The sequence below is a fragment of the Lepidochelys olivacea genome (assembly GCF_965140295.1).
Source record: "Lepidochelys olivacea isolate rLepOli2 genome assembly, chromosome: 2".
NCBI lineage: Eukaryota > Metazoa > Chordata > Testudines > Cheloniidae > Lepidochelys > Lepidochelys olivacea.
This window is the reverse complement of record NC_140412.1, coordinates 269,599,180-269,671,268: the sequence shown is the minus strand read 5'-3', so window position 1 is coordinate 269,671,268 and position 72,089 is coordinate 269,599,180. Positions and strand designations below refer to the sequence as shown.

The 72,089-nt window shown below is 45.2% G+C and overlaps 1 protein-coding gene across 2 annotated transcripts; it reads right to left on the bottom strand.

Moving 5' to 3' along the window:
- Positions 1-31,976: 31,976 nt before the first annotated feature.
- LOC311517118 (GTPase IMAP family member 2-like) lies at positions 31,977-42,804 on the bottom strand. Of its 2 annotated transcripts, none has more exons than XM_084621698.1 (4): positions 42,630-42,804; positions 39,915-39,987; positions 35,225-35,273; positions 31,977-33,586 (listed from the first exon to the last, which is right to left on the bottom strand). In XM_084621698.1, the coding sequence occupies exons 2-4, from the start codon at positions 39,948-39,950 to the stop codon at positions 32,799-32,801; spliced, it is 873 nt and encodes a 290-aa protein (XP_084477824.1). In that variant the 5' UTR covers positions 39,951-39,987; positions 42,630-42,804; the 3' UTR covers positions 31,977-32,798. The 2 variants fall into 2 exon arrangements, with proteins under 2 accessions (XP_084477824.1, XP_084477825.1); XM_084621699.1 differs by having other exon boundaries at positions 42,664-42,804.
- Between the last annotated feature and the right edge of the window lie 29,285 nt (positions 42,805-72,089).

Here is a 72,089-nt window from a genome sequence, read left to right as displayed (position 1 = left end):
CACTTTCATTGTGGAATGAGGAGTGCAAAATGGCAATTAAAGAAAGGAACACTGCCTATATAAAAGCAAAAAAAAAAAAAAAGAATGGTGAAGATCTAATGAAGTATAAAAGAAGTAAGGAAATAGCACAGGGAACTCTAAAAAGATCAAAGAAAGAGTTGAAGGAAGTACTGGGAATGGATAAACAAATATAAGAAAACATCAAAAACATACAGGCAAATTAGAAAAATGAATGGAATTCAGACTAACGGTAGCCACATCCCAGGTCTTATTGGGAGTGACAATACAGTTAGAAGTTCTGACAGTGAGAAAGCAGAAATTTTAGCAGAAACTTCTGAGGGATAAGGAATGATGAAAACCAAAGAGAAGTTTTCCACCAGATTAAAGACAATTCACTGAAGAGAATCATGGTCTATTACGTAGTTGGGGTAAATATGAAGATACTATCCAGAATGAATGGTTTTGTATGCGAGAACTTGAGAAAACTATTGATATCAGCAAGAATACATCCCCAGGGAGCAATCATATATGTAACATAATGTTTAAATTTCTCTCTGGAAGCAATTTGAGGGTCATCTTGGAATTATTAACACTCTATGTGGAGAAGGGGAGTGATACCAGGAGGGTGGAAACATGCAGTAGTAATTCCAATATGAAAAAAATTCCAGGGAAACGATCTACAAAAGTGGGTGCCTATAAACCAATTGCACTAACAACCTGTCTGGGTAAAATTCTGTGGAGAATGGTGAATCAAAGATTGATCACCTAGTTGGAAAATAATGGTGTTGGAGACAAGGTGCAGAGTGATTTTAGGAGAGGAAGATGCACCATTGATCCAATTGCTAAATTAGAAACTGAAATTCAAAAAAGTATGAGGCACAAAGGTTTCATGATAGCTGTCTTTCTAGATGTTGAAAAGGCATATGACATGGTAGGGAGGGAAGGCTTGTTGTACAAAGCAGGTGCAACAGGGATAAAGGGAAGAATGGATGGGTTGATTAGAGATTTTTTTTCAATAAAAGGACCATGCAATCAGAGTAGGGAAAGTTATGTTAAATATATATATATATAATATTAAAAATGGTACAAAATAGGGAAGTGTTATCAGCCCAACCTTATTTAATATTATGATAAATGATCTCCCAAAACAAGTATGTGCTGAGTGTAGCCAATGATTTTAGTTCATTATTCATTTAATATGTGATGTTATGATTCTGTTATATCAGATATTCATTGTATGTTAATTAGAGTGAATTTGTAGGACTATAAAAGTATAAGATAGTTCAGGGTTTAGAGGAACTATGTACTAGATATGAGTAAGACAAGCTGAAATGCAAGAACCTGCAGCTTAAAGCCTGCAAGACTTTAGTTTATCTATTTTAAGCCTTGGAGAAAAGAAATGATGACATGAGTGGCTGGAAAATAATCCAATGCCCTAAGATAATGGGAAAAGAAGTATTAAGTGATAGTACTGTGCATAATTAACCAGAAGATTAATATTAGACCATAAAAACACCATAAAGGTGCATCTGTCTCAGGCACGTATCTTAATCATGGGATACAGGTTGTGCACCAATTCTAATGAGAATAAAGCGAACTTACCCAGCCTACAGGAAAATGGGGGCCTTTAAGTTTCCAGGGGACACAGACCAAGAAGAGAAAAGAGGGTTATCATAAATATAAAGGGAAGGGTAAACCCCTTTAAAATCCCTCCTGGCCAGAGGAAAAATCCTCTCACCTGAAAAGGGTTAAGAAGCTAAAGGTAACCTCGCCGGCACCTGACCAAAATGACCAATGAGGAGACAAGATACTTTCAAAAGCTGGGAGGAGGGAGAAAAAACAAAGGGGCTGTGTCTGTCTGTGGGATGCTTTTGCCGGAGACAGAACAGGAATGGAGTCTTAGAACTTAGTAAGTAATCTAGCTATGTATGTGTTAGATTATGATTTCTTCAAATGGCTGAGAAAATAGCTGTGCTGAATAGAATGAATCATAGAATCATAGAATATCAGGGTTGGAAGGGACCCCAGAAGGTCATCTAGTCCAACCCCCTGCTCAAAGCAGGACCAATTCCCAGTTAAATCATCCCAGCCAGGGCTTTGTCAAGCCTGACCTTAAAAACCTCCAAGGAAGGAGATTCTACCACCTCCCTAGGTAACGCATTCCAGTGTTTCACCACCCTCTTAGTGAAAAAGTTTTTCCTAATATCCAATCTAAACCTCCCCCACTGCAACTTGAGACCATTACTCCTCGTTCTGTCATCTGCTACCATTGAGAACAGTCTAGAGCCATCCTCTTTGGAACCCCCTTTCAGGTAGTTGAAAGCAGCTATCAAATCCCCCCTCATTCTTCTCTTCTGCAGGCTAAACAATCCCAGCTCCCTCAGCCTCTCCTCATAACTCATGTGTTCCAGTCCCCTAATCATTTTTGTTGCCCTTCGCTGGACTCTCTCCAATTTATCCACATCCTTCTTGAAGTGTGGGGCCCAAAACTGGACACAGTACTCCAGATGAGGCCTCACCAATGTCGAATAGAGGGGAACGATCACGTCCCTCGATCTGCTCGCTATGCCCCTACTTATACATCCCAAAATGCCATTGGCCTTCTTGGCAACAAGGGCACACTGCTGACTCATATCCAGCTTCTCGTCCACTGTCACCCCTAGGTCCTTTTCTGCAGAACTGCTGCCTAGCCATTCGGTCCCTAGTCTGTAGCTGTGCATTGGGTTCTTCCGTCCTAAGTGCAGGACCCTGCACTTATCCTTATTGAACCTCATCAGATTCCTTTTGGCCCAATCTTCCAATTGGTCTAGGTCCTTCTGTATCCTATCCCTCCCCTCCAGCGTATCTACCACTCCTCCCAGTTTAGTATCATCCGCAAATTTGCTGAGAGTGCAATCCACACCATCCTCCAGATCATTTATGAAGATATTGAATAAAACCGGCCCCAGGACCGACCCTTGGGGCACTCCACTTGATACCGGCTGCCAACTAGACATGGAGCCATTGATCACTACCCGTTGAGCCCGACAATTTAGCCAGCTTTCTACCCATCTTATAGTGCATTCATCCAGCCCATACTTCCTTAACTTGCTGACAAGAATACTATGGGAGACCGTGTCAAAAGCTTTGCTAAAGTCAAGAAACAGAATATTCCTGTCTGTGTGTCTTTTTTGTAACTTAAGGTTTTGCCTAGAGGGATTCTCTATGTTTTGAATCTAATTACCCTGTCAGGTATTTACCATCCTGATTTTACAGAGATGATTCTTTTTTACTTCTATTAAAAGTCTTCTTGTAAGGAAACTGAATGCTTTTTCATTGTTCTAAGATCCAAGGGTTTGGGTCTGTAGTCACCTATGCAAACTGGTGAGGATTTTTACCAAACCTTCCCCAGGAAGTGGGGTGCAAGGGTTGGGTGGATTTTTGGGGGAAAGACGTGTCCAAACTACGTTTTTTCAGGAACCCAGATAAAGTTTGGTGGTGGCAGTGGAAGTCCAAGGGTAAAATAGTTTGTACCTTGGGGAAGTTTTAACCTAAGCTGGTAAAAGTAAGCTTAGGAGGTTTTCATACAGGTCCCCACATCTGTACCCTAGAGTTCAGAGTGGGGAAGGAACCTTGACAATGGTGGACGCTTTTATGGACACGCACAGAATGTAGGTGTAGACAAAATCACATTATAAAAAAGGCAAACCCTTCCCTAAGCACCCTGCCGCCACTTGCACGCTGGGATAGCAACCACAATGCCCTGCTCTCTGTGGCGTTGCAAGAGCTGCTCATGTGGCCGTGTGCCACAGTCACAAGGAGCACAGTGTGAACACCCAACAGCGCTTTCCCTGCAGCGCTCTGTGAGCAGCGCAGTAACCGCAGCACTGCACACCTGCCAGTGTAGACATCGCTGCAGTAGAGTCCTCACGTTCAAAACCCCCAAGTGCTGCCGTACGGTTAAATACAAATAATAGAATTTATTTTCATAGAATCATTCATAATTCATGGAAATCATCACATTTCACAGCAAATCAAAAGCTAAACAGGAAAATATAGGAGAACTAATTACATGATTACAGGCAGGCTATATCCATGGGTAAATGTGGGAGCACTGTGGGAGTTACACAGCAGTTAGAACTGGTTGAATATTTAAAAAACATTTAGTCACAAAGAGTTTAGCGAATAGACGTACTGAATTGAATGTAAAAAAATATTTGCAAATTGTGAAGGTTTCATGAATTTCCAGATTATTGGTCTGAAAATTGACATCATGGATCATTTGTTATCTTCTTGTTTACAAAATTTCCCCCCAGAAGCAGAAACAATATCATGTGACTTGGGTGGTCAGTCACAACTTACAAATATCGAATACTGACTAGTCTGAATGAACTGCTTGCGAACAACCAATGAACTGGGAACTGTTGATCCAAACTGATCAGTGAATACTTATGAATGGTTATTTTAATGAACAGATTCTGATGTCTGTAAATGATTCCTGAACAGAAATACGGTCTACATTTACCACCATATTGACAGCAATATTAGTCACAATTAATATAATACATCAACCCTAGCTTATTCCAACTTTTAGTCCAGAAGAGATCTAAGAGCTGTAACCAGAGTCTTCAATGGAAGCAACACATGTTGTTAATAAAGACCAAATGCTAAGGGCTTCATTTACTCATAGCTTGTATGCATTAGCTGTAGGGTATGACAGTACAAAGCTGACTAAGAAGCTGATACAACTGTAAACTTCTGTGAAGAAAAAAAAGAGGAGGTGAAAGTGTTACAAAGCACAAACTCCATTCATCACTAGTGGCAAAGTGGCAAGAGAAGGAGAAATTATAGTAAGTCAATCATTTAGAAAACCAGCCTTTGATTTTTGAAAATACAGAAGAGAATGCTTCTAAAATATCTTGTATCAGAGTAACATCCTCAGCAGCTCTTTCCCTGAGTTCACGTAGCTGTTCCTGGTATTGAATATTTATTTTCTCTAAAGCTTTTTTCCTTTCTTGTCTCTGGGTGTCTATCTCTCTTTTCCAACAGTTTTCATTATTTGAGACTTCTTTCTTAAATTTCTCATCTATTTTCTTAATTTTTTCATCATACCAAGATTTCACTTCTCTTATATTTTTTTCCCTCTCTTCCTGACAGTATTTTCTCTTCTCCTCGATATTTTCTTGAAGTTTCTTCTGAGCATATTCATACATCTCATTAGTATAATGTGAGCCTCCATTCTGTTGCACCATCTTATCAGTCATTGCAATCAGCTCTGAAATCTGGTCTTCCTTCTCCTGTCCTTCTGCTTTGTTGTTAAAAGCGCAGCATCGATTCTTGCACTTTTGCATCAACTTCTCAAGATCTTTGTCACCCAAATCTTTTAAATATTTTTCTAAAGTCGTGTCACCTAAGTCATCTTTTCTGGTGAACAAGAAGATCATGTACTGCACAGCTCTTTCCCCAAAAATGTCTTGTATTCGTTCAACTGTTTTTTTCTCTTCTTCAGTGAAACGACTCAGCTGCATCACCAGAACTATAGCATGGGGTCCTGGGGCAGAGACTAGGACACAACGCCCAATTTCTTTCATAGTTTCTTTTAAAGGAATTTTTGTGTCAAAAAGACCAGGTGTATCAATGACTGCAATGTCCCTGCCGTTCCAAGCCCTGCTCTCCTTCTTACATGTCACTGTTACTGATTGTGCTGTGATTTTAGACACAAACAGATTCTCACGGAGGATGGCGTTTCCTGTTGCACTTTTCCCACATCCAGTTTTACCAACAAGAACAATCCTTAGTTCGGATATCTCAGTGCACGGGCTGGCAGTTCTTGGGCCTGGAAGAAGTAAGTTTGACAATGTTATTGTAAAGATAATAAAGTAACAATGGGTGTGTTTGGGGATTTCCCTTTCTGTAATTATACCTATTGTAAGGCCTTAGCTAATCGGTGTGGAAACATTTTGCATGTTGGAGCGGAGCAGTAAAGTGGTTGGTTAGCACTGACAGCCTGTCACCTTTGGAGGCCTCGGTTCAGATTTGAGTGAGTTCTAAGCACACAGCAGGCTTTGGGCTGGAGGGGGCCAGCGCAGTGATCAGGTGTTGTTTCTGGGAGGGATGCTGATCTGGATCCTTACTGTTCTGTTTTGGAATCACTGCTCATGGTGCAGTGTTGCCACCAGGTCTCATTAGCTCCCTGTCCAGCCTCTACTACACGCAGAGAGGAGCCGCAGTCACCAGGAGCTAGCCCAGCAATGTGGGAGCAGCAGAAAGAGCCAGGGGCAGGCTATAGAACGGGCTCCCGAGTTAGCAGAAGATGCCCAAGGAGTTTAACTTGGACCTGACTTCCCAGAGAAGTGGAGCATACCCAGCTCCAAGTGACTTCAGCTGGAGTTTTGGGTGCTCAGCAGCTCTGCAAATCAGCCCCTGCTTTATTTTTTTGGGTGATGAGGTAAAAAGAGAAAGGAAGGAGACTAGGGAGAGAAAGAATGGAATACAAAAAAAGAGGAAAAGGGGAATGGGACTGTCAAGGTTCTTTCCTCACTCTGAACTCTAGGGTACAGATGTGGGGACCTGCATGAAAACCTCCTAAGCTTACTTTTACCAGCTTAGGTTAAAACTTCTCCAAGGTACAAACTAATTTTACCCTTTGCCCTTGGACTTCCACTGCCACCACCAAACTTTATCTGGGTTCCCGAAAAAACATAGTTTGGACACGTCTTTCCCCCCAAAATCATCCCAACCCTTGCACCCCACTTCCTGGGGAAGGTTTGGTAAAAATCCTCACCAATTTGCATAGGTGACCACAGACCCAAACCCTGGGATCTTAGAACAATGAAAAAGCATTCAGTTTTCTTACAAGAAGACTTTTAATAGAAGTAAAAAAGAATCACCTCTGTAAAATCAGGATGGTGAATACCTTACAGGGTAATTAGATTCAAAACATAGAGAATCCCTCTAGGCAAAACCTTAAGTTACAAAAGAGACACACAGACAGGAATATTCATTCTATTCAGCACAGCTATTTTCTCAGCCATTTAAAGAAATCATAATCTAACACATACCTAGCTAGATTACTTACTAAATTCTAAGACTCCATTCCTGTTCTGTCTCCGGCAAAAGCATCCCACAGACAGACACAGCCCCTTTGTTTTTTCTCCCTCCTCCCAGCTTTTGAAAGTATCTTGTCTCCTCATTGGTCATTTTGGTCAGGTGCCAGCGAGGTTACCTTTAGCTTCTTAACCCTTTTCAGGTGAGAGGATTTTTCCTCTGGCCAGGAGGGATTTAAAGGGATTTACCCTTCCCTTTATATGTATGACAGGGACAAATAATTTGGAGAGATGGATGAAAGGGGAAAAGAGTGGAGCCTGGGGAGCAGGAGAAGGAAAACAGGAGGGAAAACGGTGAGGGAAAAGAGGAGGAGGACAGGAAGAAAACACTGTAGGAGAGGTACAGACAGTAGAAATAGATGGAGAACATGCACCATGCCCACAATAGCAGCTCTTGTCACTCTCAGTTAGGGGAGCTGATGAACACATCCAGGGGAATAAATGCACCAGAGCTGCATCGCCTGGCTTTAGAGCCAAATCCCACCTTCTCCGTGGCATGGACCCCTTAGGACCTCCATGGGTAGCCGGTCTGCACAGCAGCAGAGGAGCAATGGGATCCCAGAGAGGAGCCCTCTCTCGACAATGGCCACAGCATCCCCTGGGCTCTTCCCCTCGCATGGAGTTTGCATGGCACACAGCTAGGGGGAGTTACACCAGGGGAAATGGCGCCTTCCCAACTGTTTCAGCCAGTGAGGCCGTTCATCAGCTGGGTAACAGCCCGGGACACCGAACGGGTGAGCAGCCCAGAGAAAGCCGCTCTGGCTGACAGGTGGTAAGTGGAGCTGCCAGCTGGGGAGGGTGGGCCTGGCAGGGTGAAGAACAGCCACCAAGGGCAACTGGCCTGGGAGATGGAGAAAATGGCCCTCGGTGATTTCATTAAAACTCCCCTTCTGAATCCCCTCTCCCTGTGGTGTTGGGCTGCTCCGGGTCATCAGTAACTGCCCTGGCCCCTGCATGGGGGAGAAATGGTGGGTAGGATTTGTGGAAGGCTCATTGGAGGAAGGGAGCTAAGTTGCACGAGAGCACTTGTCCTGCCCACAAGTGACCCCCTCACTCTTGATCAGTGAGGAGAGTCCCACCGAACCTGTGTCCACATCAGCATGACTGTCCTCAGACCGATTAGAAGACCTAGACAAATTGGAGGATTGGGCCAAAAGGAATCTGATGAGGTTCAATAAGGATAAGTGCAGGGTCCTGCACTTAGGACGGAAGAACCCAATGCACAGCTACAGACTAGGGACCGAATGGCTAGGCAGCAGTTCTGCAGAAAAGGACCTAGGGGTGACAGTGGACGAGAAGCTGGATATGAGTCAGCAGTGTGCCCTTGTTGCCAAGAAGGCCAATGGCATTTTGGGATGTATAAGTAGGGGCATAGCGAGCAGATCGAGGGACGTGATCGTTCCCCTCTATTCGACATTGGTGAGGCCTCATCTGGAGTACTGTGTCCAGTTTTGGGCCCCACACTTCAAGAAGGATGTGGATAAATTGGAGAGAGTCCAGCGAAGGGCAACAAAAATGATTAGGGGACTGGAACACATGAGTTATGAGGAGAGGCTGAGGGAGCTGGGATTGTTTAGCCTGCAGAAGAGAAGAATGAGGGGGGATTTGATAGCTGCTTTCAACTACCTGAAAGGGGGTTCCAAAGAGGATGGCTCTAGACTGTTCTCAATGGTAGCAGATGACAGAACGAGGAGTAATGGTCTCAAGTTGCGGTGGGGGAGGTTTAGATTGGATATTAGGAAAAACTTTTTCACTAAGAGGGTGGTGAAACACTGGAATGCGTTACCTAGGGAGGTGGTAGAATCTCCTTCCTTAGAGGTTTTTAAGGTCAGGCTTGACAAAGCCCTGGCTGGGATGATTTAACTGGGAATTGGTCCTGCTTTGAGCAGGGGGTTGGACTAGATGACCTTCTGGGGTCCCTTCCAACCCTGATATTCTATGATTCTATGATTCTATGATTAGGCGGGTGCAGGGATGGGGTATGCCACAGACACAGACCATCCTTCCAACCACACCCAGGAAGCCGAGATTGTCTGTGGAGCTGGTCTAACCCACACACCTCCTGGGTGTGGTGTTCTGTCCCATCTAGTGGCCCTGAGACCACTTAGAGAGAGAGAGAAAAAATGAGTCTGCTCTCCAGCCTTAGCTAAGAGCCAACTGGCTTTTAGCTCATGCGGTAGAGGCTCATCCACGAAACTTCAGAGGTCCCCAGTTCGATCCTGCCTATTGACAACTGGGGTCTGTCGGCGTTACACCGGCAGTGCAGCCTGGGAAAAGTTCCCTGTTTGCAAAATCTGGAGAAGTGCTGGGAGGGGGTATGGGGGATTTGGGTTTTTTTCAAGGCAGTTGTGGGACTTACTGCAGCCCCCAAAGGGGTGGGATGGAGAGAGAGAAAACCTTTAGCCCAGCTCTGTTGGGTGGGAGTGTGAACTGTCAGTTCCAGTGTAAGGACAGCTCTTCAGTGAACCACTTTTGGTGTTGTCCTGGACCATAGAAAACAACTTCCCACGTCACAAAACCACTGCAAGGTTTGCCTTGATTGCCAGACCATGTCTACATGACAGTTCACAGTGACATCACTTTTGTCACTCAGGTGTGAATAAGTCACCCCCCCCAGCAATGTAAGTTACCCTGACCTACGCACTGGTGTGGGCGGCGAGATATGGGTGGGAGAAGCACAGCTACCCCAAGGCTGGAGTAAGTAAGTCGGCAGGAGAGCTCTCGGCACTAGCAGCGCCATGGCGGCTCAGCTGCGCCAATGCAGCTGGGCCGCCGTGAGCTCCGTAGCGCACCCGTAGCCTGGGTCTTTGTTCAGGAGAGAACCGGCACTGACCTGCCAGGGTCTATCGCAGGTCAGGACTGAGGTGCATTGGCAGAGATAGGAGGAGGCAGCTTAACCCACACCAGCAGTCTCAAACCTTTGTCTGCAGGAGCATAGAAATGTCAAACGTTATCGTATCTAAAATGTAAGTATGTTCCTTTGACCCAAACAACAGAACCCCACCTGTACTGTCAGAGTAGAGCTGGGTGGAATTTACTGTTACTGAAAAATTTCAGGTTTCAGAGGAACAGCCGTGTTAGTCTGTATTCGCAAAAAGAAAAGGAGGACTTGTGGCACCTTAGAGACTAACCAATTTATTTGAGCATGAGCTTTCGTGAGCTACAGCTCACTTCATCAGATGCATACCGTGGAAACTGCAGCAGACTTTATATACACACAGAGAATATGAAACAATACCTCCTCCCACCCCACTGTCCTGCTGGTAATAGCTTATCTAAAGTGATCAACAGGTGGGCCATTTCCAGCACAAATCCAGGTTTTCTCACTCTCCACCCCCCCACACAAATTCACTCTCCTGCTGGTGCTAGCCCATCCAAAGTGACAACTCTTTACATAATCAAGTCGGGCTATTTCCTGCATAGATCCAGGTTTTCTCACATCCCCCCTACCCCCATACACACACAAACTCACTCTCCTGCTGGTAATAGCTCATCTAAACTGACCACTCTCCAAGTTTAAATCCAAGTTAAACCAGAACATCTGGGGGGGGGGTAGGAAAAAACAAGAGGAAACAGGCTACCTTGCATAATGACTTAGCCACTCCAAGTCTCTATTTAAGCCTAAATTAATAGTATCCAATTTGCAAATGAATTCCAATTCAGCAGTTTCTCGCTGGAGTCTGGATTTGAAGTTTTTTTGTTTTAAGATAGCGACCTTCATGTCTGTGATCGCGTGACCAGAGAGATTGAAGTGTTCTCCGACTGGTTTATGAATGTTATAATTCTTGACGTCTGATTTGTGTCCATTTATTCTTTTACGTAGAGACTGTCCAGTTTGACCAATGTACATGGCAGAAGGGCATTGCTGGCACATGATGGCATATATCACATTGGTGGATGTGCAGGTGAACGAGCCTCTGATAGTGTGGCTGATGTTATTAGGTCCTGTGATGGTGTCCCCTGAATAGATATGTGGGCACAATTGGCAACGGGCTTTGTTGCAAGGATAAGTTCCTGGGTTAGTGGTTCTGTTGTGTGGTATGTGGTTGTTGGTGAGTATTTGCTTCAGGTTGCGGGGCTGTCTGTAGGCAAGGACTGGCCTGTCTCCCAAGACTTGTGAGAGTGTTGGGTCATCCTTTAGGATAGGTTGTAGATCCTTAATAATGCGTTGGAGGGGTTTTAGTTGGGGGCTGAAGGTGACGGCTAGTGGCGTTCTGTTATTTTCTTTGTTAGGCCTGTCCTGTAGTAGGTAACTTCTGGGAACTCTTCTGGCTCTATCAATCTGTTTCTTTACTTCTGCAGGTGGGTATTGTAGTTGTAAGAAAGCTTGACAGAGATCTTGTAGGTGTTTGTCTCTGTCTGAGGGGTTGGAGCAAATGCGGTTGTATCGCAGAGCTTGGCTGTAGACGATGGATCGTGTGGTGTGGTCAGGGTGAAAGCTGGAGGCATGCAGGTAGGAATAGCGGTCAGTAGGTTTCCGGTATAGGGTGGTGTTTATGTGGCCATTGTTTATTAGCACTGTAGTGTCCAGGAAGTGGATCTTTTGTGTGGACTGGACCAGGCTGAGGTTGGTGGTGGGATGGTATTGTTTCATATTCTCTGTGTGTATATAAAGTCTGCTGCAGTTTCCACGGTATGCATCTGATGAAGTGAGCTGTAGCTCACGAAAGCTCATGCTCAAATAAATTGGTTAGTCTCTAAGGTGCCACAAGTACTCCTTTTCTTTTTGAAAAATTTCAGATGTTCACACAAACAAAACTAAACACATAAAACGTTTTCAGTCTAAATCCAGTTGCCAAAAGACAACAAGTTCTTGGTTTTCTGAGGGAAAGTCAAAACTAGCCATGGAAAGCACCCACTTCTTAGGAAAAGTTTTGTTCAGTAGAAAACCCAATTTTCCAAAAAAAACCCAGCTTTGATGGAAACTTTTTGACCAGTGCTCATGAGAATCTCACACACGTGACCTAGCAACTCCTTCTCTTGTTTTTACAACGATTGCATCTGTCCTTGCAGCTGAGCAAAGAGGCCAAATTGGGGAGAGGGAACTACTGAGCCCCACGCAAACCTGTTGAGTGAGAAGAGATATTTCGGGATTTTTGGATCAACCCCTCGTGCTAGCGAGGCTCTCAATTTCATTACGGAAAATCACAAGCTGACAATTCATGTAGAAAGAAGGACAGCACAGGGAAATTGTCATTTTCTTACCCGTTTCGTCTTCAGTTTGCCATCCAGGATAAAACTCTGGCTGAAATATTTGATTTTAAAAATGTGAATATTGTAAAATGATTAGAACATAGACATAAAGAACGCATGAAATAGCAACGCATCGACCTGAACTCCCTTAGGCCACTTTGGGCATCGTTTGATTACATTTGGGAAAGCCACGTTGCAGAGGCAGCAGATCTGTAGACACGGAAGTGGCAGAGGAGTCACATTCAGGGTTAAGGATGATACCAAGGCCAGAGACACAGTAGGGAAATGGAACAAATATCTGAGTCGAGAAGCACGCTGTAAGAGGGGGTGCAGTTGTGGTAGAGGAGGCTTCTCTTGCCTAAGAGAAGCTGCTCTGCCTTTAGGAAACTAAGCTGAGCAGAGATGAGATGAAGCCACAACACAAATCTAATCTCTCTGTGAATTATATATATGTAAACCAGAGGTACTGAGACCACTGTGAGAGAGATTAGCAAGTCTGGTCTACAGCCTTAGTTAAATGCCCGCTGGCTTTAGGTTCTTGCAGTAGAGGTTCATGCCTTTAGTGCCAAAGGTCCCAGGTTCAATCCCCCCTGCTGACGACCCAGGTCTCTCAGTGCTATATATACTTTGCACCAGAACATTTCATTTAGCTGGACTCTGAAATGATCCATTTCTCATGATACTCACTGAACTTTGTTTTCCTCCCATAATGGATTCAGCCGTCTGCTAAAAAACAAAACAAAGCACGAATGAGACTCTCCTGCAGCTATTTACAAAACATACAGCAAGATTCTCCCCTGGCACACACTGGTGTAAATCAGGAATAACTTCTCTGAAGTCAATAGAGTTACACTGAGTAAAGCAACGACAGGCTGACAGAACACAACATTCAAGGAAATGCAATTTTCCCCTCACCAGAGAGGTTTGACAATGCGGAATGAGGAAGTAATAGTATTTCTAGGAAGTAAACACTAGTTTATTCAATCAATTATTTTGTTTTTATTTAAAAACAGTTACTGAGATTTTTTCATTCGTAATTTATTTTTGCATTCTTTATATATTCTTGAACGCCTAATTCAGTAAAAGTCAAGAAAACCAGTTAATAACCATGAGACAGAGATCAAATTTAACACCATTTGTCTCATTGTTTTTGCCTGACCCTGAAACTAGGGGTCACCTAATGAAATGAATAGGCAGCAGGTTTCAAACAAACAAAAGGAAGTTCTTCTTCACACAGTGCAGAGTCAACCTGTGGAACTCCTTGACAGGGGATGTTGTTAAGGCCAAGACTATAACTAAAAGAGAACTAGATAAGTTCCTGGAGGATAGGTCCATCAATGGCTATTAGCCAGGCTGGGCAGGGATGGTGTCCCTAGCCTCTGTTTGCCAGAAGCTGGGACTGAGCAACAGGGGATGGATCACTTGATGATTCCCTGTTCTGTTCATTCCCTCTGGGGCCCCTGGCATTGGCTACTCAGAAAACTACTTCCTAATAAAACAGGTCTCTGTGGAACTCCCATTTAACCATTGCACATTAGCCTTATGTCCTGCTTACATAAGGCTAATCTGCACATGCTTTCTAGCACCTCTGCCCCTGTTTTCCAGACCCAGTGAGAAGTAGGGCTTTCTGAGCTGGGCTGTATGAGGCAGGTGGGGGCAGGGGTGAGGTAGGAGGATGTCATGGGCACACAGGCTTGGTGCCCTGGAACCACTCATGAATGAAGTTCACACAGGACCCTCTGGCAGGTTGACACCCCTCAGGGCACACACTCACTAGGGCAAGCCTCCTTGGCTTCAGCACCTCTTGGGTCTGATCTTGGAGCATTCAGAACCCCTGTTCCCATCATGAGCTCCCTGCAGTGAGTCCACCTGGATAGGACAGCTGGAGAAGACCTATACATCCAACCCCCCTAAGGGGACATACACCCAACTTCGCAGTCATCAGTGACTCTCAGCAGCGAGGTAAAACAGAAGATTTATTGGTTGACTGGGACACAGAGTAGAACAGATCTTGTTAGCTCATCAACTCAGCAAATTCCATGTTGGGGAATCCAGAGCCCAGAGCCCTAGATCTCCTTCCTGAGATTTAGTCCAGGAGACCGCCTCGCTTCCAGCAGCCCATGCTCAGTCACGCCCAGTTGCCCCTCCTCCATCCTTTGTCTCTTTCCCAGAAAAACAGGTCACCTGGCCTCCACTTCTTGTTTTGTTTTCCAACACTTCCAGCTGGCTCTTGCAGAGGATGGGCCCTGGTCATCAGTTGCCATGATACAGAGTGTTGGCCATTGTCTGTGCCCAGGCAACTGGTGGCCTGGGCCCCTCCCTGCAAGGAGCCAACTGAAGGGATTGGAGAACAAAGAGATCAGGTGGCCTCCTGGCTGGGGAAAGAGACAAAGGCCAGAGGAGGGGCTGGAGAATTTCAGTTTGGAGCTGGCTGGGGAAAGAGAAGAAGGCCCAGACCTGGGGTCTGGCCTCCCTGGCCCCAAGATGGACCTGGCTTAGGGGTCCGGTTTCCTGTACCTACAAGCAGTGGTGAGCTGGAGCTGGTTTGTGTGAACCGGCTGTTAAATTTTTAAGCAGTTTTAGAACTGGTTAACTCACTTCCCTGCAGGGGGGGCTGTGATGTGATTCCTCCTCCGGCCACTGGGGGCGCTGCTGCGGGAGCCACGTGGGCTGCCCCCCCGGCCCTGGGCACGAGCCCTGGTGCTGCTGCCCCCCCGGCCCTGGGGCTCCCGCTGCTGCCTGGGGGGTCCCCGGCTGCTCTGCTGGGCCGGGGCTGCGTCCTGCTGCTCGGGCTGCTCCCCGCGAGCCCCCACCACCCTGCCCGCAGCCAGCCCCTACCTCCAGCCACCCCTGCACCCTCTGCCCGCAGCCAGCCCCTGCCTCCAGCCACCCCCTGCACCCCCTGCCCTGCCCGCACCAGCCCTGCACCCCCTGCCCTGTCCACAGCCAGCCCCTGTCTCCAGCCACCCCCTGCCCTGCCCGCACCAGCCCCTGTCTCCAGCCACCCCCGGACCCCCTGCCCTGCTCGTAGCCAGCCCATCTCCAGCCACCCCGTGCCCTGTCCGCACCAGCCCCACACCCCCTGCCCTGCCTGCAGCAAGCCCCTGCCGCACCCCCTGCCCTCTCTCCCGCCAGCCCCGCACCCCCTGCCCACAGCCAGCCCCTGCCGCACATACCCCCTGCCTTGCTTGCAGCGAGCCCCGCACCCCATGCCCTGTCCACACCAGCCCCGCACCCACCATCCTGCCCGCAGCCAGCCCCTTCTGCACCCCCTGCCCTGCCTCCAGCCAGCCCCACACCCCCTTGCCTCCAGCCAACCCTGCACCCTCCTGTCTCAAGCCAGCTCCGCACCCCCTGCCTGCCCGCAGCCAGCCCTTCCCCCCCTGCTTCCAGCTAGCCCTGCCCCACGCCCCTGTCTGCAGCTGGCCCCACATCCACTGGTGCCCTGCAGTTCCCAGGGCAGTAACCCTGCACACCTGCTTCAATGAGGGGGGCAGGGAGCAGCTGGGACCCACACATGTTCACACCCTAGGGTGACCAGACAGCAAGTGTGAAAAATCAGGATGGGGGTGGGGAGTAATAGGAGCCTACATAAGAAAAAGACTCAAAATTGAGACTGTCCCTATAAAATCGGGACATCTGGTCACCCTAGCACAGCCCCAGGGCGTGGCGGAGACCCACACATGAAACGGAGCTTGCTTCTAGCTCAGGCCCATCTTTTTAAAAAAGAACTTTCGGCGGGGTTAACATACATCCGTATTTTCCCGGACAGGTCAGGCTTTTTGGTTCTTAAATCGCCGTCCGGGAGGAATTTTTAAATTTAAAAAATTCCTCCTGGGAAAATATGGACGTATGGTAACCCTCTTGGTACAAAAAATACATACTGGGGCACATCCCTTAAATCAGAACTTTTTATCGGGAACCGATTGTTAAGATTTTGGCAGCTCATCACTGCCTACAAGCTCTGTTTTGGACTGTGTTCCTGTCATCTAATAAACCTTCTGTTTTACAGGCTGGCTGAGAATCACGTCTGACTGTGGAGTTGGGGGGCAGGACCCTCTGGCTTCCCCAGGACCCCACATGAGCGGACTCGCTGTGGGAAGCGCATGGAGGGGCAGAGGATGCTGAATGCTCTGAGGTCAGACCCAGGAAGGTGGAAGCTGTGTGTCCTGCAGACAGGCTGCTCACAGAGAGGAGACTGCCCCAGAGTCCTGCCTGGCTTCGTAGGGAGCAGTTCCAGAGCATCGCCCCGGGACTCCATGACTTGGTAAGTCTCAGCCTGAGTTGACTCTCCACTGTAGTTAAGCCAGGGTTCATATGTCATTGAGAATCTACACAAGGTGAAGACAGGAACCAGATCTCTGATGTGGCAGACCCAAATCCCATCCACTTAAACATGCTGCTCCCCAGAGAGATTCTGTGATATTTGTCCCTACCTATAACATAGTGTTATGCATCATCCTCTAGTGGCTGCTTCACACAAGATAACAGTCTTCTGCTGCCAGCTAATGTAGTTAGCCCTATAGCTCAAATGCTAGAACTCACTACTGAAGTCCAAGGTTCAGACTCTGATGAAGATGGGGGGCGGAAGGTGGAACTAGTCTATCCCCCCACCCCTCAGTAGCAGGTGCAAGGGGGTTGAGAAAGCCAGGGGCAGCTCAAGGGAGCCACAGTTATGGGAGGGGTTCAGGGAGCCAGGGGGGGCAGGTATTTGAGGGGCAGGGGTTGCTGCTGAAGGAGAAGGAGGGGAGTGAATCTGAGCGAGCTGTTTGAAGAAGGGCAGCAGAAGGTCCTGAAACAGTCTGGAGGGGAGGTGGTGTTTTGTTTGGATCAGCTTAATCCATGCTGCCCCTGTCCTGTTTCAGCCACTGCCCCTTATTTTGCTCCCATGTTCCTCTCTACGCATCTGCTCCTGCTGCTCATCCTGTTCCCCATTCTCTGTCACTCCCCCACCTGCCCCCATGCTCACCCCCTCCTCCTGACCCCAGTGTCTGCCCCTTCCTTCTGCCCTGCTCTCTTTCCTATCGTCCCCCTTGCCAGCAGGGCCCTGGGACATCTGGGCACAGTCACTTCCCAGCTGCTCTGGGCCAGCTCGGCCCAGCACGGGAGCAGCGAGAGCAGAGGAAGAGGCAGCTGGCCGGGAATCCATCCATCACAGGGGACCTGTTAGCGAGGACCCTGTGCAGTCCCTGCAGCCTGTCGAATGGGAGAGATGCCTGCAGGCGTGGGGGCAGCAGCTGGGAAGGAGTTGTTAGATGTGGGAGGTTAAGCCAAGATGGCTGACACAGCAGTCCTGCCCTCCCACCCCCCATGACTGTACATCATGCTACTTCGGCATCAGACCGGGTTGCCCCCATAGCAAGATCTTTCCTCCCCCTGGGTTCCCAACACCCAGGCTGCAGCTCAGGGAAGTGCCAGGGTCGTCTCCTCCCAGCCTGCATGTCCAGACCCTGGCAGGGTGCCCCAGGGATGTGGGCACCCCAGCCTGTCACCCCCTGTCACTCACCTCGACCACACCAGCCTCACCTTCCTCCCACCACCCCCATGTGACCGTGTGCCACTTGTGTGGTTCTGGGCATCAGTCCTCCAAATATGTGCCCAGGCAAACCAAGCATCCTCTGCTGCGCTTTGAGAGTCACTGATCAACTTTTAACGTCTGTATTATAAAATTATCAGTGAGTACGAAAAAAATGATACTAGAGATGAAAGCCTTTGTTACTTCTTCACATTAGATTTTTCAGCTTGAAAACCACCAGGCTTTACAGTCAGACCTGGTCATTCACATTTCATTTAGATAAATTAGCTTCAGTTAAACGATGAAACACTAAAAGTGTAATTCTTTTCAAGACTATTTTATTTTCCCCTGGTTTCAGTAAATTCCACAGACTGCAAGGAAGTATTTTTGGCGGAAATTTACAAATCTAAATATTAGGCAATGTTAGCTTAAAACAGGACATTAAAACTCATCACTCTCTCTCTCTCTCTCACACACACACACACACTACCTCCTCTGTGCTGTTGGTTTGTTTCGGCACTCTCCTCCCAGGCTGCTGGTGTCAGATGAGAACAGACACAATCCCCTGGGGTTGTCTCTTTGTCAATAGACTGGACACACTGAGGGCAGAGGTAAAGTTCGGAGGTGCAGATAGGAAGGCAGAGGGTGAGCGCAGTGCAGTTAGGTGCCTGCAGGCCGAGCACACTGATCAGCAAACTGTGCCAAACAAGCAACCCTGGGAAACTTTTTTACAGAAACTGCCTGTAGCTTGATTGGCTGCTTGCAAAGAGGAGAAACACCACAGACAAATGCACCCTGCAGCCAAAGCCCCAAACACTCATGTGAGGAATAACACAGGCCAGGAGCAGCAGCACCAATAAGAGTTACCAGAGGTGCAACTCCAGGGGCAGGGCGAGGGGATTAGACAAGAGGGACATTCCCCCACTTTCACTCCCCGCACCCAGTGAAGAGTCTGTTAAGAAGATAGCTGCCTCTTGCTCTATTACATGCAGCTAGTGATGGCCCCTGCAGAGATTAGCTGAGGCTGAGGGTATAGGAGAGTGGCCAAGGCAGTAGGGTGCAGAGGGAGATTCTTCTCCCTCCTGCTAGCAGCAGCCCCCTCACTATCTCTCCACTTGCTGGCAGCCTCCTCCCCAGCTCCCAGTGTCTCCTGCCAAGCTGGGCAAGGAGAGGAGGGATAAGGGAGTGAAGAGAGAGTGATGAGGGAGAATTATGGTGGTGGGAGGAGAGAGCCTCAGGGAATGAAAGAGCAGAGAATGGGGATGGTGAAGGATGCAGATGATACCACTTGCAAAGCAGTGGATTAAGGGGGAGAGAAGTAAAAAGACAATTATTAAACATTACAGGCAAAGTGAATTTAGGCTTTGTGTACACTGGAGTGATCAATCAACTCTTACGTCCCTCAATTGACTGAAATGAATCTTGCATCTGTAACTCTGCTATTCACTGCAACAGACTTCATTAAAGCAGAGTTCAGGTTCCCCAGCCCTTTCCCAGCATGCCCTTCTAGAAAGTGAACGGTGAAGAAAAGTCAACCTTGAAAATCAGGAAATACTAGTGTCACCCATGGGTGGTGGGTGAACAAACTGTTGGGGAAGGCTAGTCCCTGGTTCCTTCTCCTCTGCCTGAGGCCCTGTCCCTCCCCATCCCTTTCCGCGCCCCCATCTCCCCGAGCCCAGAGCACCCCCCCCCCACGGCCTCCAGCCTCGGAGCACTGGGCGAGCGGCTTGGCCCCAGTGCTCCCAACCCCAGAGCGTTGGGCAGGTGACACGTTATGGCCCCAGCATCCCCAGCCACGGGCCTTACAAGCACTGGCCCCAGCCTGCCCACCCCAGCCTCTGGGCCACGGAAGAGTGGGAAGGAAACTAGAAGCAGGCAGGAGGGAGCCTGGGGGCAGAGCATGGGCAGGACCATGCCAGGCTCTTCGGAGAGGCACAGTCTCCCCACGGCTATGATACCCACCACCCATGATGTCACCTACATCCCACCATCTCCACATACTCTTAACTCTGTCCCCCTGGAGTTGGCAATAGCCAGTGGGACCATACTGAACCTGTCCTGTCTCATCCCTAATAAAATGTGCCACTGTTTGTTCTGTTGTATCCATCTAGTGTTGGTCCAAAAATGTTTTCCTAACATGGAAAATGTTGATTTTTTTAATTTAAAAAAATTGACCAAAACCCAGAATAGTTCAGTTTGGCAATGCAGCTGTGGTGCCTCATGGGAGTTGTAGTTTGGATGACTTATGCTCACTTTCTCCTCAACAGTCTGGGCTCCTTGGTTGGACTGCATCTCCTATGATGCATTGTGGCTTCCCTTTTTGGTAGAATCCTTGGCCATAGTGTATCCTGGACGATGTAGTCCAGCTGGGGAGCATGGCCTGTGGAGGAGAATGGGGACATGAGGAAACTGAACTACAACTCCCATGAGACCACAGCACCATTTCTGAACTGAAATATTTCAGTTTTCAAAATTTTCAATTTTGAGGTGTTCAGTTTTTTGATGAAAAACCAAAACTTTTAGAGGAAACAAGACAGTTTTCATGACAATTTTGTTTAGTTGAAAACCAAATAGCAGCTGAATAACAGTTGTGACAGGGCATTTTTGACCAGTCCTATACCCATCACAATCTATTCTGTCACTCCTTCTCCTGCACTCTCACTGCCCCTTGCTAGGTGGAGCTGTGTTAACTAAGGAATTAGTGGCAGCAGGTTGCCAGAGCTCACACCATCAGCTGCAGAGAGGTGCAGATGCAGCTAGAAGAAGCAGGGATCCCTTTTCTCCTGAGCTGTGATATGCAGGAGGTGAGACAGATGATCACACTAGTGCCTCCAAGCTCTAAAATCAGAGAATGCATGAGAGCTTTAAAAGTGTATGCACAATTTCAGGGATGCCAGAAAAACTAATGCTGTCACCCCTAGAGGCTGATATTCCACGAGGTATGTCAAGAAGATAGGGGGATTTTGACGGGTTGGATCACAGAAACCCCCTTGGGTTTGCCAGCTGATGTGCCAAGACTCCTTCTGCCCTGCTTTCCTGCCCTAGCAGCTTGGGACTTCAGTGCCCTACCTGGTATGAGCCAGATCCGCTAGCCTGCTGCAAACCCAGACCCAGGTCTGAGCCATGTCCCCTAACAGCTGTAGGTTTAACTGGAAGCAGCTTAGGAAGTGTTCCTGTCTTTAACACTCAGATGCCCATCTCCCAACGGCGTCCAAACCAAATAAATCCGTTTTACCTTATATAAAGCTTATACAGGGTAAACTCATAAACTGTTCACCCTCTATAACACTGATAGAGAGATATGTGCAGCTGTTCCTCCCCCCCCCCGGTATTAATACATACTCTGGGTTAATTAATAAGAAAAAAGTGATTTTATTAAATACAGAAACTAGGATTTAAGTGGTTCCAAGTAATAGCAGACAGAACAAAGTGAATTACCAAGCAAAATAAAATAGAACACACAAGTCTATGTCTAATACAGTAAGAAAACTGAATTCAGATAAAACCTCATCCTCAGAGGTGTTCCAGAAGGCTTCCTTTTACAGACTAGTCTCCTTCTAGTCTGGGTCCAGCAATCACTCACACCCCCTGTAGTTACTATCCTTTGTTCAGTTTCTTTCAGGTATCCTTGGGGATGGAGAGGCTATCTCCTGAGCCAGCTGAAGACCAAATGGAGGGGTCTCCCAGGGGTTTAAATAGACTTTCTCTTGTGGGTGGACACCCCTCCCTCTCTCTTTCCCCCTGTGTAGAATCCAGCTACAAAATGGAGATTTGGAGTCGCGTGGGCAAGTCACATGTCCATGCATGACTTAATTTTTATAAGCAGCAGCCGTTGCCCAGATGCTATCTTGAATGTGTCCAGGAAGGCTTCTTATGTGGATTGGAGTCTTCCAAGATCCATTGTTCATTAAGTGTTTCTTGATTGGGCACTTAATTTGCACATTCCTTTCTCAAGAAGCTGACCAAATGCTTCACTAAGGCTACTTAGAAATCAAGCAAGTACACAGCCAATATTCATAACTTTGGACACAAAAATTATACATGCATATAAATAGGAGGAATAGATTCAGTAGATCATAACCTTTACAGAGATATGTTAGAATCATAGAATCATAGAATATCAGGGTTGGAAGGGACCCCAGAAGGTCATCTAGTCCAACCCCCTGCTCAAAGCAGGACCAATTCCCAGTTAAATCATCCCAGCCAGGGCTTTGTCAAGCCTGACCTTAAAAACCTCTAAGGAAGGAGATTCTACCACCTCCCTAGGTAACGCATTCCAGTGTTTCACCACCCTCTTAGTGAAAAAGTTTTTCCTAATATCCAATCTAAACCTCCCCCACTGCAACTTGAGACCATTACTCCTCGTTCTGTCATCTGCTACCATTGAGAACAGTCTAGAGCCATCCTCTTTGGAACCCCCTTTCAGGTAGTTGAAAGCAGCTATCAAATCCCCCCTCATTCTTCTCTTCTGCAGGCTAAACAATCCCAGCTCCCTCAGCCTCTCCTCATAAGTCATGTGTTCCAGTCCCCTAATCATTTTTGTTGCCCTTCGCTGGACTCTCTCCAATTTATCCACATCCTTCTTGAAGTGTGGGGCCCAAAACTGGACACAGTACTCCAGATGAGGCCTCACCAATGTCGAATAGAGGGGAACGATCACGTCCCTCGATCTGCTCGCTATGCCCCTACTTATACATCCCAAAATGCCATTGGCCTTCTTGGCAACAAGGGCACACTGCTGACTCATATCCAGCTTCTCGTCCACTGTCACCCCTAGGTCCTTTTCTGCAGAACTGCTGCCTAGCCATTCGGTCCCTAGTCTGTAGCTGTGCATTGGGTTCTTCCGTCCTAAGTGCAGGACCCTGCACTTATCCTTATTGAACCTCATCAGATTCCTTTTGGCCCAATCCTCCAATTTGTCTAGGTCCTTCTGTATCCTATCCCTCCCCTCCAGCGTATCTACCACTCCTCCCAGTTTAGTATCATCCGCAAATTTGCTGAGAGTGCAATCCACACCATCCTCCAGATCATTTATGAAGATATTGAATAAAACCGGCCCCAGGACCGACCCCTGGGGCACTCCACTTGATACCGGCTGCCAACTAGACATGGAGCCATTGATCACTACCCGTTGAGCCCGACAATTTAGCCAGCTTTCTACCCACCTTATAGTGCATTCATCCAGCCCATACTTCCTTAACTTGCTGACAAGAATACTATGGGAGACCGTGTCAAAAGCTTTGCTAAAGTCAAGAAACAATACATCCACTGCTTTCCCTTCATCCACAGAACCAGTAATCTCATCATAAAAGGCGATTAGATTAGTCAGGCATGACCTTCCCTTGGTGAATCCATGCTGGCTGTTCCTGATCACTTTCCTCTCATGCAAGTGCTTCAGGATTGATTCTTTGAGGACCTGCTCCATGATTTTTCCAGGGACTGAGGTGAGGCTGACTGGCCTGTAGTTCCCAGGATCTTCCTTCTTCCCTTTTTTAAAGATTGGCACTACATTAGCCTTTTTCCAGTCATCCGGGACTTCCCCGGTTCGCCACGAGTTTTCAAAGATAATGGCCAGTGGCTCTGCAATCACAGCCGCCAATTCCTTCAGCACTCTCGGATGCAACTCGTCCGGCCCCATGGACTTGTGCACGTCCAGCTTTTCTAAATAGTCCCTAACCGCCTCTATCTCCACAGAGGGCTGGCCATCTCTTCCGCATTTTGTGATGCCCAGCGCAGCAGTCTGGGAGCTGACCTTGTTAGTGAAAACAGAGGCAAAAAAAGCATTGAGTACATTAGCTTTTTCCACATCCTCTGTCACTAGGTTGCCTCCCTCATTCAGTAAGGGGCCCACACATTCCTTGGCTTTCTTCTTGTTGCCAACATACCTGAAGAAACCCTTCTTGTTACTCTTGACATCTCTGGCTAGCTGCAGCTCCAGGTGCGATTTGGCCCTCCTGATAACATTCCTACATGCCCGAGCAATATTTTTATACTCTTCCCTGGTCATATGTCCAACCTTCCACTTCTTGTAAGCTTCTTTTTTATGTTTAAGATCCGCTAGGATTTCACCATTAAGCCAAGTTGGTCGCCTGCCATATTTACTATTCTTTCGACTCATCGGGATGGTTTGTCCCTGTAACCTCAACAGGGATTCCTTGAAATACAGCCAGCTCTCCTGGACTCCTTTCCCCTTCAAGTTAGTCCCCCAGGGGATCCTGGCCATCCGTTCCCTGAGGGAGTCGAAGTCTGCTTTCCTGAAGTCCAGGGTCCGTATCCTGCTGCTTACCTTTGTTCCCTAGCATAAAACATATTCCAGTTATGTCATATGTATACATTCATAAGCATATTTCCATAGAGCCTGATGGGGTGCACCGTCACAGGGATATCCAAGTGTTTCATCCCTAACACCCCTTTCCATAGTCTTAGAGCCCAGCAGAACTACACAGTCCTTTCATCTCTGACAGGCATCACTCAAAGCAGGGAGAACTAAGGTTATTTGCAGTGTGGTCTGGGGGACAATACTTTAACTCTGCATTTCCTGGTTTCCAGAGGTTCACCTTTGGACCACAGATCTTGTGCATCATATCTAGTGCAGCCCAGTAGGGGTCCAGCAACCCACACCTGGAACAGAACGTGCCCTGACCAGGACTCTTGAGCTCATTCTCCTGGAGTCATTTTCAGTCTGGTAACAAATTCCTCCTAATGCCCCTATGCTGGGCTTCATGCTGGACACAGAACTGCCCACTGAGTCATCTCAGGGTGGGATCCAAGCAGTTGGGTAGATCTAATGGAGGTACAATTGTGGGGACTTGAACTCACAAGTCACTCACATTTCCAGAAGGTTCCCCATTGTAGCCCCAGACACTGAGTCAAAGATAGGCAAGTTGCAGTGGGGGAGGTTTAGATTGGATATTAGGAAAAACTTTTTCACTAAGAGGGTGGTGAAACACTGGAATGCGTTACCTAGGGAGGTGGTAGAATCTCCTTCCTTAGAGGTTTTTAAGGTCAGGCTTGACAAAGCCCTGGCTGGGATGATTTAACTGGGAATTGGTCCTGCTTTGAGCAGGGGGTTGGACTAGATGACCTTCTGGGGTCCCTTCCAACCCTGATATTCTATGATTCTATGATTCTATGATAGGCTGAGTGCTGTTGTGCCTAGCATGCTAATCGCATAACAAATCATTTTGAACGGATGGTCCTTGAACACAACTGGTAGGACCTTATCCTCTGAACCACCAAGTGAACACACTGGTCGATCTATTCCTAAGAAGGTAACTCACCCAGCAGTATATGTGCTCATGTTCTGTACGCTAACTTTCAAAATATTTCTAAACTGCTTCTTGATGCTGTTGAGTAGCTGAGCTCAGTAGTGGGCCAGTGATATAAATGTTATGAAAGTCAGACTCACTATATTTCCCTAGCTCTGAAGAGAAAAAAAAACAAATCTGGAACCTTTGAAAACAACTTACTAATTTATTATTATCATTATTTTGGAGGAGGGCATATCTTGGGAACAACTAACATTTCCACCACAAAGAATATCCCTGCCCCTGTTGTGGTATATCAGTGTTCAAAACAATCTCCCTATATATGGTATGTGCACTATGGAGGACTTTGACTAATGAAATGTTAAAAAAAAATCTTCTGCTCTGGAAAAAATTTCCAAAGAAGCTGCAGCCAGAAGTACAATGGGAACTCCAGACATACCTGAAACCTACTGAGGCAGGATTTGAATTCATAGTCCGTGGGTGGAGCTCACGTTCAAAGATGACACCTTGTTTCCCTGAGCCAACCAGTGAGGATGACAGGAATTGACCTGCCCTACCTAGTTGTTAGACACAGCACCTCAGGCTTGAGACGCAGCAGCCCGGCTGTGCATGGAGAAATCACTTTTTCTGGCACATGTCCCTGACACATGCTAATTTAGAAATCCAAAAAGAACGTCTAATACCTTTTAAGATATTACTTTCCTGCCATGGAATTGGTTGCCAGATACTAGCTGAGTCCAGCCCCAGTGGGTAATATCATTCTGGGGCAGACCAGTGCTAAAGCTAGAGCCACAGATATGCATTAAAAAAATTACAAGAATGGTAAAAATTGACCAGCATGGCTTTTATTCCAGGTACTGTATCTCAGGAATCTTTTGTCCAAATGACCCTAAATTAACACCACAAACCCTACCCTGGATGCTGAAGAGACACAGCAATTTTAAAAACAGTTAGAGTCCGAATGTGCATTGTACGAGTATGTCTACACTACGAAATTAGGTCAAATTTATAGAAGTCGGGTTTTTAGAAATTGTTTTTATATATTTGAGTGTGTGTGTCCCCACAGAAAATGCTCTAAGTGCATTAAGTGCATTAACTCGGCGGAGTGCTTCCACGGTACCGAGGCAAGCGTTGACTTCCAGAGTGTTGCACTGTGGGTAGCTATCCCACAGTCTCCGCCGCCCATTGGAATTCTGCCTGATGGGGCTAAAACATTGTCACTGGTGGTTCTAGGTACATATCGTCAGGCCCCCGTTCCCTCCCTCCCTCCATGAAAGCAACAGCAGACAATCGTTTCGCACCTTTTTTCTTGAGTTACCTGTGCAGATGCCATACCACGGCAAGCATGGAGCCCGCTCAGGTAACCGTCACCGTATGTCTCCTGGGTGCTGGCAGACATGGTACTGCATTGCTACACAGCAGCAGCAACCCCTTGCCTTGTGGCAGCAGACGGTACAATAGGACTGGTAGCCGTCATCGTCATGTCCGAGGTGCTCCTGGCCACATCGGCCAGGAGCGCCTGGGCAGACATGGGTGCAGGGACTACATTAGAAATGACTTGACCAGGTCATTCTCTTTAGTCCTGCAGTCAGTCCCATTGAACCATCTTATGGTGAGCAGGCAGGTGATACGGATTGCTAGCAGTCCTATTGTACCATCTTCTGACAAGCAGCCATGAGATGTGGATGGCATGCAGTCCTTCTGCACCATCTGCTGCCAGCCAAAGATGTAAAAGATAGATGGAGTGGATCAAAACAAGAAATAGACCAGATTTGTTTTGTACTCATTTGCTTTTCTCCCTCCCCTCTCTAGGGGACTCATTTCTCTAGGTCACACTGCAGTCACTCACAGAGAAGGTACAGAGAGGTAAATCTAGCCATGTATCAATCATGGGCCAGACAAACCTGCTTGTTCCAATAAGAACAATTACTTAGGTGCACCATTTCTTATTGGAACCCTCTATGAAGTCCTGCCTGAAATACTCATTGATGTAAAGCCACCCCCTTTGTTGATTTTAATTCCCTGTAAGTCATGTCGTCAGTCACTCCTCCCTCCGTCAGAGCAACGGCAGACAATCGTTCTGCACCTTTTTTCTGTGCGGACGCCATACCAAGGCAAGCATGGAGGCCGCTCAGCTCACTTTGGCAATTAGGAGCACATTAAACACCACACTCATTATCCAGCGGTATATGCAGCACCAGAACCTGGCAGAGCGATACCGGGCAAGGAGGTGATGTCAGCGCGGTCACATGAGTGATCAGGACATGGACACAGATTTCTCTGAAAGCATAGGTCCTGCCATCATGGTGCTAATGGGGCAGGTTCATGCAGTGGAATGCCGATTCTGGGCTTGGGAAACAAGCACAGACTGGTGGGACCGCATAGTGTTGCAGGTCTGGGACGATTCCCAGTGGCTGCGAAACTTTTGTGTGCATAAGGGCACTTTAATGGAACTTTGTGACTTACTTTCCCCTGCCCTGAAGCTCATGAATACCAAGATGAGAGCAGCCCTCACAGTTGAGAAGCGAGTGAGGATAGACCTGTAGAAGCTTGTAATGACAGACAGCTACCGGTCAGTCGGGAATCAATTTGGAGTGGGCAAATCTACTGTGGGGGCTGCTGTGATGCAAGTAGCCCATTCAATCAAAGATCTGCTGATATCAGGGTAGTGACCCTGGGAAATGTGAAGGTCATAGTGGATGGCTTTGCTGCAATGGGATTCCCTAACTGTGGTGGGGCCATAGACGGAACCCATATCCCTATCTTGGCACCGGAGCACCAAGCCAGCGAGAACATAAACCGCAAGGGGTACTTTTCAATAGTGCTGCAAGCACTGGTGGATCACAAGGGATATTTCACCAACATCAACGTGGGATGGCTGGGAAAGGTACACGACGCTTGCATCCTCAGGAACTCTGGTCTGCTTCAAAAGCTGCAGGAAGGGACTTTATTCCCAGACCAGAAAGTAACTGTTGGGGATGTTGAAATGCCTATCGTTATCCTTGGGGATCCAGCCTACCCCTTAATGCCATGGCTCATGAAGCCGTACACAGGCAGCCTGGACAGTAGTCAGGAGCTGTTCAACTACAGGCTGAGCAAGTGCAGAATGGTGGAACAATGTGCATTTGGACATTTAAAAGCCCGCTGGCGCAGTTTACTGACTCGGTTAGAGCTCAGCTAAACCAATATTCCCACTGTTATTACTGCTTGCTGTGTGCTCCACAATATCTGTGAGAGTAAGGGGGAGACGTTTATGGCGGGGTGGGAGGTTGAGGCAAATTGCCTGGCTGCTGGTTACATGCAGCCAGACACCAGGGCTGTTAGAAGAGCACAGGAGGGCGCGGTACGCATCAGAAGCTTTGAAAACCAGTTTCATGACTGCCCAGGCTATGGTGTGAAAGTTCTGTTTGTTTCTCCTTGATGAAACCCCCCGCCCCTTGGTTCACTCTACTTCCCTGTAAGCTAACCACCGTCCCCACCTCCCTTTGATCACTGCTTCCAGAAGCAATAAAGTCATTGTTGCTTCACATTCATGCATTCTTTATTCATTCATCACACAAATAGGAGGATGACTACCAAGGTAGCCCAGGAGGGGTGGAGGAGGGAAGGAAAATGCCACACAGCACTTTGAAATTTTACAACTTTAAAATTTATTGAATGCCAGCCTTCTGTTTTTTGAGCAATCCTCTGTGGTGGAGTGGCTGGGTGGCCGGAGGCCCCCCCACTGCATTCTTGGGCGTCTGGGTGTGGAGGCTATGGAACTTGGGGAGGAGGGTGGTTGGTTACACAGGGGCTGTAGTGGCGGTCTGTGCTCCTGCTGCCTTTCCTGCAGCTCAACCATATGCTGGAGCATATTGGTTTGATCCTCCAGCAGCCTCAGCATTGAATCCTGCCTCTTCTCATCATGCTGCCACATTTGAGCTTCAGCCCTGTCTTCAGCCCGCCACTTATTCGCTTCAGTCTGCCACCTCTCCTCCCGGTCATTTTGTGCTTTCCTGCACTCTGACGTTGTCTGCCTCCATGCATTCATCTGTGCTCTGTCAGTGTGGGAGGACAGCATGAGCTCAGAGAACATTTCATCACGAGTGCGTTTTTTTTTCTTTCTAATCTTCACTATTCTCTGGGAAGGAGAAGATCCTGTGATCATTGAAACACGTGTAGCTGGTGGAGGAAAAGAAAGGGACAGTGGTATTTAAAAAGACATTTTATAAAACAGTGGCTACACTCTTTCAGGGTAAACCTTGCTGTTAACATTACATACATAGCACATGTGCTTTGGTTACAAGGTCGCATTTTGCCTCCCCCCACTGCGTGGCTACCCCCTCAACCCTCCCCCCTCCCCATGGCTAACGGTGGGGAACATTTCTGTTCAGCCACAAGCAAACAGCCCAGCAGGAACGGGCACCTCTGAATGTCCCGTTAAGAAAAGCACCCTATTTCAACCAGGTGACCATGAATGATATCACTCTCCTGAGGATAACAGGGAGAGATAAAGAAAGGATGTTGTTTGAATGCCAGCAAACATACACTGCAATGCTTTGTTCTACAATGATTCCCGAGTACATGCTACTGACCTGGAGTGGTAAAGTGTCCTACCATGGTGGACAGAATAAGGCTGCCCTCCCCAGAAATCTTTTGATAAGGCTTTGGGAGTACATCCAGGAGAGCTTTATGGAGATGTCCCTGGAGTACATTCCTATTCCATGATGAGATATCTTTGAGCTATAATGTATCTTAATTAAAAACTATCTTTAGATAAAATGCTCTTTGAGGAAAAAACTTATCAAGAAATCTGATTTAAATTTAAAAAAAAATCCATTTTTTTTTAAATTTTAAAATAATTTATTTTTATCCACCCCACTATATGCTGTATTTGTTAATTGATTGTATTTAACTGCCCCCTGTGGATTTAAATTAATAGTGACATTTAATCTTAGTCGGTTATACCCTGTTTCTTTACATAAGTTGTTAAGTAAAGGAAGTAAAGGTGTGTTAACTCTAATCTAAGTGGATGGGCTGTATATTGATAATTGGTATTTCTGAGTTACACTCATGCCACAGATTATTATTAATTATAATTATTATTATTAGAATGGGTTTATTCCTGTAGGTTCCCAAGGCACACCATTGAGTGTGTATAGGAACCAGCCAGATGGAGGCACCGCCAATTTTAAATTCCTTTGGGAGTAAAGGGACTGCAGCAGAGGGGTGGATAGAGGATTCCCACCTACCCAATGTCACCACTAGGATACCCAGCATCTAATTTGCTGTCAGGAACATCAGGCGCCCAGGGACACAGGGGAGTGTTGCCTGCTCCCGAGTAACCCAGGGAGGCAAGTGGGGGTTACACTAGAGCACCCTTTGTCCCACCGGGGTGGCTTCTGGAAAGGACTGATTATAGGTTGAGGGTTTTGCGTGTGTGTCAACAGCTTTTTTTGTTGGTGTTCCCTCACCCTACGCTTCCTGTCTTCCAGTTCCAGAGCTTTCTGGTGTGCTTCCATTTGCTATTGCTTTTTTGCCTCCCCCTCTTTGGCTCTCTGTTCAGCTTCCCATTTCTGGTGCTCACACTCCTTGTCGGCTTTCTCTAATTCTAGTCTGGCCAACTCTAACTTCATGGAGGTTTCACGGTTGCCTGCCTCGGCCTTGATCATTTTTGTACTTTCTTTTCTTCCGTTTCTATCACCCAAGATAAACAAACAGAAAATGTCAAAACTGGAATCTTTTTTGTCTCTTTCCAACTTTCTCATCTGTGAATCTTGTAGTATCTAATTGACCAGTGCTTGGAGGGTGACGCTCACCAACTGTGTGTAAATTCTGCCATCACTACGGCACTGTGACGCTTTCTCAGGGTGCCCAGAACTATGAGTCATGTTGTTATCCCTCTGCCTTAGCCTTTACTTGGCCTTGTGGGTAACACTTGGTACAGCCCAGTTCCTGAATCCCCTTTAAGAGCATTCCCATGTTGTGCCCAGCCCCGTCACTGGACACTCCCCGAAATTACCCAGTTTGCTGGCTCCCAAGAGACATTGTACACATCAGCCTGTTTGATTCAACTGAGGATTCACACATGGCTTCATATTACAACACAGAGAGGTACTTGTGATAAATAATAAGAAGTTTATTAACAAAGCTAGAGATTTAAGTGATACTGAGTAAGGATAATGGAAATAATTGATTACAAATAAAACAAAAAGATAAGCCGCTTCTACAAGACTAGGACTTAACTTCAGCAAGTTAATCTTATGTAAAGCAGTTTCTCACCTAAAGTCACTGGCTCACATGGCCAAGATCCAACTTTCATGAATGCAAAGAGCACTGTCTTGTTTGCTTCCTCAGTGAAGGATAACCAAGGAGTTTTTCTTCCTCCTTCTTATTATCCAGTAAACCTTGGAAATGGATTCTTTTTCCAGTGTACCCACTCCCCTCTCCGCTTGTTCTCTGGTGTGCTGACATCATGGTGCTTTCTTCATCCTCCGGCTAACCTAATCTTCCTGTTTACCTCAGATGCAAATGTACCTGCCATTGCATTTGGCTTCACAATACTTGACTTACATCAGAGACCTAGGCAGACAGGTACATCAACATTCCTTTGCTGGGGAAAGATTTGTTTGTCAACCCCGTTTATCAAACCCTGTGATTTGAACATATTTTAATACATACACACAATTTAATTATTTCCTGTACAAACATCATGCAGTATGCTATAAGCTTTCATTTGACTCTCACACGACCTTCATTACAGATAAATACTCTGACAGCCATGTGGCGGACAGGCCAAGTAGGAGTTGCTGTTATAGGACAATGACCCTTTGGCAGTTGGGATTGAGGGACTCAGACTCACAGCCTGGGTTTGCTTGGAGAAATTAATTTAACAGTCACAACTTTGTAAGTAAGCTAAAGTAATTTAATCTTAGCATTGTAACTTTTAACAGTGTGAAAAACCAAGGCTGATTCTGTAAGGTTAATTTTCCTTGTAGACATAGGGCTAGACTCTTAAAGGCATTTAGGCTTTGTTGCTCTCAGCATTGCAATGCCTAACTGGTTTAAGAGCATAAGTCTCATTTTCAAATGGGATTTAAGCATTTAGGAGCTTAGACAGGATATCTTAAAGAAAAGAAAAAACAATGCTGCATATCACCATGTCACATCTTTGGTGGGTTTTAAAGTTTGCTTTTCAAAATATCAAAAGAAGCTTCGGCAATGGGGCCAGGCTAATCCTTGGTGTAACTCCAGTAAGGTCAGTCGAGTTTCACCAATTTACACCTAGTCTGAACTTTGCCCTGTAAGTGTCTGAGATTTTATTTTTAGTAAAATGACTGCCCTGTTTGATGTTGCAGTTTGAGCTACTATAAGTTTATGTGAAAGCTGAATAGATCTCTCAGCTCTAGCCAAAGGGCCAAATTCTTCCCTCGGTGACCTGGCTGTCAATGCAGAGTATTCCAGTGAAGCTAATGGAAACACTCCATTACAAATGCAGGCTGAGAGCTGATACAGGACTGTAAATCCATACGGTTGCTCTTAAGTTAATGGAGTAACTCTGGATTTACAACAGTTTATCTGAGTGTAGAAACTGGCTCAGCATATTTAAATTATTCTAATATATATCATTAATAAAGAACAAATGCGGATAGCTTTAGTCATATTGTCTGAATGTGCTGCACTGGCATAAGGGTGAGGGTGCCTGAGAAGCTGAGATGCAGGGTTTGGGACGCAGCAGGGTTAGGTTGCAATGAGACTTTATGAATGACTGTCAGTGACAAGGTAGATCAGGAGAAGTACAATAATAAGAACTACTGCAGCAACCCCAAAGGCCAAAATAACTTTCCTATACTTGGTAAACAGAGTGGTCACCCTGGTTCTTTTATTTATTCCAGTAAGATATCTCACTTTTTGTTCCGTTAAATTAGGTTCCAAATACACCTCACTGACGTAATACCTGCCCCCATTCTCCTGAACCGTTCTCTGGATCATTTCAATCAGCTCAGAAACCTGTTCAGCCTGTTCTGCTCCGGTTGCTCTGTTATTGAAAGCACAATATCGATCCCCACACTTCTGAATCAGCCCCTTCAGATCTTTGTTATCTGAGTATCTCACGTAGTCATGCAGTGAGCCGACCGCTAAATCTTCTTTCCGGGTGAACAGGACAATCATGTGCCTCATGGATTCAACTCCAAAAATCTCCTGTACTCGCTTCACTGCGTACTTGTCTTCCTCAGTGTAACGGCCCAGCTGGGTCACCAGCAGCAGAGCGTGGGGGCCAGGGGCAGAGAGCGCGATACAGCGAACAATCTCTCTAGATGTTACTGGCTCAAAAGCCTTTTGGTCAAAAATGGCAGGTGTGTCAATAACCACAAGCTCCCTCCCATTCCAGCTCCTTTGCCCCTTTTCACAAGTCAAAGTTACTGACTTTGCCCCGAGTTTGGACTCAAACTTTCTTTTCCCAAGGATGGAGTTTCCTGTTGCACTTTTCCCAGCTCCAGTTTTGCCAACAAGGATGATTCTGAGTTCCGATTTCCTGCCGTCATCTGCAGTTGATGGGGACAGGTTTGACAGTCAGAACATCATTGCACAGATAAAAGTAAATGAGTAGGAGTTACACCTAATTCTGAGGCTGAGAGTCCCAGAGTAAACAACATCCATCCAGTCCCTCATCCCAGCTTGTCTCTGTCCTCTGGGATGTCTTGTCACTTTAAATTGAACATGACCTAAACTCCGTATCCTCTCTTCCGTACCTTCTCTGCTTCCTCCTTTCCCTATCACTCTTTGGATCACCACCATTCTCACCGTCACTCAGGCCAGCAGTCCGGGGGCGCTTTTTTACTCCTCTCTCTCCTCTGTCTCACACATCTAGGCCAGATCCAAATCCAACTGGTTCTTCTTCCTCAGCACCTTCAAGTTCTGTCCTTTTCTCTCCAGCCCTACACCTAAGTTCCCTTTCAGAACCTCAGTGTATTCTGCCTTGATTACTGCAACTCCTCCTCTCTGGCTTCCCAGACATACACATCAGACCCTTCAGTCCATTCAAAATATTACCACTAAATGTGTCTTCCTTGCCTGTTGGTTCGATCATGCAACTTCTCTCTTTCTAGTCTGCCGTTGGCTCCCTGTCTGACAGAATAGGTTCTTATACCTCACTCATCACTGTCGAATCGGAACACCTCTGTCTCTGGTTTTACACAGATAACCCCTGGACCCACACACAGAGCTGACGCTCTTTGTACTGGATCCTAACGTCAGATGTAAATACGAGGCCTATAAAAACAAACCCTTGTGTTCTGGTCAGACCACTTCCTCCTTCAGATGTTCAAATCTCTGAACATTTGACCATCACATTTAAGCTTCTTGTCTCTACCTTCAAATTACTATAGGACTCTGCACCTCATTACATATCCTCGCTTTGCCCCATCTCCTCCACTCTATTAATGCTCCTAATCTGTTTTTTCAGATTCTTGCACAATCACCTGTGTGCTTTCTTTATTGTAGCCCCCATCGCATGCTATGATCTTGCTAATCTCACCTGCAAAATTCTTACTCTGTCCACATCAAAATCCCTCTTAAAAACCCACTTCTGTTGTGTTGCATACAGTGAATCAGGTTGACTTGCCTATAAATTACCTCCTGTTCTTCCCTAGCTCTATATAGCTGGTCAAGCAGGATAACACATTTCATACACATTTGTTTCCATTTTTTGGGTTAAAATTTGAAAAAAGTTGTCCGGATCTGCCTGGAAATGATTGGGGGAGCTGGGGAATGGGGTGTGCCTGGTACACAGACTCTCAGTGTCATTGGATTGGAATGAAGCTCTGCCTTGCTTCTACTCTCATCTCTTTCTTGATCAAAAGTGGTATGTTCTTGATTTACAGTTTGCAGCTGCTGTAGCAGCCTGAGATATGGACAAATTTACAGCTACTGGCAAAGGGATTTTCTTTGTGAGGGTTGTCCCCAGCAGAAGACAAAGTTACAGAGGTAATGTCACTGCCATTCCCCCAGTAACTGCACCCATGCTAGAGCCACTAAAATAATTTTGGGCAACTAAAGGTATATTCAGAATATGCCTCAATCCCCTAGAGCTTGTGGGGTTCTCTTTTACTTTACTGAAAAACTTGAGCTGAGCAAAATATAGAAGTGAGACCAGAATAGGGCCTTTTGTGTAACTGTCTTACCATAGAAGCTGACATTCTCTCCTTTTTGCTTGCTCCCATCCATCTCACCCTGAAATATTTGTAATAAAACATGTTATTTACAAACATACTTTAACCAAGGAACTCAGAACATAGAAAAATACTCATTTAGAAAAACTCAGTAATACACATAATAAATAGTAATAACAATAATCACTGCTATGTAAGTCTATTATGGTCGGAAAAGTGAGTTTCTGAACATGATACCTTGATATTTCATGTTTAACCTCCATTAGTGTTTTCATCACATCTGCCTAACTTTAAGCACATGGGTCGTCCTCCTGAAGTCGAGAGTTAGGTTTAGTCTTTGAAAATCGGTTCTGTTATTGCAGCCTTGTACATACCTCCATTTTCATCAGCAACAGAAGTTCTGGAATCAGAACTTAGTCAACAGTTTGGCTGTTGACGCACAAGGCAGAGAGAATGCAGCTTGTACTTCAGTACTGATACTGCCTTTGCAGCACTGACTTGTACAAAACAGGTGTCAGTTCATAAATTAAGTGGCTATGATTCAGTTAGAGCCAATTTTGGGAGAAGATGGCACAACCAGAGCTGGGCAAAAAATTTTGATGCAATTTTTTTCATTGAAAAATCCTGAATTGGGTCAACCAAAACATTTTGCGAATTTGGGTTGAATTTGCCAAAATATTTTGGCTGGAAAAAAATTCAGAAAAAGTTGAAATGTTTCATTCTGACATTTTCTAAATTCTGGGATGTATTAGCAGGAGTGTTGTAAGCAAGACACGAGAAGTAATTCTTCTGTTCTACTCCACACTGATTAGGCTTCAACTGGAGTATTGTGTCTAGTTCTGGGCGCCACATTTCAGGAAGATGTTGGCAAATTGGAGAGAGTCTAGAGAAGAGCAACAAAAATGATTAAATGTCTAGAAAACATTACCTATGGGGGAAGATTGAAAGAATTGGGTTTGTTTAGTCTGGAAAAGAAGACTGAGAGAGGTCATGATAACAGTTTTCAAGTATGTAAAAGGTTGTTACAAGGAGGAGGGAGAAAAATTGTTTTTCTTAACCTCTGAGGACAGGACAAGAAGCAATGGGCTTAAATTGCAGCAAGTGAAGTTTAGGTTGGACATTAGGAAAAACTTCCTAACTGTCAGGGTGGTTAAGCACTGGAATAAATTGCCTAGGGAGGTTGTGGAGTCTCCATCATTGGAGATTTTTAAGAACAGGTTAGGCAAACACCTGTCTAGATAATACTTAGTCTTGCCGTGCATGCAGGGGACTGGACTAGATGACCTTTCAAGGTCCCTTCCAGTCCTATGACTCTATTAATCACTGCATCAGTGAACTTTGCTGATAAGATCAACCAAATGTGCATAGAACTAAATGGGAAAGAAATCTCCATTCCTGACCAGATCATACTATTCCTCTAGCTACCCTGGACTGAATTCGATCCCTTGACACATGCTGAAGATCAAAAAGACCTGAAAAATATTAGAGCCGCAACCTGCGAAATGGATCCCTACCCCTCTTGGTTGATGAACGCCCGGGAAAGCAAAAACTATGTTCACTACCAGTGGAAATAGTCAATGCCTTCTTCAGAAAACAAACCCGCCAAAATCCATGAAAAGCACAATACTTCACCCAATCCTCAAGAATCCATCAGTAGTCCCTAATGCCCTCCAACCATTATCCTGTCTTCAACCTTCCATTTCTGGCCAAAATCAAGGAGAAAGTAGTAACCACAAAGTGCCAGCAACATGTGACATCAGACAACATCCTGGATGTCTCACAATCAGGGTTCAGACTAGGGCACAGCACAGAAACAGCTCTAGTGGCACTAAAAAGATGACCATGGACACAGGTAAGCTTTCCATGCCCATGTTGCTGGACCTTTCTGCAGTTTTAGACACAGTGGACCAGAAGCCACTGCTAACCCACTGACGTGACATAGCAGGAGTAGATGGCCTAACACTATAGCTGTTCCTATTACTAAATTCAAGCAAAACTCTGGTAACTGTGGTAACTGTTCCTCTTCTCTGAAGGCCCTCACCTGAGACTCACCGAGATCCAGACTATCCGCGCTTCTCTTCACTATTTACATGAGAGCACTGGGGGAGACAGTGATTCACCATCAGCTAGGCTGCCAACACCATGTCAGTGGTACTAAAGACACACAGATACGACCATGATGAGGATGTCATAAGAACCAATGTGCACTAAGAGTGACAGACTGTGTTGTGGAATTTAAAGTGACTGAGTTAGACAGGGTATTTGACCTTTTCTTCTACATTAGAAAACTCCACTGGTATAACATGAATCACTGTAGTAAACTGAGGTATCTTATTGTGACTATGTGGGATCACACGGTTAGAGTTTCACAATTTTCAAAAAGAATGAGGAGTACTTGTGGCACCTTAGAGACTAACAAATTTATTTGGGCATAAGCTTTTGTGGGCTAAAACCCACTTCATCAGACGCATGGAGTGGAAAATACAGTAGGAAGATATATATATATATACACACACACAGAGAACATGAAGAGATGGGGGTTGCCATACCAACTCTTAATGAGACAAATCAATTAAGGTGGGCTATTATCAGCAGGAGAAAAAAAGAGTTTTGTAGTGGTAATCAGGGTGGCCCATTTCAAACAGTTGACAAGAAGGTGTGAGTAACAGTAGGGGGAAAAATTAGCATGGGGAAACAGTTTTTAGTTTGTGTAATGACCCATCCACTCCCAGTCTTTATTCAGGCTTAATTTGATGGTGTCCAGTTTGCAAATTAATTCCAGTTCTGTAGTTTCTTGTAGGAGTCTGTTTTTGAAGTTTTGTTGTTGAAGAATTGCCACTTTTAGGTCTGGAGACTAACCAATTTATCTGAGCATAAGCTTTCATGAGTTACAGCTCACTTCATCGGATTCAACTCATGATGTAGCTTACGCTCACTTCATCAGATGTAGCTCACGAAAGCTTATGCTCAAATAAATTGGTTAGTCTCTAAGGTGCCACAAGTACTCCTTTTCTTTTTGCGAATACAGACTAACACGGCTGCTACTCTGAAACCTGTCACTTTTAGGTCTGTAATTGAGTGTCCAGGGAGGTTGAAGTGTTCTCCAACTGGTTTTTGAACGTTACAATTCTTGATGTCTGATTTGTGTCCATTTATTCTTTTTTGTAGAGACTGTCCAGTTTGGCCAATGTACATGGCAGAGGGGCATTGCTGGCACATGATGGCATATATCACATTGGTAGATGTGCATGTGAATGAGCCCCTGATGGTATGGCTGATGTGATTAAGTCCTATGATGGTGTCCCTTGAATAGATATGTGGACAGAGTTGGCAACAGGGTTTGTTGCAAGGATAGGTTCCTGGGTTAGTGTTTTTGTTGTGTGGTTGCTAGTGAGTATTTGCTTCAGGTTGGGGGGCTATCTGTAAGCGAGGACTGGCCTGTCTCCCAAGGTCTTTGAGCATGAGAGATCGTCCTTCAGGATAGGTTGTAGATCCTTGATGATGTGCTGGAGAGGTTTTAGTTGGGGGCTGAAGGTGACGGCTAGTGGCGTTCTGTTACTTTCTTTGTTGGGCCTGTCCTGTAGTAGGTTACTTCTGGGTACTCTTCTGGCTATATATATCTATATCTATATATATCTATCTCTAATCTCTATCTCCCTACTGTATTTTCCACTCCAATCATCTGATGAAGTGGGTTTTAGCCCACGAAAGCTTATGCCCAAATACATTTGTTAGTCTCTAAGGTGCCACAAGTACTCCTCGTTCTTTTTGCTGATACAGACTCACATGGCTACCACTCTGAAACCTGTCACAATTTTCAAACTGTTTCCAAATTGTTATTTCAGCATATGCAAAGCTTCATAGAACTAGAACTGGTTTTAAAAAGAAAACAGGGAAAATTTTGAAAATATTTTCATTAACTTCTTTTGTTCTTTTACCAACGACAGAGCTGATCAATTTTTTTTTGAAATTTTGAAAAAAAGTCAGTATAAAAATTTATTGAAAAATCCCTGTTCCTCCCTACCCCGTTTATTCATCCAGCTTTAGAAGAACGCTTTCACCTGATGAAATTAATAGGCAGGAAGTTTAATCAGAGGATGTACTTTTTCACATAATGCCTAACTAACCTGTGGAACTCATTTCTGTGGGAAGTTATGATGTCCAAAAGTATAACTGGGTTCAAAAAAGAACTGGATACGTTTATGGAGAATAGGTCTATCAATGGCTATTGGCCAAAAAGGCCAGACGACACAAGCCCATGCTCGGGGTGATCCTAAACCTCTGATTACCAGAAGCCAGGAGTGGAAGATACTGCCCTGTCCTGGACACTCCTCCTGAAGTTCTGGCACGAGCGATTGTCATAGACAGGCTACTGGGCAAGATGGACCATGATCTGACCTAGTTAGGAGGCAGTGTGTGTTTTTCTAGCAATTGTTCAAGCCGGGATTCAAGAAAGCAGAGGAAGACCCAGAGTCAAAGATAGATTCTGTGCGTGCATCTGATTTTGCCATCCTAAGCTTCCCACCTATATTTCTCTATGATCTACTTTTTGATCACTTGCTGCTAGCTCACAGTGCTGCTCACAATCTCAAAAGGGCCTGTTCTCATGAGCTTACAAGTCTGGTTTCTCTATCAAGTTGGTTCTGACACATAGTAACCAAACCTTAGAACCTCTGTGGATTTGTCCTTCACTAGTACATACCAGCATGGTTGTTCCAAGTGATTGATAGGCTGACATTTCTCCTTTAAAACAGGGATCTTAAACAGCTTTTTTCCTGAAAAATCAATGGAACTGGTTAATACTCATGAAAGCCAGGACCAAATCCCATCTCATGTGTGTCTCTTTGTTCTTGTGCAAACTGAAGGGTGGTTTATTTCTTAATTATTTTATTTATACAGTGCCATGAATATGCATGGCATTACAGATGAAGGGAAGACAAGGGGGGAGATTTTCAGAGGCATAAGTTGCATTTAATGTCCATGGGCGCTAGGTCCCTAACTGATATTTGTGCCTTTGAAACTCTTCCTTCATGTCCCTACCACAAGAGCTTAGAAGCTAAGATCTCAATCCTAGAATTGGAGCTGCTAGTGCAGAGGTCGGCAACCTTTGTCACCCTTTATCGTCAGGTAAAGCCGCTGGCCGGCTGGGCTGGTTTGTTTATCTAGAGTGTCCGCAGGCACGGAGCCCCGCAGCTCTCACTGGCCACGGTTCACTGTTCCCGACCAATGGGAGCTGTGGGAAGTAGTGGCTAGCACGTCCCTCGGCCCACGCCACTTCCTGCAGCTCCCATTGGCCAGGAAAGGCGAACTGCGGCCAATGGGAGCTGCAGGGCTCCATACTTGCAGATGCTCCAGATAAACAAACCGGCCAGGCCCGCCAGCGGCTTTACCCTGATGGGCTGGTTGACAACGGTTGCCGACCCCTGTGCTAGTGTAACCCACACACCTCCTGGGTGTGGTGTTCTATCCCCTCTAGTGGCACAGAGACCCTTAGAGAGAGAAAGCAAATGAGTCTTCTCTACAGGCTTAGCTACCAGCCAACTGGCTTTTGGCTCATGCGGTAGAGTCTCATACACTAAGCTTCAGAGGTCCCCGGTTCTATCCTGCCCGTCAACGACCGGGGTTTGTCGACATTACACTAGCATGGATGCTGTGCCTGCATGGAGATCCATTGACTGTAATTGTGGCTTTTCCAAAGTGAAATGGTGCTAGTGGATTCAATTGCAGTATCGGGGTCTAAGGCCAGAATCCATAAAGGGACTTTTAGGTGTCTTGAAAATCACTGGAATCCACAAACCATGGGTTAGGCACCTAGGCTCCCTGTACAATGCATGGGGAGAGATAGGTAAAAGCCAGGATGCTAGGCAAGGAGCCAATAGGAGATACTGCTGAGAAGGGTGTGGTCCTAAGTCCTGCCCCCTCAAGGAATTTGGTGCCTAAAGCCAGAACTGCACGAAGGCACCTTGTTCTACTTGCAACCCACAGCCAGGAACCCCTCTTGTAGAGTCAGGCAGCTTCGTTGCCAGCCTAACTCCCTACAGAATGGTTGATGGTTGGAAGACAACAGTTCCCTTATAACCTTCAGCCCAGTGGTTAGGGAAGTCACCCAGGGGATAGAAGACATCAGTTCAATTCCCCCTTTGTCTGATGAGTAGGGATTTGAACAGGGTTTCCCCATGTCTCAAGTGAGTGCTGTGCTCTATATAATCATTCTGGCCCAACACACATTGAATAAAAAGTGGAATGGCTTCAATGTGAGAGACTGAGAGACACCCACCTCAGACTGTTCCATAGTCCTACTGAATTGGGCCCTGCAGGCAAGACAGGCATTTCCCTGCCTTTTTCACCTGGTTTGAGGATCACACTCTGGCTTTGTCATGGGAACCCCATACTGTGGACTCGTTTGTATGCAGTGAGTGGAGGAAGGACAGACCACTCAGGATTTCATTTTACATTACACATCATATATTCATATTTTCATTTTTTGGACTGGCTGCTTGCTTTTGTTTTGTGCCAGACTAAGCCTGAATCTATAGTGTCGGTGAGCTCGTTGTGCTAGGATGGCTATAGTAAATTAAAAAGTAGCTAGGCAGATGGCCTACAGAGACTCAATAAAATACCATCTTTAAAAAACTCTGGTTTGACTCTAAACCTGCAAATTGTGCACATAGCAAGCCCAGGTAAACATGGATTCCTACACTGTTACCCCTGGTGTCCCCTCCCTTGGCTGATTTTAGGTAATGAAATAAAAGGGAAATATTGAGTTGAGGAGCGCATAAGACAAAATAAAGTTCTGGGGAGGATGCCTTTTTGTCTTTGAGACATTAACTGAAGGCAGATGAGACAAAGCCATACATTTAGTCAAAGCAGGTGGAGGATAGACAGTGAGAAATCATTATAAGTATCAGAAGACAGGTTTGAGGGGACTGGGCATCTCTGCACCTGAGCTGAGCTCAGCCGTGGGATTGAGTAAGGAGGAAGGTGGCTTTATAATAACTTTGTGCCTCCACTAACTTGGGACAAGGGCAGGGCTGGGGGAGGGCTGGACTCTCATGGACACAGTAGTCTCCAGGCTGTCCAAAATTACACCCGGCTATCTTGGGTTGTTGCAGCATTTGGGAATAAATGCATACCATCTGTAAATGTCAAGCATTCTCTGTCAAAACTTTATTCCCCTCCACCCCCATGTGCTCCCTTATCCCCTTTGGAAACAGATCTCAGGCAGGCTTTAGGCACCTAAATATCAAACAGAAAGACAAAGGCTTGTTCCCTGTATTTCCTCCTGCTACCTTAGAAGTGTTTTCATTTGTCAAGCTTTGTAGCCAGTTTAAAATACCTCTCTTGCCCACCCTTATTTTCTCTCCCTATGCCTCTCTCTCACTCTTATAGACACACACACACACACACACACACACACCTTCTTCATCATCTGGTCAACTTGGAGATCAAACCTGTGATATTTCTTCAGATTAAGCAGATATTTCCATCTTCTGCACAGTCCTTCCAGCCGGTGGTATTATACAAAAATGTCTGAAGTCTTCTGGTTTCCTCTTTTTGACAGTTGCTTCAAATTAGTAGTTAATGAAATTGTTGTGAAAATGAAAACAAACTACTCAGTGATCCAAATTTCATTCTAAGTAAATGCAGTGGGATGAGCTACTGCCACTGAACAGGAAATACCTTTTGCGAAATAAACAAGTCTGAATTTTACAGGAAGTGGTTTGTGTAGAACAGTAGCAACGTATGAGAACATTCAGCCTGTGTCATAAATATAAAGGGAAGGGTCACCACCTTTCTGTATACAGTGCTATAAAATCCCTCTTGGCCAGAGGCAAAACCCTTTTACCTGTAAAGGGTTAAGAAGCTGGCGCCTGACCAAAATGGCCAATGAGAGGACAAGATTCTTTCAAATCTGGAGGGGGGGGAACAAAGTGTTTGCTCTGTCTGTGTGATGCTTTTGCCGGGACCAGAGCAGGAATGCAGGTCAGAACTCCTGATGAATCCAGTTGTGCATTTTGTATTGTTTCTCATGCACATATATCTTCCAGGGTACAATCCTATATTTTGTCCCTTAAAATGGACATATTTACCAAATCATAGAATCATAGAATATCAGGGTTGAAAGGGACCTCAGAAGGTCATCTAGTCCAACCCCCTGCTCAAAGCAGGACCAATCCCCAACTAAATCATCCTAGCCAGGGCTTTGTCAAGCCTGACCTTAAAAACTTCTAAGGAAGGAGATTCCACCACCTCCCTCGGTAACGGCATTCCAGTGTTTCACCACCCTCCGAGTGAAAAAGGACTTCAAGGAGCAGAGAATCCTCCAGCAAGTGACCCGTGCCCCATGCTACAGAGGAAGGCAAAAAACCTCCAGGGCCTCTTCCAATCTGCCCTGGAGGAAAATTCCTTCCCGACCCCAAATATGGCGATCAGCTAAACCCTGAGCATATGGGCAAGATTCACCAGCCAGATACTACAGAAAATTCTTTCCTGGGTAACTCAGATCCCACCCCATCTAACATCCCATCACAGACCATTAGGCCTATTTACCATGAATATTTAAAGATCAATTAACTATCAAAATCATGATATCCCATCATACCATCTCCTTCATAAACTTATCGAGTTTAATCTTAAAGCCAGATAAATCTTTTGCCCCCGCTGCTTCCCTTGGAAGGCTATTCCAAAACTTCACTCCTCTGATGGTTAGAAACCTTCGTCTAATTTCAAGACTAAACTTCCTGGTGGCCAGTTTATATCCATTTGTTCTTGTGTCCACATTGGTACTGAACTTAAATAATTCCTCTCCTTCTCCAGTTTTTATCCCTCTGATGTATTTATAGAGAGCAATCATATCTCCCCTCAACCTTCTTTTACTTAGGCTAAACAAGCCAAGCTCCTTGAGTCTCCTTTCATAAAACAAGTTTTCCATTCCTCGGATCATCCTAGTAGCCCTTCTCTGTACCTGTTCCAGTTTGAATTCATCCTTCTTAAACATGGGAGACCAGAACTGCACACAGTATTCCAGGTGAGCATCATAGTCATCCTATGATCAACCAATACTCCAAGGTCCTTCTCCTCCTCTGTTACTTCTAATTGATGCATCCCCAGCTTATAACTAAAATTCTTGTTATTAATCCCTAAATGCATAACCTTACACTTCTCACTATTAAATTTCATCCTATTACTATTACTCCAGTTTATAAGGTCATCCAGATCCTCCTGTATGATATCCCTGTCCTTCTCTAAATTGGCAATACCTCCCAGCTTTGTATCATCCACAAACTTTATTAGCATACTCCCACTTTTTATGCCAAGGTCAGTAATAAAAAGATTAAATAAGATTGGTCCCAAAACTGATCCTTGAGGAACTCCACTGGTAATCTCCCTCCAGCCTGACAGTTCACCTTTCAGTAGGACCCGTTGTAGTCTCCCCTTTAACCAATTCCTTATCCACCTTTCAATTTTCATATTGATCCCCATCTTTTCCAATTTAACTAATAATTCCCCATGTGGCACCGTATCAAATGCCTTACTGAAATCGAGGTAAATTAGATCCACTGCATTTCCTTTGTCTAAAATATCTGTTACTTTCTCAAAGAAGGAGATCAGGTTGGTTTGGCACGATCTACCTTTTGTAAAACCATGTTGTATTTTGTCCCATTTACCATTGACCTCAATGTCCTTAACTACTTTCTCCTTCACATTTTTTTCCAAGACCTTGCATACTACAGATGTCAAACTAACAGGCCTGTAGTTACCTAGATCACTTTTTTTCCCTTTCTTAAAAATAGGAACTATGTTAGCAATTCTCCAATCATACGGTACAAATCCTGAGTTTACAGATTCATTAAAAATTTTTGCTAATGGGCTTGCAATTTCGGGTGCCAATTCCTTTAATATTCTTGGGTGAAGATTATCTGGGCCCCCCGATTTAGTCCCATTAAGCTGTTTGAGTTTCGCTTCTACCTCAGATATGGTAATATCTACTTCCATATCCTCATTCCCATTTGTCATGCTATCATTATCCCTAAGATACTCTTTAGCCTTATTAAAGACTGAGGCAAAGTATTTGTTTAGATGTTGGGCCATGCCTAGATTATCCTTGACCTCCACTTCATCCTCAGTGTTTAGCGGTCCCACTTCTTCTTCCTTTGTTTTCTTCTTATTTATATGGCTATAGAACCTTTTACTATTGGTTTTAATTCCCTTTGCAAGGTCCAACTCTACTTGACTTTTAGCCTGTCTCACTTTATCCCTACATGTTCTGACCTCAATAAGGTAGCTTTCCTTGCTGATCCCTCCCATCTTCCAGTCCCTGTATGCTTTCTGTTTTTTCTTAATCACCTCTCTGAGATGCTTGCTCATCCAATTTGGTTTACAACTCCTTTTTCTCTACGTAAAAGAATAAATGGACACAAATCAGATGTCAAGAATTATAACATTCATAAACCAGTCGGAGAACACTTCAATCTTTCTGGTCATGCGATTACAGACATGAAAGTTGCGATATTACAACAAAAAAACTTCAAAACCAGACTCCAGCGAGAGACTGTTGAATTGGAATTCATTTGCAAATTGGATACAATTAACTTAGGCTTGAATAGAGACTGGGAGTGGCTAAGTCATTATGCAAGGTAACCTATTTCCCCTTGTTTTTTCCTACCCCCCCCCCCACATTCTTGTTAAACCCTGGATTTGTGCTGGAAATGGTCCACCTTGATTATCATACACATTGTAAGGAGAGTGATCACTTTAGATAAGCTATTACTAACAGGAGAGGGGGTTTGGGGCGGGGGGGGGGGGAGAAAACCTGGATTTGTGCTGGAAATGGCCCAACTTGATTATCATACACATTGCAAGGAGAGTGATCACTTTAGATAAGCTATTACCAGCAGGAGAGTGGAGTGGGGGGAGAGAAAACCTTTTGTAGTGGTAAACACCCATTTTTTCATGCTTTGTGTGTATAAAAAGATCTTCTACACTTTCCACAGTATGCATCCGATGAAGTGAGCTGTAGCTCACGAAAACTTATGCTCAAATAAATTGGTTAGTCTCTAAGGTGCCACAAGTCCTCCTTTTCTTTTTGTGAATACAGACTAACATGGCTGTTACTCTGAACTCCTGCCTATGAATTTTTTTCCCTTTCTTGGGATGCAGGCTTCCGATAGCTTCTGCAGCTTTGGTTTAAAGTAATCACAGGCCTCCTCTACCTTTAGATCCCTAAGTTCTCCAGTCCAATCCACTTCCCTAACTAATTTCCTTAATTTTTGAAAGTCAGCCCTCTTGAAATCAAAAACCCTAGTTGCAGATTTATTTTTGTTAATCCTTCCGTTCAGTTTGAACTGAATTAGCTCATGATCACTTGAACCAAGATTATCCCCTACGACAATTTCTTCTATGAGGTCCTCACTACTCACCAAAACCAAATCTAAAATGGCATTCCCTCTAGTCGGTTCAGCAACTACTTGATGAAGGAATCCATCAGCTATCACATCTAGGAAAATCTGAGCCCTATTATTATTACTAGCACTCGTCCTCCAGTCTATATCTGGGAAGTTAAAGTCTCCCATGATCACACAGTTTCCATTAGTATTTACTTTATTAAAAACATTAAAAAGGGCTCTATCCATATCCAAATTAGATCCCGGCGGTCTATAGCGCCCCCCAAGCACTATCCCAGGGGAGGCTCGAGTCGTTTTCTTCCCCAATTTAATTTTTGCCCAGATGGACTCTGTCTTATCCTTTCCATCCCTTCTTATTTCTTTACATTCTACCTCATCATTGATATACAATGCTACTCCACCACCTTTACCTTCATTTCGGTCTTTCCTAAACAGCACATGCCCTTCAATACCCGTACTCCAGTCATGACGACTATTCCACCCTGTTTCTGTTCTCCCTAGAATATCTGGTTTCTCTTCCTGCACCAGTAGCTCTAGTTCCTCCATTTTGTTACCTCGGCTCCGCGCATTGGTGTACAAACATCTTAATTTTTGCTGTTTGGCCTCGCTCACATTCTGTACCCTATTAGGCACGGTCATTCTACAGCCAGTATGACCTATTAGACTGGTATCCACACTGCCCTTCCTCCTTATATACATTCTCCTACCCACAGCTGTATACTACAGGCCAGTCAGCCTCACCTCAGTCCCCGGAAAAATCATGGAGCAGGTCCTCAAGGAGTCAATCCTGAAGCACTTACATGAGAAGAAAGTGATCAGGAACAGTCAGCATGGTTTCACCAAGGGAAGGTCATGCCTGACTAATCTAATCGCCGTCTATGATGAGATTACTGGTTCTGTGGATGAAGGGAAAGCAGTGGATGTATTGTATCTTGACTTTAGCAAAGCTTTTGACACGGTCTCCCACAGTACTCTTGTCAGCAAGTTAAAGAAGTATGATTCTGTGATTCTATGTATGGCCACTGGGATGCATTCATGGACAGAGGACAGTTCTCTCGGGATGGACTTCATCTGAGTAGGGAAGGAAATAGATTTCTAGGATGGAGGCTGGCACAACTGATTAAGAGAACTTTAAACTAGGAATCTGGGGGCCTTGACCTTCCCTTGGTGAATCCATGCTGACTGTTCCTGATCACTTTCCTCTCATGTAAGTGCTTCAGGATTGATTCCTTGAGGACCTGCTCCATGATTTTTCCGGGGACTGAGGTGAGGCTGACTGGTCTGTAGTTCCCAGGATCCTCCTTCTTCCCTTTTTTAAAGATTGGCACTACATTAGCCTTTTTCCAGTCATCCGGGACTTCCCCCGTTTGCCACGAGTTTTCAAAGATAATGGCCAATGGCTCTGCAATCACAGCCGCAAATTCCTTTAGCACTCTCGGATGCAACGCATCCGGCCCCATGGACTTGTTCACGTCCAGCTTTTCTAAATAGTCCCTAACCACCTCTTTCTCCACAGAGGGCTGGCCACCTACTCCCCATGCTGTGATGCCCAGCGCAGCAGTCTGGGAGCTGACCTTGTTCATGAAGACAGAGGCAAAAAGAGCATTGAGTACATTAGCTTTTTCCACATCCTCTGTCACTAGGTTGCCTCCCTCATTCAGTAAGGGGCCCACACTTTCCTTGGCTTTCTTCTTGTTGCCAACATACCTGAAGAAACCCTTCTTGTTACTCTTAACATCCCTTGGTAGCTGCAGCTCCAGGTGTGATTTGGCCTTCCTGATTTCATTCCTACATGCCCAAGCAATATTATTATATTCTTCCCTGGTCAGTTGTCCAATCTTCCACTTCTTGTAAGCTTCTTTTTATGTTTAAGATCTGCAAGGATTTCACCATTAAGCCAAGCTGGTCGCCTGCCATATTTACTATTCTTTTGACACATCGGGATGGTTTGTCCCTGTAACCTCAATAGGGATTCCTTGAAATACAGCCAGCTTTCCTGGACTCCTTTCCCCTTCATGTTATTCTCTCAGGGGATCCTACCCATCAGTTCCCTGAGGGAGTCGAAGTCTGCTTTCCTGAAGTCCAGGGTCCGTATTCTGCTGCTTACCTTTCTTCCCTGTGTCAGGATCCTGAACTCAACCAACTCATGGTCACTGCCTCCCAGATTCCCATCCACTTTTGCTTCCCCCGCTAATTCTTCCCGGTTTGTGAGCAGCAGGTCAAGAAAAGCTCCCCCCCTAGTTGGCTCCTCTAGCACTTGCACCAGGAAATTGTCCCCTACATTATCCAAAAACTTCCTGGATTGTAGTGCTCTCCCAGCAGATATCAGGAAGATTAAAGTCTCCCATGAGAACCAAGGCATGCGATCTAGTAGCTCCTGCGAGTTGCCGGTAGAAAGCCTCGTCCACCTCATCCCCCTGTCCGGTGGTCTATAGCAGACTCCCACCACTACATCACTCTTGTTGCTCACGCTTCTGAACCTAATCCAGAGACACTCAGGTTTTTCTGCAGTTTCATACCCGTCTCTGCCCAGCACTCCTCCTTCATGGAACACCATCCCATGGTCAAAGAATCCAAAGCCTTCTCTCCGACACCACCTGTGTAGCCATTTATTGACTTCCACGATTCGACGGTCCCTGCCCTGGCCTTTTCCTTCCACGGGGAGGATGGACAAGCCCTCCTTATAGCACCACTGCCTAAGCCATCTGTTGATAGTCATAATCTTGTCACACCTTTGTTGCCCTTCTCTAGGAACAGGCAGAATCCCACGGCAGATCACCTGGGCCTCGATTTCCTTAAGCGTCTTCCCCAGCCTATCATAGTCTCCCTTAATACTTTCCAGCGAGAATCTAGCTATATCATTTGTTCCCACATGAAGGATAATTAGGGGATTCTTTCCTGCTCCCTTTAGGATCCTTTTCAACCTCAGGTCTACATCCCACATCTTAGCACCTGGAAGACAGCACACCCTTCTATTCTCTGGATCAGTTCTGGTTACAGGCCTGTCTATTCTTTTAAGCAAAGAGTCTCCAATCGCCTTTTCCTGGTGACGGTGGCTGCAAGTTCTTTCCATTCCTATTCTCCCTTGTAATCCTCTTCAACTCATTCTGTATCCTCCTGGGGCTCATATTTGGTGTAGTCTCCATTGACTCTTCCCCTTTTCCTATAGGACTAGCCGCTCTTCTCTTCTTCCTTGCCCCTCCATCTTCAATGACCACCTGCTGAGCCCCTTCTTCATTTTCCAACTCTGCAAACCTGTTCTTGAGCTCTGTTTCTCCTTCACGAGCCCATCTTTTCCTCTGCCTGGTTCTTTTAGTCACATGCTTCCACTGACCACTTTCCTCACCCAGTCTCCCCTCAGAATTCCCCAGTCCTGCTCCCATCTGCAAGTCTGAGCTTTTCCCTTCAGATACCTCATGTCTTTGCTCCATAATCTGCTCAAACCCCTTCCTAAACTCAACCAGACTTTCCACCTGCATCTCCAAACTTCGGATCTTCTCCTCCATCAGCTCTATCAGACGGCATTTCATTCAGACAAAACTCTTGCCAGGTCCCCCCTCCAGGATCATGGACATACTGCAGCTTCCACATCCAGTCATCTCCATTGTGTCTTCCACTACATGGGTCACTCCCATGGCTGCCTCTGTATCTGTCATAGCCTTCCCACCTAAATCCTGTTAATCTGGGAAACACAAACCACACCCAAACACCACCACCCACAACAAAAACAAACCCCAAACAAGCACCACAATGCAAACTCCCCTTACAAACTCCCCCTCAGACTCTCCTGTTTACAGCTCTGTTTGCTGGCTCCTGTGCCGCTGCAGCTGATGAATAATAATGACTGACGTGTTGGGTCACAGAAACCCCTTTGGGATTGCCTCCTGATGTGCCGAGACTACCTCTGAGCCTGTTTTCCCTGCCAGCTTGGGACTTCAGTGCCCTGCCTGGTTTGAGCCAGACACGCTAGCCTGCTACAGACAGACCCAGGTCTGAACTACTTCCCCCAAAAGCTGCAGGCTTAACTGAAAACAGCTCCAGCACTCAGGTACCCAACTCCCAATTGCGTCCAAACCCCAAATAAATCTGTTTTACCCCATATAAAGCTTATACAGGGTAAACTCATAAATTGTTCACCCTCTATAACACTGATAGAGAGATACACACAGCTATTTGTTTCCTCCCCCTCCCCCCCCCCACGTATTAATACGCGCTCTGGGTTAATTAATAAGTAAGAAGTGATTGTATTAAATACAAAAAGTGGGATTTAAGTGGTTCTAAGTAATAACAGACAGAACAAAGTGAATTACCAAGCAAAATAAAATAAAAACACACAAGTCTAAGCCTAGTACAGTAAGAAAGTGATTGCAGATGAAATCTCACCTTCAGGGAAGTTCCAGTAAGCTTCTTTTACAGGTTAGTCTCCTTCTGGTCTGGGTCCAGCAATCACTCACACCCCTGTAGTTACTCTCCTTTGTTCCAGTTTCTTTCAGGTATCCGTTGGGGGTGGAGAGGCTACCTCTTGAGCCATCTGAAGACAAAATGGAAGGGTTTCCATGGGCTTAAATAGACTCTCTCTTGTGGGTGGAAACCCCTTCCCCTCTTTTATGCAGAATTGAAGGACATAAATCCACACTGTGTAGAGGTCAAGCACAGGAGTTTATTACGTACAGCACTGACAGAGTGTCACCTCGCTTATTAGGCTCAGAGACACTGTCAATCAATTGATTGCAATGGAATATATGGATTTTCCATGGGCGGGCAAAGTGACAAGGTAGGCAGTCCCATACCCCCGGATAGGTTTAGCTGCAAGACATGATAGCACAGTAGCCAATGGTCAAAGATTACATAATGTCTCCGCCCATGGTCTCAAATTGACAAATTAACATTTAATTAGTACTTTAATAAATGTATTAGTGTAAAATATATTTGCTGAATTCTGATTTGGGGTCCATAGGAATGAAGTAGCTCCTTTGATTGTCCAACAGATACATATCTAGGGGTAAAAGCAAAGAAACAGTGAAAGTATATGGCAATAGAGATTGTCTTTCAAGTTGTTCATTTGTGTTTTAAGGCAGGCATTGGTCCCTGGGAAAGGGAGGTGGGAGGAGGCATGCTTGAACCTTTCATAAACTCAAGGTTGGATGTGTGGGAAGAACATCTCCCTACAGAAGAAACGAACGCAACAGAAACAGGGCTTCTTTGTTCTATTTGAAACTTTGAATAAGATACAATTATTTCCCCCAACATCTGGCTTTTTGCTGACCAGGCATATCTTAGCAAAAGCAAGGTTATCTTTGGTTATTCTGCTTTTTCTTAGCTATTGCTAGGCCTCTGACCTCTTGACCAAACTCTGGACTATGGGCCTGTACACAAATCCATATACCAGGTTATTACATCAGCAATGGATTTTAACCCTTCAAGAATCCAGCTGCAAGATGGAGTTTTGGAGTCATGTGGGCAAGTCACATGTCCATGCATGACGCAGAGCTTTACAGGCTGAGCTACATTCCCAGGAAAGCTCAGATGTGGATTGGCGTCTCTCAAAGTTCATTGTTAGCTTAAGTGTTTCTTGACTGGGCACTTACTGAGAATAGTCTTTTCTCAAGAAGCTGACCAACTGCTTCACTGAGGCTACTTAAAATCAAACAAGTACATAGCCAACATTCATAGCTTCAAATACAAAAAATGGTACATGCCTGTAAAATGGATGAATATATCCAATAGACCATAACCTTTGCAGAGATATGTTATATGACATATCTGGCATAAAACATATTCCAGTTATGTCATATTTACACACATAAGCATATTTCTATAGAGTATTATGGGGTGCAATGTCACAATCACATCTCTGTGTGGATTATTATTTTTGTAACATGTGAAAGCTCCATTTGGGACCCCATCATTCTGAGCAGTGTTCAAACACAGAAAAAATGCTATCCCTGCCCAAAACAGCTTACAGTTATGTTCTTATGACACAAACAGATGAAGAGTAGGGGATGGGGACACAACAGACAAACAAAAGAATCTGGTGAAGAACTGGGATGTACTAAAAATGTGTCTGATTTCCCTATAGAGAAAACATATGAATTATAATAAGTGTTTTATCCAATACTGGGGAATATTGCATTCAACCTCATCTTGACAGAGAAAGAGGAACTGATCACAGAACTAAAAATTAATGCTAACTTAGGTGCAAGTGATCAGTACTTGATCACATTTATAATGTGCAAACAGAATGAAGTCCAGGGATAAACATACTTGATGCTTTAAAAGGGACAATTTCAAAAAGATTTAAAAAATGATGAGTTAAATCTGCTGGGAGGAAGAATTTAATCAGAAAACTATGAATGATAATTGGGAATTGTTTAAGAACACTTTACTAGCTGCCCAGAATGCCACAATCCCCGAATTGAGAAAGAAGGCCACTGTGCCTCAAAAACCTGCAGGCTTAGAGGGAAGGTGAAGGCAGCTATATTTAATTCATTAGTATTATCAGTATTTATTAATAAACCCCTAATACCATGTGTTTTATGGAAATATGCTAATGAGTGAATAGCAGCAGGGGAATAAGGAGGAGGATATCCAGCAATTGCTCCTGCATAAAACTTTTCCTTGAGCTGCTTCACACAGTGCCATTTCTGGGCTTGAGAAACCACTCCTGATTGGAGGGAAAGGTTCATTCTGCAGCCTTGGGATGACCTTCGGCAGTGCTAGAAGTTTAGGATGACAAAGACAAGTTTCCAACATGTGAGCTACCATACCCATTGAGAAATGGGTCAGAATTGCCATCTGGAAGCTGGCCACCTGTGACTGTTACTGGTCTGTAGCTACCAGTTTGGCATGGGCAGATCAACAGTTGGGGTTGTTGTCATGCAGCCGGTGTGTGCTGCTATGCAAAACATACTGATGCTCCAGGTCCTAAAGATTGATAATGTTCAGGAAGTTATTGCACACATGGGGTTCCCGAATTGTACTGGGGCAACTGATGGGATCCATGTGCCTATTATTTGCCGCCCTGCACCAATTATCAGAGTTTATAAACAGACAGGGGTATTTCTCTGGGGTATACCTCAGGCTGGTGGATCACTTTGGATGATCACTGGTGGATCACTGTGGCAGGTTCCCAAACATCAATGCAGGGTGGTCGGGAAAGGTCCACGAAGCTATGATCTTTCAGACTTCATGTCTGTTTCCCTTAATGAGCAGTGGAGAATGTGCCCCCAGGATCACTACGGACATCAATGGTATGGTCCTAGGAGATCCAGTTTAGCCTCTGCTTCCCTGACTGATGGAGCCCTTTGCCAGGCCCTTGGATACAAGACAGAAGCTGTTTAACTTGCCTGAGCAGCTGCAGGATGGCCATGGGGTGTGCACCTGGCCGTTTGAGAGGCAGGTAACGTCTCAGGATAAAGTTGGAGGCCACAGTGCACTATCGGCTTCGATTAAAGCTGCGTGCTGTGTTTTGTACAATATCTATGAAAGAAAGGGAAAGAGCCTTAATGAGGGCTGGGAGGCAGAGGTGCGGAGGCAGTATGCCCTCCTGCCTAACACAGTCCAGAGAACTTCCCTGAATCCATTCCTGTTTCAAATACAGCAGATCTTTTAGAAAAAAAAATCCACTCTTGATTTAAAAATTGCCAGTGGTGGAGAATCCCCATTGACCCTGGTAAATTGCTCCTATGATTAATTACCCTCATTGCTAAAAGGTTATGCTTTTTTCCTGTCTAAATTTGTTTAGCTTCAACTTCCAGCCATTGGATCATGCTATGCCTTTCTCTGCTAGATTGAGGAGCCTATCATAAAATTCTTGTTCCCCATGTAGGTACTTACAGATTGTAATCAAGTAAGTTGATTGTCATCTTTGACTCAGACCTCTCTCTCAGTTCTCACATCCAGGTTATGTCCAAATCTTGCCAATTCCTTCTGCGTAACTTCTCTAAGATACCTGTCCAGCCACAGAGCAAAAATTCTCATCCAGGTTCTCCTCACCTTGCATCTCAATTACTGCAACATCCTTTTCTCCGGCCTTGACAAATGCAGTCTTGCCCTGCTCATATCTATTCAGAATGCTGCTGCGAAGATTGTTTTCCTAGCCCATCACTTTCACCATATCACCCCTCTCTTTGCATCCTTTCGCTGGCTCCCTCTTCTCTATAGCATCAAGTATAAGCTGCTTGTCTTCATTTTCAAGGTCCTTTCTGGTCAATCCCCATCCAGCCTATCATCTTTCATTCGCTCTAGAGCTGTCAATGCTTGCCTCCTATTGGCCTATGTTGCCAGCCTCTATGGCCCACTTCTTAAATTTTCAAACAAGCTCTTTCATGCTTTCTCCCTTCTTCCCCTGATATTTGGGAGGCGCCTCCTATAAACATCTGCAAAGCTATCTCATTATCCTCTTTCAAATCATAGAATCATAGAATCATAGAATATCAGGGTTGGAAGGGACCTCAGGAGGTCATCTAGTTCAACCCCCTGCTCAAAGCAGGACCAATCCCCAACTAAATCATCCCAGCCAGGGCTTTGTCAAGCCTGACCTTAAAAACTTCTAAGGAAGGAGATTCCACCACCTCCCTCGGTAACGCATTCCAGTGCTTCACCACCCTCCGAGTGAAAAATTTTTTCCTAATATCCAACCTAAATCTCCCCCACTGCAACTTGAGACCATTGCTCCTTGTTCTGCCATCAGCTACTACTGAGAACAGTCTAGATCCATCCTCTTTGGAACCGCCTTTCAGGTAGTTGAAAGCAGCTATCAAATCCTCCCTCATTCTTCTCTTCCGCAGACTAAACAATGCCAGTTCCCTCAGCCTCTCCTCATAAGTCATGTGTTCCAGTCCCCTAATCATTTTCATTGCCCTCCGCTGCACTCTTTCCAATTTTTCCCCATCCTTCTTGTAGTGTGGGGCCCAAAACTGGACACAGTACTCCAGATGAGGCCTCACCAATGTTGAATAGAGGGGAACAATCACGTCCCTCGATCTGCTGGCAATGCCCCTACTTATACATCCCAAAATGCCATTGGCCTTCTTGGCAACAAGGGCACACTGCTGACTCATATCCAGCTTCTCGTCCACTGTAACCCCTAGGTCCTTTTCCGCAGAACTGCTGCTGAGACATTCAGTCCCTAGTCTGTAGCGGTGCATGGGATTCTTCCGTCCTAAGTGCAGGACTCTGCACTTGTCCTTGTTGAACCTCATCAGATTTCTCTTGGCCCAATCCTCTAATTTGTCTAGGGCCCTCTGTATCCTATCCCTACCCTCCAGCATATCTACCTCTCCTCCCAGTTTAGTGTCATCTGCAAACTTGCTGAAGGTGCAATCCACACCATCCTCCAGATCATTAATGAAGATATTAAACAAAACCGGCCCCAGGACAGACCCTTGGGGCACTCCACTTGAAACTGGCTGCCAGCTAGACATGGAGCCATTGATCACTACCCGTTGAGCCCGACAATCTAGCCAACTTTCTATCCACCTTATCGTCCATTCATCCAGCCCATACTTCCTTAACTTGCTGGCAAGAATTGTGTGGGCGACCATGTGAAAAGCTTTGCTAAAGTCAAGGAACAACACGTCCACTGCCTTCCCCTCTTCCACAGAGCCAGTTATCTCGTTGTAGAAGGCAATTAGATTAGTCAGGCATGACTTGCCCTTGGTGAATCCATGCTGACTGTTCCTGATCACTTTCCTCTCCTCTAAGTGCTTCAGAATTGATTCCTTGAGGACCTGCTCCATGATATTTCCAGGGACTGAGGTGAGGCTGACTGGCCTGTAGTTCCCAGGATCCTCCTTCTTCCCCTTTTTAAAGATGGGCACTACATTAGCCTTTTTCCAGTCGTCCGGGACTTCCCCCAATCTCCATGAGTTTTCAAAGATAATGGCCAATGGCTCTGCAACCACATCCGCCAACTCCTTTAGCACTCTCGGATGCAGTGCATCCGGCCCCATGGACTTGTGCTCGTCCAGCTTTTCCAAATAGTCCCGAACCACTTCTTCCTTCACAGAGGGCTGGTCACCTCCTCCCCATGCTGTGCTGCCCAAGGCAGTAGTCTGGGAGCTGACCTTGTTCATGAAGACAGAGGCAAAAAAAGCATTGAGTACATTAGCTTTTTCCATATCCTCTGTCACTAGGTTGCCTCCCTCATTCAGTAAGGGGCCCACACTTTCCTTGACTTTCTTCTTGTTGCTAACATACCTGAAGAAACCCTTCTTGTTACTCTTAACATCCCTTGGTAGCTGCAACTCCAGGTGTGATTTGGCCTTCCTGATTTCATTCCTGCATGCCCAAGCAATATTTTTATACTCTTCCCTGGTCATTTGTCCAATCTTCCACTTCTTGTAAGCTGCTTTTTTGTGTTTAAGATCTGCAAGGATTTCACTGTTAAGCCAAGCTGGTCGCCTGCCATATTTACTATTCCTACTACACATCGGGATGGTTTGTCCCTGTAACCTCAATAGGGATTCTTTAAAATACAGCCAGCTCTCCTGGACTCCTTTCCCCCTCATGTTATTCTCCCAGGGGATCCTGCCCATCAGTTCCCTGAGGAAGTCAAAGTCTGCTTTTCTGAAGTCCAGGATCCGTATTCTGCTGCTTTCCTTTCTTCCCTGTGTCAGGATCCTGAACTCGACCATCTCATGGTCACTGCTTCCCAGGTTCCCATCCACTTTTGCTTCCCCTACTAATTCTTCCCGGTTTGTAAGCAGCAAGTCAAGAAGAGCTCTGCCCCTAGTTGGTTCCTCCAGCACTTGCACCAGGAAATTGTCCCCTACAGTTTCCAAAAACTTCCTGGATTGTCTGTGCACCGCTGTATTGCTCTCCCAGCTGATATCAGGGTGATTGAAGTCTCCCATGAGAACCAGGGTCTGCGATCTAGTAACTTCCTTGAGTTGCCGGAAGAAAGCCTCGTCCACCTCATCCCCCTGGTCCAGTGGTCTATATCAGACTCCCACCACGACATCACCCTTGTTGCTCACACTTCTGAACTTAATCCAGAGACTCTCAGGTTTTTCTGCAGTTTCATACCGGAGCTCTGAGCAGTCATACTGCTCCCTTACATACAGTGCTACTCCCCCACCTTTTCTGCCCTGCCTGTCCTTCCTGAACCATTTATATCCATCCATGACAGTACTCCAGCCATGTGAGTTATCCCACCAAGTCTCTGTTATTCCATCACATGATAATTCCTTGACTTTGCCAGGACTTCCGGTTCTCCCTCCATAATGCCTCCATAAAACTCCCCTTTATTGTGACGTCTACAAAAAACTTCACAACAGGTAGGCTGCTGGTGTGCAGAGACCACTGTCTGTCATGCTAACCAATATTGTCTTGCTGTTTCCTTGCACTTCCCCATCAGTCTGTGGGTATCCGTCTACTGTCTCTTGTCTTATACTTAGATTGTCAGCTCTTTGGGGACTGTCTTTTTGTTCTGTATTTACAGTGTCTCATGCACAGGGGTCGTGGTCTATGACTGAGGCTCCTAGATGCTGTGGTAACACAAATAAATAAATAAACGAATACATAGACACTGGAATTGGTTCATGGAAAATTCACTATAAGAGAGACTTCTGTTTATAAGACTGGGTCATCCAACCAGGGAACAAAATGATACCATGGGCCAGACTTTTAAATGTATTTAGGCACCTAAAGATGCAGTTTGGTGGCTACTGGGATTTCAAAAGCACCTAGGTGCCGAACTGCCTTTCACTTACATGGCAGTTAGGCATCTACTCACTTTTGAAAAATGGAAGAGGTGCCGACCCGCATCTTTTGGTTCCTAAATACTTTTAAATATCTGGCCCCCTGTGACTTAGCTGTGTACTTGCACAGCACAGAGGGAGGATTTGAACCATCAGTTTGCAAGCAATCCATAGGCAAGTATTTGCTGACACGATTATTATTGTTAGTCATTATTGCTATTGTTGTGCGCTCAGAGTGTAAATAACGACGACATGAGTAAAAGTCACTTCCTGTTCACCACTAATTCACCGTGAGAAGAAGGTTGGACTTGTGAGGTGCATCGCTTGCCATGGTAAAGCTGGAGCTCCGGGGGGAGAGCTTGCCCGAGGCTGCCCTTCACATCTCAAACACGGGGGACCTCAGCTTCCGTCTGGGTTGCTGCTCCGCGCAAAGGCAGCCCCTGGGAAAGGCTCTCGGGTTGCCTTGCGGGTCAAGAGGATTCTTCTCATCCCTTGCACCCTGCCCACGCGCAGCAAGAGTTTGGAGGAGTTCTCTGCATCCCTTCCTTCACGGCTGAATGCTGTCTCGGGCACAGGTGGGGATCCAAACTTGGCTGAGGCAAGGACCCGTGAGAGCTGCCGAGGCTGCTCCGCTCAGACACCGGCTTCCCGGCGGGCCGGCGTAGAAGCTGGAGAGAGCTGCGGGCACGGGAGGAAGAGTAATCGAGGGGTCTGTGGCTGAGACCGAAGCCCACAGGTGATCTATTTACGTTAAGTTTGCTTAGCATGTTTGAAATGAGTTTGTGTAACTGGCAGGTGAAGCGCCAGTGAGAGAGAGAGAGGATTTTCGGAGACCTCCTTTTGATGTTCGAGGGGCCATGTTCTTCTCTCGGTACACAGCGGTGCTGTGGGCAACCTGGCTGTGACTCTATAGGTAAGACGGGGTTACAGACTTCAGGTGGCACGAACACGTAAACACACCTGGTCATTCTGGGCTGCTCAGGGAAAAAGGAAACCCGGCAGGCTGCAGTGGAAGAGGAGGTTGAATTTGCAGTTGCTCAGAATGGAGTTAGGAGGTTATTGTTTTTATAAGAAGGACTTACGCCTACTCATTTGGCAAATTGAGCAAGGCAGTGTCTCGCCTTGGCGTTAGTTTTCTCTGATACTAACATTACTTCCTAAAAATGGCTGGGATTTGGTTTACCAGTTAATGAAAAAACATATGGTTGGGAATCACTTGTGTTTTATCTGTGTCACTTCTTCTGTTTTTGAGGGGGGAAAATAAGGTTTCCTGATAGCTGCAAATAAGCGCACCAAGCTGAACCCACTGCATTTAACATTACAGATCCACGGGTGAGAAGAAACCTCACAAAGAGCGAGGGCATGGGAGGATATGTTGGGAATGTGCATTATTTTTTGTTATCTGTGGGACACTGAAGTGAAAGCTTTAGAGGAGTGTTGGAACGTGTAATTAACAGTGCTGTAGGCAATATGAAGGTGGCAAAGAATGCAGGAGACTTTTCCCTCAGCTTCCTTTCTCCATGCTTTCTAGGTGTTGTGTGTGTCAAGTGCATTGTGATGCAGCTTTAACTGTCACTAACTGTAGTTTTTGCTTGTGTTTAGTGTCTGTAACTCCATTTATAGTGGAGTAACCGAGAGCAGAATTTGGCTATAGCTACATGGTTAATGTTAACATCCGTTTTCAGTGGGAAGATGTATGAGGAGAAGTGTGTTTTAATAATCGCATGGGATTTGTCAATATTCACAATAAAGCTGTGGATGGGCCATTCAAAGTTCACTCATCCCTGCCTTTCTGTGACTAATTAGCTCAGTCCTGAAATCGGAAGAAATTGCAAGCATTAAGGAGGTTTAGAGAGCTGAAGAATCCCACCTCAATATCACAGTGAAAATGTAACTTGCACATGCTGACATGAAAACAGGTCACTGAAGACTAGCCCACATAAGTGCCAGCCAAAATTGCTGCCCCTGAGGTCAGGGGCCCACCCGGCTGCTGCTGTGATGCTCCCCTGCAGGGCCCTGGCACCCCAGAAGAGGAGGGGAAGGGAAAAGAGTAGACAGAGCTATTGCTCTGCCCCTGCTCCCCCACCTCCATGGCCTGTTCAGCTCCACGGGGGAGAATATGTCAGACCCCAGGAAGGTGTATAGCAGCTTCCACACAGTGGACTGAAGGGTTCCATGTGCCCTCTGGCCTGTGAATCTCTTCAGTACCCCAGTCCTGGGCTGTGCCACAATCCAGCTCTCAATCCATTTATGTTATAAGACAAAAGTCTCATCAAGTTGGGCTCTAGCTCACCTGTTTAATTACAAGAGTTCATCGCTGATACTCTGGTCCTCCCTGCTCTCTCGTCACGTCTTGTCTCAAAATTATTCTGTGAGCTCTTCAGGGCATGGATTGTATTTTACTATAAACGTATCCACAGCACTTAGCCCAATGGGGCCAGCAGTCTTGGCTGGGGCCACTAGTCACTTCTTTAACAAGCACACAAAAATACTAGTTTGTGTGAGCTGAGGTCACTCTCTACACAACATACATTACAAGGAGGGCGACCAGGAGAGGCTACTGGGTGTTTTGGAGGAGTAACTTTGGATTCTATGCTTAGTGGTCAAGGCACGTGAGGCACTGTCTGTTTGGTCTCTTCGTTGTTTGTTTGTGTCTTGGGGAGGGCTGCGTGGCTAGAGTCCTGGGCTGTTTGATCAGCTCTGGTGTTTGAAATCTGTAAACAAGTAAATAGGCTTTTCGTTTGGGTCTGTGTTTTTTTTTACAGATGGCTCACCCAGATATGGAAGAAGGAAATCTGGCAAGAGATGAACTTTCCCATGGTAAGAAAGTGACATTAAAATCCTTGTTGTGCCCCCATTGCTGCCTTTATGCTCTACTCAGCTTTCCCTGTAGTGGAAAATGAAAGTCCCAAAAATGATAGGTTTCAACTTACAGGTCAGATATACCTTTATCCACCTGAACAGCTACAGTGGCTCCCCAGAACAGATGAACGCCTCCCCACCTGGATGGGAATAGGCTGTCCTGAGTGCGGATGTGAGCTCCTCAAATAGGAGAGGGAAATCCAGGTTTCCAGGACTACCAAATGTTCTGTGTTTCTGACCAAATGGCAGGTTGTTTGTTTGTTTGTTTGTCTGTTTGAAAATTGTTTTTATTTTGGATGACTCTGGAGTTATTAATGGTTGGAAAAGTAAGAGACTGATGATAGTGTGGAGTAGAGCCAGGTACAGTGTATGGCAAAAAAAAAAAATTGTGCAAGGTTTGTTGCTCTGCCAATGTACCTCAGTCCTGATGCGCAATCTCCCATTATTCCAGTTCTTCCCTCCTTCTCCATGGCTCTGCCAATGCACAGCACACTTTTCCATTGATAGGATTCCCATACAACTCTGCCAGTTCACCTTAACTCTCACCTGCAGGGACAGGCTGCAGGGATGTCAGCCAGAGAGGGGATTACAATAGTCAAGATGCAAAATGATCAAGGCATGGGCAGAAGTTTTGGTGGTGTAGCCAGAGAGAAAAGGTCACATCCAGGAGACATAGTGCAGCAAGAAATGGCAAAATGTATATATAGGTGGTAAGTGAGGGTCAGAAGAGAAGGGGAAGTCAAAGATGAAGCCAAGTGTATGGGTTTGAGTAACAGGAGTTTTTGGGGAAAGATCAGGAGCTTACTGTTGGCCATAACATATTTCAGCTGATGGCTGGACATCCACAAGGAGACGTCAGAAAGACATGTTGAGATATGCTGCCTGATCTATTGATTGTATATTAATTCTATTGATTACGTAAGAATGTTATACCAATAAAATAAAAACCAGCAGGATCTTATTAAAGGGAAAAAGGCAAAATACCACATTTATTGTGAATACAGAAAGAATCATAGTAAGCAGTTAGTTATAGCTATAACATTCCATTCAATCTCATATTTATTCACACACTCATTCATACAAACACACACACAGGTTCTGCAAGGTTGTTATCATAGTTACCAGCCTTAGAGTTGCTCATGCCAAGCCACTGGCCAGGTGGCCTGGACATGAGGAGGGAGCAGGGCCTTGTCAGATGCTCATCTGATGCTCCTGGAAGTTGGTTCGCAGAATCAGACCCCAAAGTTCTCACTTTCTAGAGTCCATTTTTATAGGAATTTCTTCCTAGGCCAGTCTATGGGAATTGCTTCATCATGCTGTTGCTGAATCAATCAGCAGATAGCACATTCCTGACGGCTCCAAGATGTTATCTTGTTCTTTGGTTCTCCCATTCTTGAGGCTGTTGGGTGGATTCCAGTCTGCCCTCTGGGGGTCCTCTGGTTATTTCCACTTGACGCCTTCTTCAGCTGATGGACACTGGATTCTTAGGCTGGCACCTCCCTGATCATTCAGTTATTATCCACACCAAGCATCCATCCACATACATCCTCTATCTCTATTTTAATCACAATTGTTAATACAACAAAAGGGCGGGGAGTCTCTGGGTGCTGTTTCTGTTGTTAGAGTATTGCTTTGAGTCTCTCTCTCTGTGAATTGCTTTGAGAACAGACTCTGTCTTAGAATGTACTAACACAGTTAGCAGCTTGCAAGTTTCACACATAGAGGGAGAGAAACAGCACCAAAAACCAAGAGACCTCTTAATTAGTAATACCCTGGAATTGAAACTCTGGGGAATCAAACTCATTTGTGATTTTAATACAGAACTTCTTTAATATGATCCAACAAGAATGCCCACTTAACACTGTAGGGTTTTGTAGATTCTAGTCTCAAAATTAGACCCATAGTTATTAGAATTGCTATTAATTTGGCAACCACAATGTGCAGGGTTGCAACAGTCACACTTAGGAAAGACCTGTGTTCATTTGTAATAGTTTTATTAATACAGTTAGCAAAGTTACAAATGCTCCATCCCAGCAAAGTAGATAATACAGCATGAGCATCTGAGCATCCATATACTCACACCTAAAATGTTAGTCATCCTCATCACATCACCAGTGGTCGTCCTCCTGGCATCTCCCAAGGCACAGCGGCTGGGATACGGCTTTTATAATGTGTTATGCTGAAGCTACTATGCCTGATGCATATTCAGCAGGAGCTTCCCCCCTTTTCCTTATCTGCATTTCCTCATCCTACTAATGTTGGGGTGCCCTTCTCCCAGAGGTTACTAGTCCTTTTACCTCAAGCTCCTTGGCATACACGTCCGTTAGTTACCACGGCGTTCCTGTGGTCAGACATGTGCTGATGTCCCTAACTTAAAATATCTCAAGCTGGTATAAACTATCACCTTGTGGTTACCTGTCAGCAGTTTAGGCATTACAGCCCTCTCTCTTGTGTTAGCTTATGATTTAGGGTTACTCCTAGTTAACTGCTTAAGCTAAGGCTTTTTAGGCCTTGATTAGTTTAGCTAAGCTATTGTCTTACAGACCTTGAGGCCTGTAGGATCCTGGCATTATTGCCTTGACTTAAACCTATGCCTTACCTAGCAAAAACTTATACCTATAGGTGACAGATATTAGTTTGGTTGGAGGGAGACAGGTCCAGAGTAGACAGGTGGATTTGTGCATCGTCAGTATGAATGGGTTTCAAAGACATATTTGCAGACGAGATTGCTCAGAGATGTAGTGGGGAGAGAGAGAAGAGGAGGGTGCCAAGGACAGAGCCCTAAGGGACCTCTACTGAAAGAGAGAGAAGAAGAAGACCCACCCAATGAGACACTGAAGGAGTGATCCAAGAGGTAGGAGGAGAACCAAGAGAGGATGGCATCAGGAAAACCCAGGGATGATCTGATTTGAAAAAGAAGATTGTGGGTGACAGTGTCAAAGGCCACCCATAGATAAAGAAGGAAATCTGGTCAAGAAAAGATCATTAGAGACTTTGGTAAGAGCCATTTCAGTGCAGTATAGGGAGCAGGAGCTAGACTGAAGGGGTAAAAGAGGTGGGATGGTAATTTGAAGGGGGGATTGTCTCAACACTGCAATTATTTTATGACGATGGTGATGATGACACACACATGTGTTATGAGAAGGAGGCTGATGAGAGCAAGAGATTGAGAAGGGTGAGGGCAATGGCGAGAATGGGGGATGAGGAAGTTCAAAAGGCTGGAGAGTGTGGGGGTCACTGGGGCAGGTGGAGGAGAGTCTTAGTATCTGTGACAGAGGAAAAGGAGGAGACTGTGACAGGAGGTGATGGAAGAAGGGGGGGAAGAGGGGTTTCCTTGGATTTTTGTCATTTTTTTCTTTGAACTAACTGGCAGAATGCTGTGCAAAGAAGGAAGAAAGTGTGTGGAAGAGGGTGAGGGGTTTAGGAGGGATTCAAAAGTTCTGAATCAGTGGCTAGGGTTATGGGCACGGGAGTCAATGCGAATGGCGAAGTTGTGCGGCATCACTAGAGAGATAACAGAGTTGAAGGAGGAGTCAGAATTACTAAAAGTCAAGCTGAATTAGCTCATGCCAAGGTAATTAAAATAAATAAGAGGTTTTTTAGTTATATAAATAAGAAGAGACTAAGGAAGGATGAGGTGGGGCTGCTACACCATGTGGATGGGAAGGAGATTAAAGATAATCTAGCTGTGGCCCTCAAACTAAATACTTTGCTTCAGTTTACAATAAGGATGATAATATGGAACATGAACATGAAGGCAGGACTGCTGATGGAAATGAGTCTGTAGAAATGGAAATTATCACATCAGAGATGGAAGAAAAAACATAAAGAGCTTAATGAGCTCAAACTGGGGGAAACGGATAATTTCCATCCCAAAAATACTTGCATATGAGATTGCTATTCCAATGCTAAGGATTTTTAATAAATCTGTCTATTTGAGGGTAGTACCATATGACTGAAGAAGAGCTAATGGCATATCTGTATTTAACAAAAGGGAAAAAAAGTGATCCAGACAATTACAGATCTCTGAGTCTGACCTCAGTAGTATGCAAGGCTTTAGAACAAATTGTGAAAGAAAGAATAATTAAATTCATGAGGTAAATGGTCAAGGGGATGTAATGTGACATGGCTTTACCAAAGATAGATCTTGCCAGATTAACCTGATTTCCTTCTTTAAGAAAATAACTGATTTTTTAGATAAGGGAAATGCAGTAGATCTAAAATACTTGGACTTCAATAAAGCATTTGATACATTACCACTTAAGAAATGATTAGTGGAATTAGAGAAGATGGGAATCAGTACAAGAAATGTCCAGAGGAGAAGGAAGTGGCTAAAGGGGAGGAGATGATGGGTTGTGCTGAAAGGTGAATTATTGGGCTAGAGGGAGGTTACTAGTGGAGTTTCTCAAGGGTCAGTCTTGTCACGAATCATATTAAATATTTTTATTAATAACCTTGGCACAGGAGTGTGCTAATGAAAGTTGCTGCCGATACAAAATTGGGAGACATCATCAATACAGAGGAGGATCAGAACATTATATAGGAAGATCTGGAAGACTGGAGTGACAGAAATGGGATGGAATTCAATAATACAAAGTGCAAGGTCATGCACTTTGGGTCTAATAGTAAGTATTTCTGCTACATCCTGGGGGATCATCAGTTGGAAGCGACAGAAGAGGAGAGAGACCTGGGACTGTGGGTCAGTCACAGGAGGACTACAAGCCACCAGTGTGATGCAGTTGCAAAAAAAAGGCAAATGTGATCCTAGGATGTATCAGGTGAGGTATCAGGAGATAGAGAAGTATCAATGCCACTGTACAGGGCATTGGTAAAACGTCATCAGAATACTGTGTTCAATTCTGGTCACCCATGTTGAAGACGGATGAATTCAAGCTGGATGAAGAATGAATTGATGTGTAGGGAACAGCTACTAGGCTGATCAGAGAGGAGATCTGTCTACTCTCTATAAATACATTAGAGGGGTAAACATCAGGGTGGGTTACGAGCTATTTAAGCTAAAGGACAATGTTGAGACAAGAACAAATGGGGATAAACTCAAAGACTTTAAGCCCAGAGGAGACCATCATGATCATCTACTCTGACCTCTTGCACATCACAAAGCACAGAACCTCGGCGCCCCCCCCCCCCACATTCCTCTAATAGACCCATAACCTCTGGTTTAGTTACTGAAGTCCTCAAATCACAATTTAAAGACTCCAAGTTACAGAGAATCCACCATTTACATTAGTTTAAATCTGCAACTATCCTATGCTTCAGAGGAAGGTGAAAACCCTCCGGGGTCTCTGCCAATCTGAACTGGGGGAAACTTTCTTCCCAACAGCAAATATGGTGGTCAGTTAGTCCCTGAGCATTTTTGCAAGACCTGGGAAAGAATTCTCTGGAGTAACTCAGAGCCCTCCTCATCTAGTGCCCCATCACTCTGCCTAACTAACTAACTAAAATAATTCCTCACCTTCTGATGTATTTATAGAGAGCAATCATATCTTCCTGGGCCGTCCTTTTGTTAGGATAAATGAGCCAAGCTCTTTTAGTCTCCTCTCATAAGGCAGATTTTCCATTCCTCTGATCATCCTAGTAGCCTTTCTCTGTATCAGTTCCAGTTTGAATGCATCTTGCTTAAACATGGGAGACCAGAATGGCACAGAGTATTCCAGATGAGATCTCACTAGTGCCTTGTATAATGGTACTAACACTATCTCTACTGGAAATACCTGGTGCATCCTAGCACTTCATTAGCCTTTTTCATGACCACATCGCACTGGTGGCTTATAGTCATCCTGTGATCAACCAATACACCCAGATCTTTCTCCTCCTCTGTCACTTCCAACTGATAAGTCCCCAGCTTATAGCAAACATTCTTGTTGTTAGTCCATAAAGTGCATGACCTGTCACGTTGCGCGATTAAATTTCATCCCATTTCTATTACTCCAGTTTTCAAAGTCATTCAGAGCTTATTGTAGGATATTCTGCTCATCTGTATTGGCAATACCTCCCAAATTTTTGTCATCCACAAATTTTATTAGCACACTCCCACTTTTTGTGCCAAGGTCACTAATATATTAAATAAGATCGGTCCCAAGACTGATCCCTGTGGAACTTGACTAATAACCTCCCTCCATCTTGACAGTTCACCTTTGAGCATGGCCCCTTGTAGTCTCCCCTTTAACCAGTTGTCACCATGCCTGGTCACAGATGAGGATAACAGATTCAGGATAAACTGCTGAGAAGTAGTCTGCCTTATTAGATTACACCAAGCCAGCAAGAAAAGTAAACTTCTATCTCACCACACTGGTTAACAAGAAGTCAAAAATGCAGTCTCCTTAGGCATTCCAGCCCTTATTTCATCACCCAGACACGAGACATTATGATGAGTGGTTACTGAAAACCAGTTTCATCAAACAAAGGCTCTTTCTGATCTCAAGAGTTCAGCCGCACAGCCAGTTCAATATGTAACTCAGATTTTACCCAATAATCATGCTGTTGCCAATCCTTTAGTAACTAAAATCTAAACATTTATTTATAAAGAAGAGAAGAGAGTTAAAATGGTTAATAGATAATATACATAAATCGTTGCAAATTTCTTGCATCAGGTTTGAAGCAGTGATGGAATAAACTGCTGGCTTGTAAAGTCTCTGGTAGCTTCCAAAGTTCAGTGTGCTCCTTTTAGTTGTAAATCCACAGTCCAGAGAATCAGAGCAGGAAAGAGACAACATGGAGATGATTGAAGGGTCTTTTATACCCTTTGCCATGTGCTTGGAATTTTACTGTCTCAAAACAAAGCACACAGCACAGTTTGTGTAAAATTACTGGCACAAGATGGAGTCCAGGGTCACATGAGCAAGTCACCTGTCCTTACATGGATTGCTGACTCCCCGGGGATCCTATTGGCCACTTGGAGGCTAAGTTGTCTGCAGGAAGAGCCATCTGGGCAGAATGAATTTCTTCTATGGCCGACTGTGAGAGTTGCCTTTGATGGGCCATCAACACAAAGCTGTCTGGCTTTGATGTAGATATTACCTGTTGGGTGTTCCTCCAGGAACAAATACAGATATTGAGACACAGATATTCATAACTTCAGATCCATTGATGATACATGGATTTAAACAGGATAATCATCTTTATGGAATCATAATTTTTCCACTGACATCTTACATGATATTTTTTGTACAAGTTTTGTTGCAATTGTCTAATGGGGCAATATTAATTATATAAATGGTCATATTTCAATCATACAGCATCCCACTAGTTATTTATCAACCTTTCAATTCTCATATTAATCCCCATCTTCTCCAGTTTAACTAATGATTTCCCATGTGGAACTGTACCCAATGCATTACTGAAATCCAGGCATATGAGCTCTACTGCATTTCCTTTATCTAAAAAAAATCAGTTATCTTCTCAAAGAGAGAGATCAGGTTGGTTAGGCAAGATCTGTCATTTGTAAACCATGTTGTATTTTATCCCAACTACCATTTCCTTCTATGTCCTTAACTACTTTCTCTTTCAAAATTTGTTCCAAGACCTTGTGTACCACTGAGGTCAAACTAAAAGACCTATAGTTTCCCTGATCACCTTTTCCCCCTTTCTCAAAAATAGGTCCTATACTAGCAATTCTCCAATCTTAGGGTACGACCCCCTGAGTTTACAGATTCATTAAAAATCCTTGCTATTGGGCTTGCAATTTCATGTGCCAGTTCCTTTAATATTCTTGGATGGAGATGATCTGGGCCCCCTGATTTAGTATTGTTTAGCTGTATAAGTTTGACTCCCACTTCAGATGTGGTAATTTCTACTTCCCTATCCTCATTTCCATTAGCCACTCTGCCACTACCCTTAGGTTCCTCGTTACCCTTATTTAAAACTGAGGCAAAGTATTCGTTTGGGAGTTGGGCCATGCCCAGTGTATCTTTAGTCTCCATCCCATCCTCAGGGTTTAGAATTCCCACTTCTTCTTTCCTTGGTTTCTTTTTATTAATATGGCCATGAGTATATTCAGGTTGGAAATTAGAAGACTGTTTCTAACCATCAGAGGAGTGAGGTTCTTGAACAGCCTCCCAATGGGAGTTGTGGAGTATAAGTTGGCGTGGCCTCCCTCCTTCTGAGGGAGGTCACACCTGCTCTCAGTTTGGCTTATTAGAGTATTCTCCAAACAAAGGGAAAAGGGGGAATTAGCACCTTGCAACCGGGCCTCAGCCTTCAAGTGGGGCAGGGCTATAAATAGCCTGGCAACCAGGAAGAGCTGTAGCAGTTCACTCACCCAGCCTTTAAGCAGGGTAGGGCAGCAGTCAGGGCTCTGGCCTGCAGTCAGGCAGGGTGAGCGCCAAGCATAGTCTGTGGGGCTCCAACAGGGGTGAGCGCCAAGCACAATGTATGGGACTGTGGCAGGGGTGTCCGAGGAATGCAGGCCTCTTGGCCTAAAGAGGGGGAGTACTGCCACCTCAGGGGTGGGGTGGCAGGGGGGATGTGGGCCCTCCCAGTTCCATCACATCCCAGACCAAGGCCCTAATAGCAGAGTGATCTGCCACTGGGTCAGCAGGGATCTGCCCATAATACGCTGACCTTGTACCAGGCCAGCTCTCAACCCAACTGTTGCCTGGTTTCCCTGGGCTGCTTCCTACTCTCCCCCTGGGCAAACCTCGTCCAGGGGTCATCCTCAGTCTCCCCGGGATATACCACCAAGGACAGTGGTAGCAGCTCCTCAGCATCAGGAGCGACAGGGCAATGGGCAATGTCAGCATCCTGGAGCAGCATCAGGAGCGACAGGCAATGGGTGTGACGGGATCCCTGGGGTGCAGCCCGGGACTGTGGAACTGCTGTGCCCCCTTAACTCTCCAACCTGGGCTGTCTCTCACAATGCTTTGCCTATGACAAGCAGCAAGCCCCTCCAGGCACTGTGATCACTCAGCACAACCGCATGTGGAGCCCCACATCCAGCTAGATGGCATGAATGCTCCCAGAGCCACTCATAAATCACACAGAGAAAGGCACCAACCGAATCTCCCCCCCGCTCCCAGCTCTGTACCTCAGGAATATACCATTTTGCACTGATCAAGATGAGTAGTGCAAATTTATTAATTGGTTCACCACTTCATCGATGGAAAGTGGATATACACCAGCCTTTGTAAACCTGAGCAAACACCCTTACCAAACACTTCAGCCAAACTCACTGATAAAGATAAATAGTTAAACAAATTTATTGACTACAAAAGATAGATTTTACGTGATTATAAGTGGTAGGCAAAAAGTCAGAGTTAGTTACCAAAATAAAATAAAATATAAGCATGCAGCCTAAACTCTCAACCCTATTACACAGGGCAACATCTAGATTAAGCAGTTTTTCTCACCCCACTGGACATTTCAGTTCATAGTACAGAGATTTCACTCTTGAAACCTGGGCCAGTCTCCTCCATAGGAGTCTTCAGTCTTCTGATCATCCTTGTTGCTTGCACCATAGGTGGGGAGGGAGAAAAACCAAGCATGGGGACCCTGCATTCTGATATATACCCTTAGTCCCATGTGCTTGGAGAACACAAGTCCAGGCATGTCTGGTGGGCATTACTCAGTCACAAGGTGAATCAATACTCCTGTGTGTCTCCTGTGAATGAGTCATTGAATTGTAACTCCTCTGCTGGACAATAGCTGGTGATGTCTTTTCAGCACCCACCCGGGCATTGGTTACCTCTTCCCTTGTCACTGTCTCTGGACAGCTAGTGTCTGGGCACTTCCCAAACCAACAGCATATTTTAGTGAAAACCATATGTGATGTTATCTGTCTATAATATAACATCTTATGAAATATGACACATGGCCAGAAAAGGGTTAAGGAAAATCTGCAGGCCAGCTGAGCCATGGTTGACCTTTAGAGACTTGTTAGGAAGATAGGTAAATGGTAGTTGGGTTATTGCATTAGGTTAGAATAGAATTTTGAAATGCAAACCAGCATTGTTAGAGCCATAGAAGGGTAGGTGTTTGCTCAGGTCCTGTGATGTAAACAAACAATTCTTGTCTGTTACTCTAGCTTTGATTCAAGATCCAAAAGGAATATTAACATCTGTGATGACACTTGATTGAAATAGGTAGTATTATTGTCTACATGTCTCTTTGAAGGTTGTGGTAAACTGTATATGAACTTTTCAATGGATAAATTACCCAATGCTAATTGCCATGATGTTTGAGAGACAAAAGGGTTAACCCGAATTGTTCTCTCAGGCCAAGAGATTGCTCGAAATTTATAAAGACCCTAGGATACGATCCTTTTTTATCTCATATCTGCTTGAATGCTTATGGGAAAGCTGCAAGCTACAAAGAATGAGATCCAAGGATTCCTGGTGCCCCATAATGGACATTGACTTTATAACTCTGGACTGATCTGAAAAGAATTATCTTAATCTACAAAGCTCAACAACTCTACGAATCTGAACCTCAAGAATTGAGTTCATATCTGTATGTATATTGATCTTTTAACCAATATTCTCTCCCTTTTCTTTTTAAATAAATTTTAGTTAATAATTGGGTATAAGTGTGTATTTTGGGTAAGGTCTAAGTTATATGTTGACCTGGGAATGTGGCAGATCCATTGGGATCAGAAGAACCTTTTCTTTTATGTGATAAAATAAGATTTTTCAGTAATCATCATCATATGTTGACTTGTGTACCTGGATGGCGGCCTGAGTCTGGGTGCTTTAAGGGAACTGTGTTGTTTGAATTTCTGAGTAACCAGTGAGGGAATACAGGTTTCAGAGTAGCAGCCGTGTTAGTCTGTATTCGCAAAAAGAAAAGGAGTACTTGTGGCACCTTAGAGACTAACCAATTTATTTGAGCATAAGCTTCCGTGAGCTACAGCTCACTTCATCAGATGCATCCGGTTCTGATCCTGGGCTCTGGCCA

Coding starts and splice junctions, on each gene's coding strand:
- LOC311517118 (XM_084621698.1), bottom strand. CDS start 39,950: ATGTCAGCCTATCAATCACTTGGAACAACCATGCTG. Junction 35,274..39,914: donor CACTTGGAACAACCATGCTG/GTATGTACTAGT, acceptor CAAATATTTCAG/GGTGAGATGGATGGGAGCAA. Junction 33,587..35,224: donor AGAGAATGTCAGCTTCTATG/GTAAGACAGTTA, acceptor CATCAACTGCAG/ATGACGGCAGGAAATCGGAA.